The 72,089-nt window shown below is 39.8% G+C and overlaps 2 protein-coding genes and 1 long non-coding RNA gene across 3 annotated transcripts; all 3 read right to left on the bottom strand.

Annotated features, from left to right (window-relative positions):
• Nucleotides 1-14,903: 14,903 nt before the first annotated feature.
• LOC127638900 (uncharacterized) lies at nucleotides 14,904-15,509 on the bottom strand. The gene is made up of 3 exons (XR_007969905.1): nucleotides 15,465-15,509; nucleotides 15,305-15,367; nucleotides 14,904-14,955 (listed from the first exon to the last, which is right to left on the bottom strand). It is a non-coding gene; the product is annotated as an uncharacterized LOC127638900 (long non-coding RNA).
• Nucleotides 15,510-16,513: 1,004 nt separating this feature from the next.
• LOC127638849 (scavenger receptor cysteine-rich type 1 protein M130-like) lies at nucleotides 16,514-20,956 on the bottom strand. The gene is made up of 11 exons (XM_052120588.1): nucleotides 20,828-20,956; nucleotides 20,021-20,329; nucleotides 19,522-19,710; nucleotides 19,399-19,440; nucleotides 18,941-19,255; nucleotides 18,519-18,842; nucleotides 18,107-18,424; nucleotides 17,559-17,861; nucleotides 17,317-17,388; nucleotides 16,852-17,166; nucleotides 16,514-16,746 (listed from the first exon to the last, which is right to left on the bottom strand). Exons 1-11 carry the CDS (start codon nucleotides 20,883-20,885, stop codon nucleotides 16,514-16,516), a joined length of 2,478 nt encoding a protein of 825 aa, XP_051976548.1. The 5' UTR covers nucleotides 20,886-20,956.
• A 25,108-nt stretch (nucleotides 20,957-46,064) lies between these two features.
• LOC127638848 (scavenger receptor cysteine-rich type 1 protein M130-like) lies at nucleotides 46,065-56,462 on the bottom strand. The gene is given in 20 exon segments (XM_052120587.1): nucleotides 46,065-47,309; nucleotides 48,231-48,286; nucleotides 48,403-48,463; nucleotides 48,567-48,629; nucleotides 48,707-48,790; nucleotides 48,902-48,958; nucleotides 49,153-49,212; nucleotides 50,185-50,280; nucleotides 50,456-50,680; nucleotides 50,843-51,157; nucleotides 51,346-51,423; nucleotides 51,666-51,968; nucleotides 52,124-52,441; nucleotides 52,538-52,861; nucleotides 52,995-53,309; nucleotides 53,553-53,744; nucleotides 54,030-54,344; nucleotides 55,239-55,541; nucleotides 55,784-56,098; nucleotides 56,268-56,462. Coding segments are annotated over 20 exon segments (3,648 nt in total). The 5' UTR covers nucleotides 56,386-56,462; the 3' UTR covers nucleotides 46,065-47,259.
• Between the last annotated feature and the right edge of the window lie 15,627 nt (nucleotides 56,463-72,089).

Below are 72,089 nucleotides of genomic sequence, written 5' to 3'. Positions count from 1 at the left end.
AAATGAAAGGAAACCAGTTGGTTCTAATTTTGAGCTTATAACTTGTTACCATGAGCTATGAACTGTGAACACAACACAGTCCTGAGGTGTGTTCGGTTAAAACATTTAGGTGGTTATTCAGCCCTTGAAAGAGGAACTGCATAATGTATAGTGCTTAATGTAAAGTTATATCTAGACCATTGTAACAACCAGCATATAATACAGCAGTTTAGTTACATGCTTTGTGCAATTTTTTGCATATAACAGAATTGTAAAAATAAGAGTTTTCCCAAACACTCATCCTGAGTGCATCTATTTAGATAAACCAATCACAAACCAACACCAGTGGTTGAGCCAACATCGCTTGTCAAATCAACTTATTAATTGCTGACTAATAGTTGTCCATGCACATTATACTGGAAAAGACCACATCTTTTAACAATGAAAACATTACATACAGAATGTTTATTTCTGCAACAAGTCTACTTTTGTTACAACAAGGCACTATATTCCCCTTGGTTTGGTTTCTGTGTACTGTTATTATCATCACTGGGGTTTGCACTTGAATGACAGAACACAAATAATATAAGCTTTTAGCTCGGTGAACATCCTATTGCATCTTAAGCTAAATGTAATTTTCACATAGGCAGCAGACTTGTAGGGGAGATCTCTATTTTCACTGTTCCTCTGTTATAACTTATCTTTCTTCCAGCAGGTTTGGAAAGTCTGACACGTAACATGTTGGGTTTTGGCCAACAAACTGACTGGAAACCTACACGTATATCCTGAAATTGAATAGATCATAATTAAGTGCAGAGTCTTTCTTCTAAACTGTCATTTGTATTTGCAGCCCTTACAAGTGTATTATGCTATAAATATGGTTTATGAGGACATTTCTAGTGTCCCCATAATTCAAATTGCTTAAAAAAAACCATACTAAATTATGTTATTTTGAAAATGTAAAAAATGCAGAAAGTTTTTTTGTGAGGGTTAGGTTTAGGAGTAGGGTTAGAATCAATAGTTTGTACAGTATAAAAATCATTATGTCTATGGAGAGTCCTCATAATGATAGCTGCACCGACAGTGTGTGTGTGTGTGTCTCTGTGTTTTAAGGTAACAGACCATTTAATTTTAAACAATTTCAAATTTTGTATCGGGTAGACATCTGGACGGTTTGATTGATCCACTTTGAAACAGAGTGACTTTTAATTTGGGATATTAAAGTAAAAGCTTTATAATAGTTTTTTTCCCCTTTTGGACAATGAGACATTTTCTTCAAAGTTACTAAACTAAGTCATAGCTATTTCACAAGGAGTATGATCAGGTCTCTGATTAGGCCTTATGGCATCTATTAGCATGCCAGGTAGCGGTCAACTGCCCTATTATGGTTTGGGAAAAAACTTGTCAGTCCAGGTTAAAAAAAATGCCCTTCAAAACTCTTGACTAACAGTAATGTACATGTCTGAACAAAAACAGAGGAATATGAACAAATGCTGTCAAGGCTTGGTTTGTTTGGTAGATTGTGCATACTGGTGTTTTCATAGCAAGAGAGAACTTCTTCAGTAGTTTAGCAGTTCACAAACATATTTTGAACTCAACTTCCTGTTTATTTCAAATATTTTGGGTCTCTAATACTTACTTGAATTATTCATTAGATTACACCCTCGCAGTATTTAAGCATTGCTAATAATAATTTAAAAAAAAAAACTGTCCTGTGATGTATTTTGCCACACTACTTGTTTGATTTTGCATTTGCACTGTCACAGTGTGAGCCAGAGGTTATTCTACGAGTGTTGTCATGTTGAAGGGAAATAATGGACATCTCTCCATTATGGGGTCGTCACAGTCAGCATGGTTCACCGGCATTGTCGTGCATGGCTCAGTGTGGATGCAATACTTCCATATGCATCTGACTCATAAATATGACATGTCTCTATCTATAATCATCAGCTAAGAGCTGTCATGTCATTTTATGGTTTAATTATTAGAGGACATCACAATTCTCATTTTTTATATTCAACTCACTCTACTTGAGCAGTCACTGTCAAGGTGCACTATCTGGCAGCTACAGTGACTGGTTTCCTGCATCTAGGATTTTATAATGCATCCGACAGGATAAACTGCAAATCAAGTCTATAAATTCCATCAAATATACTCTCTATATAAGCATAAAACACCTAAATAAAAGGCATGAAATTGTATCATAGAATAAATATTTAATTTAAAATGAACAAACAGAAACAATGCCACAAGTTTAAAGGAACAAGTATCACCAGATATTATCACATAATAAAATCACATAAAAATAAAAAAGCAATTCTGAACCAGCAACGAAATCATAAAAAGAAACTGAGTAAGTGTCAAACTGTATCCTACTGCATGCCAGTGCAGTTTAGGCTGCAATATTAAAATGATTTTAAAATGGAATGAATATTAAATGAAGCAAACTAAATAGGATACATTCTTTAAAACAAACATTACAGATAAGCACAAAGATTAAATTAATAAACTAAATTAAAGTATCTTATTTCAATATATATATATATATATATATTACCACTAGCAACTTCTCAAAGAATCTATATCAGTGTTCTCAATTAATATTATACAGTTTTTTGTAATAAATCATTCCATTATTGCCCTTTTTCTGTTGATAAGCTGGTGAGAGCTCTTCCAAATATGAAACATTGTAGTGCCTACTTTCCAAGCTTCCAACAGAGGTGCCGGCGGTGCTAATGTATTGATATGAGGAACAAGAAATAGACATTTTGCCCCTTGGATCGGAGCACAGAAATCATCTTTCATTAGAGCTCTCTTGGCTGATATACTTTGACACACACACACACACACACACACACACACAGAAACACAACTCATGAATAAACAAGACCGGTTTATTTATGTGTGTGCATGGATAGAAAAAAACTGTTTCATGCACACACATAAATAAACCGGTCTTGTGTGTGCTTGGATAGAAAAAAACTGTTTTTGCACATGAAACTGGACATGATAACATTTTTATGGATCATCATCTGGTGTTTTGAATATTATTGACATAAAACTATTTTTATGTAGCACTGACATAACACTAGAAATGTCTTGGTTACTGTCATAACCTTTGTTCCCTGAATTGTGTCGATGTAGTGACACTAGGAGTCACTCTTGGGAGCCCCAAACACTATGTTTTCTCTCCACAGAGTATTCTTTCAGGGGGAAAAGACCCCGCGGATACCACATCCTGCCCAAAAAGGAGGTTAGCATGTGGCAAATACGTCATGCGGGCTCACCAGCAACACATGGAAGAGGCACGGTGGTAGGACCTGCCTCGAAGGGGAGGAGCTCTACAAACACAGTGACCGGGCAGAGAAGGAGACGCAGGTCTGCCAATAGGGAGACCATACCACAGAAAATGCATCACAGGGGGTTACCTAAGTAACAGGCACCTGTGGAGCACCTACCCCAGTACAGGGCATGTTAGCACATGTACTGTGTCCGGCTGCAAACCCCTCCGCCGTTGTCCATCCGGACCAACACGTGCTTGCCCTGTATCAACAGTAATAGCCTCCGCAGGGTGAGCAGTACTGCCAGCAACTCAAGGCAGTTGATGTGCCACCACAGCCGTGGTCCTGTACAAGAGCCAGCGGCTGCGTGCCCATTACACACGGAGCCCCAGCCTAATTTGGAGGTATCTGTCGTAACCACAACGTGATGGGACACTTGCTGTAGCAGGACTCCTGCCCGCTGAAATGCAAGGTCTGAACAAGTGGTGGCAGACCGGTGTGATGGCCACATGATGTGTGCTGTGGCACCATGACCATCTAGAGTCTGAAGCCAGTGCTGGAGCAGTCTCATATGCATCAACCCTAATGGCGTGACCGCTGCCGAGGATGCCATATTGCAGCCTCTGAAAGCGTTTCAGTGGAACTCCGCCTTAATTACTTCCGGCAGTTCAGCATCGACTGAGCGTGCTCGCTTGTGAGGCGCTGTCATCGAGACCGAGTCAAACTCCATGCTGAGAAAAGAGATGCTCTGAACCGGGGACAGCTTGCTCCTTTCCCAGTTGACCCGAAGCCCTAGATGGTGTGCTGTGTGCACACAGCAACTCTCGAGAATGCGCTAGAATCATCCAGTCATTGAGGTAGTTGTGTGTGCGGATGCCCACTTCATGTAATGGGGCAAGAGCTGCCTCTGTGAACTTCATGAAGATGCGAGGGGACAGGGACAGGCCGAAGGGGAGGACCTTGTACTGATATGCCCGGCCATCAAAATCAAACCATAGGAAGGGTCTGTATCAAGGTAGAACCGAGACATGAAAGAACGTATCCTTCAGGTCTACCGCCGTGAACCAATTTTGATGCTGTACGCGCACCAAAATGTGCTTCTGCTTCAGCATCTTGAGTGTGAGTCTGTGCAAAGCCCGGTCCAGAACTCGCTGGTCTAAGATTGGCCACAACCCACCACCTTTCTTTGGCACGATGAAGTAAGGGCTGTAGAACCCTTTCTTCATCTTGGCTGGAGGGACAGGCTCTATCGCGTCCTTCTGCAGAAGGATCGCAATCTCCGCACGCTGGACGGCAACGTTCTCACCCATCACTGAAGTGAAGCGGATGCCGCTGAACCGAAGCGGATGCCGCTGAACCGGAGAGAGTGCTTGGCGAACCCTACCCCCAGGTACGTCAGAAGCGATTGTCCCCTTGGTGCCCCTTGGACACGTGGCTTGGGCTTTCCAACCCGTCGCGTTGGCTGGCCAGGACCGTCCGACTCAGCTACGGGAAGGAGCTAGCCCAGTTGAGTCCTCAGCGTCCGACATCGCCAACATGTTCTCCGATGATGCGATCGAAACCTCATCCTGATCGCGACCTCTGAAAGAGACATTAAGCTGACACTGAGGCGAGCTGCCTGTCTCATCCCAGAACTCAACCAGTGCAAACGAGCGTGCTGGGGAGTGGGCGGTCCGCGGTGGATTACCTAGCAGAGCCGTAGCCATTGGAGTTCCCAAATCGCCTCCAGCGCAAGCTGACCTGGCCTCATACCCGTAGGTAGAAGGAAAGCCGCGACCGCAACGTTGTCATGGTTATGTTCTTTCAGTGAGAACACGAACCATCCACGAAAGCTGCTTCAACGTGACTGTGGCCCAGACACATGAGGCAGCGCTCATAGCCGTCAGAAGCAGAGAGATAGTGACCACAACCAGGAAATACACACAGACGGAATGTTTGCGTCTTTAAAAATACGCTATCCGTCAGTGCGAACTCTTTTAGAGGAAATGTACTCTTTTAGCAGTCGAATCACCCAGGGGCGCATTAATCGATTTTTCTTATATTTGTGTAGATTGAAGGAATGATTAAAGCTGGGGTGTGCTAATATACTTCCTCCTATCCCAGCTTTTAATGTGCAAAGACTATTGTTATAATTAAGCCATTTGTATTTTGAGTCCACAAAAAGCGCAACCAAAACATTGCTCTGTATGTTTGAGCATCCTGACCTGTCCAACACAGCAACATTGGCTTATCCAATGAATCTGGTTTGGGACTTCTTGCCTGACCAATGACAGATTGGGACAGTATTCAGGAAACCTGATTGAAAGCAATAATTATTTTTGCAATTCTGTTTTATGATGCTACTGGTGCAGAAATTACACACTTCAGCTTTAATGATATTCCAGAAAAACAGATACATTTGTTCAGACACAAGTCCTATATATTTAGTGTATGCCCTATAAAGACTGCTCACAGCTATGAAACTCTCTATGATAAGTGAAGACTTTCAGTGCATGTGTTATGACAGCATCCGTATCACTGAGGGCTCAGCTCTATTTCCCTGGAATTATACATTTAACTCTGGCTCAAAATCACAGCATGTTGATGGCACTAAACAATTCTTTATTTATTTTTTGTATTTTTTTAAATACAAGTATGTCACATTCATACAGTCACATTCACCCAGGTCTTGACATCAAGCATTCTTATTCTTATTACCAAGTCTGATCTGAGGATGCTATACCGTAAATTGCTTGCAAGAACCAAGAAACGTGATGGTGAATTTTAATGGTGACATTCATTACAGTGATCAATGAAGAGTAAGCCATCTTGGTAAATACAGCCCCATCTATTTCTCTCTCTCACTTTGAGATGCACACACTGTCTTGCTCTCATACACACATAAATGGGCTATTCGTTGTACACATAAAATTGCAAATGGCCCAGTTTCCTTTTTCATTATTAGCTCGATTAAAAATGAAAAAGAAACTCAACTTTTAAATGGAGTATTCCTCATTTTGGTCTACCTATTAATGCTGGACATGTATTCTAGTTTTTTTTTTATAAAGTAGTTTTATGAGAAGCTTTCAAGTCTTTCACCATTGTGTGTTTGCAAGGTGTGCCACTGTGTTCTAAATAATAAATGCAGTCAGAGAAAGAGCCAATAGCTGAATATTAAACATTAGAAAACTTTTTTTTCTGTTTGAATTACCTATCGGCACTTACACAGTAAGCTCTGTCAGTAAGAAATTGTATTTCTATGAATGAGTATCTGGACACCCACTCTACACATTGTGATTCATTGACTGAAGCTTGGTGTTCTCAGAGTGAGTGCATTTTTAGATGATTGTTGCCTTGGGAGATATAACCTGAGTTGACTCTCACAAACATGTTCACCAACACACACTATTACACAGCTGTATTAGAATGCATTCAAATAAACAATTTGCGATGTTAAAATAAAATTATTATTTCCATATGTAAGCTAAGAGTTGATAGTTGAAAATTGTAATTCCTTTCATTGTGTAGTCGGTTGCTTGAAATATAGTGCCAGCACAACTTGTACTCTGCAAACAACCCCTAATTCTTTCTCACTATGTTTAGCTTTGTCACTTGGTCTAAGTGGAGTGAAGAAAAAAGCAGACAAAGGCAGGTGATTCTGGGCCTGGAAGTAGTTTAGCAAATATTTGTAATATGCCCTAAAGTGAGACTGCTCACCATCTGGCATATGATCATCAGACTTTTTAAAAGGGGCAAAACATCTGTGGTCAGAGTTTAATGTCCATTATGGGAAAGCAATCTTCTGCCATTGGCTTGAGCAGCAACAGGCTAGGAATTTGAAAATAAGGATCATCAAGGGGGAGGTAGATTGATGCCCTCATGGTCAGGCTAAAGCTGTTTGATACCATCGGCTAGACACGGGTCCCATCTCAATTTGGTGAGCAGTGGAGATAAGCCTGCAAGCGGTGTGTGCTGAACCAATCCATCCATCCTGGCGCCAATAGAATGATAAGAAACACAGTGCAATGTGGTAATGCAAGATGCATATACTGTAAGAAAATCTTCAGTAAAACATGCAACTGTCTTCATTTGCAGCATTATGTATTATATGGCGCATGGGTTCATAGTGCCTGTACACAGACCATGACACATGCAGTGCAGAGAGTAGGCAGTTATTTCCATACAATCAGAGATCATGCACGGCCTATCAAACATATACGCAAAAAACTAATACACACTCACATTTACACAGAAACTTCAATAATTACACTCATTGCCAACCAATCCTCTCTGCATTTCAAATATATTCCAGTTAATGTTGCAAGTCTCACTGCTGTTGAAGGGATAATAAATAAACAGCTGTTTTATATTCAAGCCAGATCCATCCATCCATCATTCCATTCAACCAACACTTCAATAAAGACTGGGAAGTTTGAGGGAAGGTTTAAGCTGTAGGGTGTAAAGATAGTTTTAGGGGTTTCTTATTGTTCTTATGGTCTCTATGGAAACCCCCTGTCTGCCTCAGCAGCCTCTGTAAGAATTTAATAGGTATACCTGTGTTCCCACGGTGACCAGAAGGCAGATAAAGCTGGTGTCAGTCACAGCTTTCTTTGAGAACTCATCCTTTATTTCTGGAGTGCACTTGTGATTTAATTGTTCATGAGTATCACTTCATATTACAAGTTCAAGCAGCTAAACTGCAGTGAATACATCAATGGTAAATATGAACAGATATCTGTGTTGTGGTGCAAAGCTGTGAATTTCCTTTGCTGACAATAGCAGATCGATGTGACCCAAAAGTATTCCAGCCCGGCCATTTTATTTATTTATTTTTATTGTTTTGCCCTTCGTTTTTTATGGAATGCAATTGAACGCATGAGCAACGAATAGTGTGATGCATGTTAATTTTGTTGCTTGTTTGCTTATTTCATGACGAATGATCGGATAGAGAGATACAGCAATTCAGTCGTATAGATCTGCTCAGTCACATGTTTCCACCTAGTGATCAAAATGAGAATTGCATTTGAACATGGTTGCCTGCTGTAACCACATCGGACCCTAGAATGACCCAGTGCATTATATATATATATATATATATATATATATATATATATATATATATATATATATGGAACTGGATTGCCCATGATGCCATATCAGTGAAACCACTGCGCCACCACATTGCTATGCCCAAACATTCCAATGTCCATATTGACTTAATTGGAAATCATCTAAATTCAGAGAGTAAACATGAATCATTAAATCACCGATTTTATATCTGAAATCTGCATGTACATGTCTGGAATTTTTCCTGTTTCTTGAAAGCCCGAGGGAATTATGTTTATCCACCAAACAGTATCCACCTCTATCAAACTTCATCAGCGAACAGATCAGCTTAATACAAACAAGTTCAGACTGATTTATTGTGAACATCGAAGTGTTTGTTCAGAGTTTTAATTTTTCATAAAAAAAAGTGCCTTTTTCTTGAGGTCACTTGAATAAGAGCATGCGCTCTTTCTCAAAGACAAGCAAAGCAAAGTTGGTTAAAATTAAACTGTTATAGATTTAAATATCAAACGAACATGTATTTATGACATGTATCCATGTGTGACTACAGAGAGCACTTCAATATGAAAACAAGAAAATCCCGGGCATTAAAGGCAATTTAGAAATCCCGGTTTAACTTTTTTAAGGACGCTCCGAGGCAAATGGACATGTTGTTTCCCCCCAAAAAAACCAAGCAGATATTACAGCTTTTCCTACTTACATTACAACTTGTGGACAGTTTTGCCACTTCCTTTGGTGATCGTTGTGCTGCACTGATATACTGATCCACGTAGAGCCCGAAGCCATTTGTTTTGAGAATAATGGCTGGCTGATGAAGTTATTGGCTGGCTAGCCGGCTCAGCCAAAACCTAAATGGCTGCTGCAGCCGCCAAACTTTTCATAGCTGCAAATGGCTGAAGCTGCCACTTCATGTCTACAGATGTCTATGTTCAGTGGTGGACAGTAACGAAGTAAATGTAATTCGTTACTGTACTTAAGTAGCTTTTTTGTGTATCTGTACTTTACTGAAGTATTTAAATTTGGGGAGACTTTTACTTTAACTCCACTACATTTCAAAGTCAAATATCTTACTTTTTACTCTACTACATTTTCAAAATCAGTCGTTCCTTTTTATTTATGAGTGGATAAAAATGTAACTGGTCAAACGAGCCACCAATCACAGTACAGCACGCGCGCTTTGTTTTGAACTTGCCTTGGCGGCATCTACTAAGCGCGAACCAGGGGTGCGTTTCCCAAAAGCATCGTTAGCCAACTATGGTAGCAAGTTCCGTCGTTATCATCATAGTTCAACGAGTCGGTGTTTCCCGAAACCATCGTTCCAACGAACATTCCCAAACAGCATCTCAGAGTTGTGTGGTTGGATTGACAGCTCTCGACCTGTGGTTAGAAGCAGAGTTTCTTGTTATTATAACATGTGGGCTTAATAAATTATTATCTTGAGCCAAATAAGCAAGATGACATTCAGTACAATCAGTATCTTTTATTTAGAAGACATACAAATGTCCTTTATGTCTTTTAGTTTGTCAATAGATTTAAAGCACCGTTTTTGAAGGGTGCGCATGTGTGAACGTGCTCTAGTGCGTAAGAACGAGCCTATGATTGAATCTGGAAATAAAGCAAATAACTGAGAAAAATATGAGATAGTCCTCAGATGAAATGTCCGTAATTTATAGCAAAACATCTAGCATTAATTCGATCATTAATTCGAACAGATTCATTAAAAGTAGTTTTTAATCCACCACATGTGTGACATCATTAACCAACGTGGTTGAACAACCAATTTGCGACAATACGGTTTCGGGAAACAGTCGTGACTAGCAAGTTGATTTCTTCAACAGTGCATCGTACTACGGTAGTGGAGCAGCAAGTTACGTTGTTGTACGGGAAACGCACCCCAGAGCCGTTAAATATGAGAGTTGCGAACATAGACGGTTGCGACAGTGATCTCGCCGCCGCGTGGTCACGTGATTCGTGTAGCTCTCAATAGTTCCAAACAAATTGCGTTGCCAATTATTTTAAGCGGGGCAGAGAGCAGCAGCTATTATTGCAGCAATTATCGGTAAATATTGACGCATAATGTACATTGCTTATTATGTTGACACTAAAATGACTTGCATATAATAGCATTTTTTTCTGGGGAGTAGCAGAAACACTGCATTAATACGTTTTTGTGTTTAATTTTGGAGGGAAATTGGCTGCTCCCATAACATAGAATACATATATATATATATTCTATGTATGTGTGTGTGTGCGTGTGCGTGCGTGTGTGTGTGTGTGTGTATGTATATATATATATATATATATATATATATATATATATATATATTTAATGGTGTTGTGCAGGTTTATGTGAATGTATCATAACATTAGGATGTTAATAATTATGACCATAGACGCTCGAGAAAAATATATACAGTAAATACTGTAAATGTATTATACCTTATGGGAACAGTCCCTTCCCTCCAAAATTAAACACACAAAAAATGTATTCAATTCAAATATAATATATATATATATATATATATATATATATATATATATATATATATATATATATATATATATATATATATATATATATATATACACACACATCTGACTAATTAATGTCATATTATTAATAGATTGGTGTGCCAAGAGTGACATTAGTCTTCATGTAGACTGAGTTAAGCAAGAGCCTTGTGACAAATTATAATAGGACATTATGGCCATAAAAAATCATAGTACTTGAATACTTAAGTACATTTGAAGGCAAATACTTTTGTACTTTTACTCAAGTGAATTTTTAAAGGCAGCACTTCTACTTTTACTTAAGTAATATTTTACCTTGAGTATCTTTACTTTAACTCAAGTACATGGTATGTGTACTTCGTCCACCACTGTCTATGTTATACTGATTTATTAGATCTCAATATTTCCAAGCAATGCATGGCTTACACTATATTTCTACAAAATGCAATACAATGTAATAAAGAAAACACCAGATTTTACTTTCACAACGTATGTACATATTTATTTTGTAGTCTGTATGCTACTAAACATTTTCAAATAGCCTACAATGTGTTGTGTTTAGGCTAAATGTATGTAGGCTAAGCTGTATACAATAACTTGGCATTATCATGGATGAAGCTTATCATATTACACCTTGATTAAGAATGCAAACTTTTGTTGAATTTTATGAGAAATCTACAGACGCAAACAGACGAAGTGTAGTAAAATAAAGACCTAAATGTGTATTTCGGACTTTTTTTCACCACAAGTCTGAAAGAAGACATGTTATTGAAGACAAATATCCAAAAATCTCAAAATTGACCAGTAAAAAAAAAAAATATGTTTTTGCCTGCCGTGTCTCGCCTTAATATAAACACACACTGTTATCAGTATTATTTTGGACAAAGTTTTGCACATTTCACTTCAATGTACACTGAAGCATGCGTCGTGAATTAGCAATGTGGAAACGGTGGTTTGTTACTGCAGTAATATCACGTTCAGTGCTATAAATCTCTCCGTTCCAGAATATTTGGTTCATAACATCAATCTTTGATTCAGGTGTTTGTGCAACCGTGCCCTGAAGATTTAACAAAAGTCTGGGTAGGCCTAAGTTAAGAAAAAAGTAAGTAGGAATTAGGAAAGTATGTGAGAAGTGAGATCAAAATTACCTTGCTTGCTTGCTTCTTTCCGCCATTTCACCTCAGTGCGAGAAAAACATGCATCGCTTCTTCTGTACGGAAAACGAGCAATTTTAATTGGTCGTCAATTCACTAGTGAGTCTGTGTATCGTAGCAACGGGCACAAGACTGCGCTGTTATGAATCCAGTGGGAAAATAGATCTCGTGTATTGTTTATATATTTCGTGTGTGTATGTCTCTATGTGATATAATTATTATTTGATGCAAATAATTCTAGCCGGCTCAGCCAAACTTTATCAGATGGCGGCTCAATTTGGCTTACGAAATTATTGGCTGGCGGCGGCTGAAATTCTAAATGGCGCAAATGGCGGCGCCTGGCGGCGGCTTCGGGGTCTAGATCCACGTATATCTTCTACAGCGTAACGGATACAAGCTAATTAAACATTAAACGTGATTGTCAGTAGAGGCATTGGCATACTAAAAATGGCCGCTCGAACACTTCCGGTGGCTTCACCTCCTGCTTGCAGTTTAATGTTATGTCAGCAATCCAGTTCTACACACACACACACACACACACACGGAATTACCCCATCAACTGTACATACTGTGTACTAGATATACATTACGTTGAGTGAAGGCGCCCGTTTCACACATACTCCGTTTGCGGTGCGTATGCGTTGCGTATGCGGTGAGTATGCGGTACAGGAGCAGTATGTGCTATAGTGCTTTCACATGTGCTGCGTTTGCAGTGCGCTACTGATCCGCAGTTTCTGTGTGCCACAAAATCAAAAATGTATTAGTAATTTTGATTTTAAATCCAAACGTTAACTTTGACATTGTTTAAGACATTGAAACAGTATGAAAATTAATTTTAATCATTGTGATTCTTTGTTTTACATGTAGTTCGAGTTGTTGACAGAAGAAAAACTATCGCGCTATATCTTTTGCTAAGAAGGAGAAGAACGAGATGCATTTGGGTTCACTCAGTCAAACGAGGCAGGAGACAGTTTGGTGCTTGTCTCAGAACTTCGAATTTACAGTGACCGGCACCTAAAATACTTTCGGATGAGTGCCGAACAGATGGATAATGTTCTTTCTCTGGTTGGAGCAGACATCACAAGGCAAACCACAACGTATCGTGCGTCCATCGAATCATATATGATGCCATTTTGCAACTTTTGGGACTATAATCATACTTTTATGTTTTTCTTGACCCTGTAATTTAGTAACTGTAGAACACATTAACTGAAATTATGCGTATATGATGAAATTATTACAGTTTCTTGACAATATATGTCTATTTTAATGTGAACAATGCGCTGCCACTTTAATTCAGTGCGGTGCTGCACAGCAAAAATAGACTCGGTCCGTAAACGGTCGCTGCACTGCTGTATACGCACCGCAACTGGAACGGATCGACGGACTGCATCCGCATGCAGTGTAGCTCTAACCTGTTAACATGGGAACGGAAAAAAATACGCACTGCATACGCACCGCATACGCACTGCAAACGGAGTATGTGTGAAACGGGCGTGAACGTCTTGCTGTTATAGAGGTCCTTGGTTTCACAGACTGTTTTGTTTGTTTGTGCAAAAGTATGCGTTGTGATAAAGTTAGGTACATGCTCCAGTCTTGTTTTAAAACACACCAGTTTGTGTAAAGCATCAGAAACTCACACTCGCAAAGCAAAGATGAAAGCACTGATAACTATCTGCTCATTTCAGAGACTGAAACTTTTTTCACCACACTGTTTAAAAAAAACACACACACACATTTAATAGATAATACTTTTCCTTGAAACCCAACTGGTAAGAATATGTTTATCATCAGATCAGTATATGATAAAATAATCACAACGAGAGAATTACATGAAAAAACAAACAAACATGAGAAGAGAGAAAGAATATTTTTGAATGAAGAACACAAAATGTTGTTTTTATTATCTCATCTGTCTTCTAAAATTATTATAATTTCATTCAATTGCAGTTCGAAGTAATGGTGTCTGTCAGTAAAGAAAAGACGAGCATGTTCTTAATTTGACCACACGAGGGGGAAGTCGAGTCGCACTTTCTTTACGTTAATTTAATCGCGTGTACATGTATGCTTTGTTTATCTATGCACTTGGATATTTATTCACTCCACTGAGGCTTCACAAACTACGTAACCTTTATTTAAACTGTGTATGTTGGGAAAAGAAGTGGTTTGGCGTAATTAAACAGATGACACGTTGTTTTCTGAATGTAAATGCCAAGAGATAGGCCTACATCATAATTAAATCTACACAATCTTCTCGCAAAAACAATAAGATAGGCCTAATAGTAAGCTGTTTATCAATTTAATGACATATAAAGTTAGACTATTACAGTATGTAACTTGTATTTACACTACATTTAAACTAGGATTAATTCAAATTAGCTGTGAGGATCCTTCTGGGGATTTTGTTTGTCTGGGGCCACTTATTCCATGAAAACTGTAACAGAAACGAGCAGCACTGCACAGAGACAGCACCATGGACAGCGTCCGGTACAATTCAGCACCAAAGTCCCGTTGAATCACGGACGTGCTGCTGGAATCCTGCTAGGGTTTAATATTAATGAACCTCACATCCACTGCAAGGTTACCAAGCAAAAACATTCGCACAATAAATATTCAGGAGCCAAGTTTTCACCATTGGAAGGTTACCAAGGCTTCACAGCATGACCTAAATAATACTAAAGAGCTAAACTTTTGCCATTGTTATTAAGATTTCTGTCACGTTTTCATCACTTTTTCACTACCTCTGTGACAAAAATGACTCATGAAATGTTTTATCATAATGGTTTATTAAAGGTGGTATATATATATATATATATATATATATATAAGCACAAAAAAGCACTTGCACTTACATTTTGAAGCTTAAACTCAGCCCAGTACAAAAGAAAAGAAAACAAAAGAAACTGCAGTAATTGTGCTCAGTTCACCCCCCTCTCTTTCACTCTCTCGCTCTCTCCATCTTTATTCAGCTCCTCTTCTTCATTCTATGTTATTTAGAAACAAAAGCAAATTAATCTCTGCATGAATAACATTAGTATTCTACACTCAAAAAACTAATTTTAAGATGTCATAACAATTTCATAACATAATTCCATCAAATTGAATTGAGTGATGTTTAACAAAAAAAAAAATCTGAATTTTGTCAAACATTCAAACATTTAATTTGATGGATATTTGTTATGAAATTGAAAATTGTCAATCTTAGTGTAAGTCTTCATGGATATGCAGTGTTTGGAGTAAATGAAAAACTAAAATAAACAAAAGCATTTTTTGGTTATTTAGCTGCCAGGGGAAATAATGAGGAGATACTGTATGTCTGATTTAAAGACTCACCCGTAACAACTCCTTCACTTTATCCACATGACATGATATCATCATATGTCTCCAGCGGTTCATCTAAACAAGGTTTTACAGCAGATGCAGTGATGTAAATATGTAATATATATTTGATCAAACAATAAAACATTAAAAGTGTAAAAGAAAAAATAAACACCTGCTCTTATGTTGGAGGCATCATCATAGGACTCGTTTGTGTTATCTACAAAAAAAAAAAAAAAAAAAATACAGAGATACCATCACACTCTAAACAAACACTAAGGTGTATTTACTGTCTTAATGCACTAGATTTCATTATGGAATATTTCAATGCAATTCACAGTAATTGTAATTCTCACAGTCAAGTCCATCAGTAATGACATCAAATTCCTCTAGTGCAGCATCTTTGTCCATTTTGTCTGCATCAATAAATAAAGTATAGACAAACTGATAAACGTTGACATGGATGCAGACATAGACATGAGACAAAACAAAAAAAAACAGCTAGATATAGATACAGTACGCACGCACGCACACACACACATACACTTCAAATCTCCTCTAACAGTAACACCTGTTTAGTTACTCACTCTGTGGTTTTCACTGCTGACTTATGTGGTTAAAAGTAGGAGGCCTAACAGGATTAACATAGTTAAATTTCAACTGTCTAAAAGACTTCTTCCTGTGGAAGTGTTATTAAGTACTTCAGCATGATATAAGCCAATGCTGACAAAAACTCTGAAATATAAATTCAGCATTCTTTGACTATTCGCTCCTTTTAAAGTGTTTTCATTATTTTTACACTGAAAGGGGAAAAAGCATAACAATGCAAGCTTTTGGTGAAGGATTTTTTTTCCTCACCCAAAGTGATAGTATTTCTTCAGAAGACATGGATTAAACCACTTTATACATATGGATTAATTTTATGCTGCCTGCTTGGAACATTTTATGTCCTGTTTGGATCTTAAACGTTTTAGAACCCATTGACTTGCATTCCTGGATTTAAAAAACATGAATTAGTTGACAAACCCATGTGAGTAATGTGATTGTCTCTGTTTGTGAAGAGTCTGTGATCAATCTCCTCATAAACTGCTTCAGTCAGAGTCCTGCGTTTACTGTTCAAGAGTGCTGTGTGTGTAGAAACACAAACCTGCTCTCAGTTCACAACACATGACAATATTACATTATAAGTCACAATCTAGTTTTAAAAAGATTTTCAACTGTATCTCACATACCTCTTCTCATCACTCTGTTCTGCTGAATCAGTACAATGAGTGGCAGTAAGATCAGTAAGAGCACAGATACCAGAACAAACACAACCACTGGAGGGATGGAGAGAGTATCTGATGGAGGAATTTGTGGAGGAGGGATCGATGTTGATCGCACTGGTCCCCTTTCTGTCTGTGAAACTGGAGGAAAAGTTGATGTTCTTTGGGCAGTAGTAGTGGACACAGACAAATCTGTCAATGTAAAAACAAACACATTATTGTTTGAAATCATTGCCATCTATTCCAAGTATTTCAAATGAATGCAGTTCTGGTTTCAACACAGCATAATAATCTCACCTGCACAGGTGAGTCCAGCGTCTTTTTTAAGTGAGCAGTCAGTGTGGTTATTTAGGGAGAGAGGACAGTCCCACAGGTGAATCTCATTCCCTCTGCACTCGACTCTGTTTAGCCACACAACACCTTCACCAGCACCAAAGGCTGCATTCCCATCAGCACTCAGTGCTGCTCCACAACCCAGCTGCCTGCAGACCACCTGAGCATCCCTGATATCCCACTGATCATCACAAACTGAACCCCACACAGCGTTATGATACACCTCCAGCCTCCCAGAGCACCGGCCCTTCCCTCCACTCAGTCTCAGAGGAACATGCTCTGAATCACATAAAGTAACCAACACTTACTTGCTTTATCACTTCTTGGGAAGGTTTAACCATCAAATGAAATGAAATGACAAGCACATGGAAATAAATATTTTATTGCTCTCATTAATACACAATGCAACCTACTTTGAAATAAACTTACTTGAACACTGTCTCTGGAGAGGAGACGTAGAACATGTCAGATGACTCTGTGGAGAATCATTACTTTCTTCCTCTGAGATTTTGAAATGGAAAAACCTCTATGTTAGATATAACCTTCATGAAAACTTAACAAATAATGTGCTATACTTATTATTCCTTGATTTAATGTACAAAAATCTGGTTTTGTAGAAACAGCAACATTGAAAATAACTTAATTATGAAATCATTAAAATAGAGTCTTACCAAAGCAAGTGATATTGGCCACCTCATCATAATAACAGTTGTTCTTGCCCCATGGTAAAGAAAGGCACTGCCACAGTGTCATGTCATGCTTTCGACATTTAAGATGATCCAACCAATTAGGAGCAGATGTCAGCTCCACTGAATATGTGGGTTCACTGCCAGATCTTCCACAGTTCAGCTCTTGACAGATCAGACTCGCTGTGTCTTTGTCCATCTGATTTAAGCATACATTACCCCACGATCCATTGTAGAAAACTTCCACATTCCCTTTACAACCATCAGTCAACCTAAGCTCTTTGAACTCTAGATGAAAGAGGCTTAAATTAATTCAGCTATGTTTACTTTTAAGACCATTTATAAATCAGGTAAATACTACTGTTACTCAAAGCCCCGACATTAATGTTATTGAAAATATGTTGTTCAGACACTGAAAGTGACTGCTGGACAATTATATGCACTGGTTATAAAAATTTGTGAGAAATGTATTCTTTATATGTATACTATAAATTCAAAATAAACATTCTTTTTACTTTTTTGGACCACATTACCTGAACACACGACTCCTACATCCTCCTTGTGTTGACAGTCATGTTTTCCCCAGACCTGAGAAGAGCAGTTCCACAGGGATGACTCATTCCCCTCACAGTTCACCTCATCCAGCCATATGGGTCCAGAACCAGGACCAAACCAGGCTGGTACCAGCAGGTTACTGAGGGCCACTCCACACTGCAGCTGTCTGCACACCACATGGGCATCTTTAATATCCCAGGAGTCATCACACACTGTCCCCCATGAGCCATTGTGAAAAACCTCCAGCCTCCCTGCACAATCTCCTCCAGAACCCACCAGCCTGACGGACCCAGGACCTGAGTTCAGATATACATATAGAAAGAAATGCATGTTAATTCACATTCATTTATTATCAGTGAATAAAAATAGCCCAGATATCGTTGTTCTGACCAAGGCAGGTGATTGACAGCTGTTGTGTAGAGCTGCAGTTGAGAGTTTGTGGAGAGCTACAGTTCCCCAGATGAGCTTCACTCCCAGAACACTGGAAGCCCATCACACACTCATGACTCTGTTCAGGACTGAATGAAGAGGAGCTGTAGAAGTTCAGCACAGAGCCACAGCCCAGCTGTCTGCAGACCACAGAGGATTCAGTGAGACTCCAGGAATCCAGCAGAACTCTTCTCCAGACCTGATGGATGTAAACTTCCACTTCCCCCTCACACTCTCTGTCTCCAGGCAATCGCACTCGCCCATCATGAAGAGCCAGAGAGGAATCTGAAGAGAAGATTTGATATTGTTATAATTAAGTAATGTGGTCCGAACACAGAAAAAGTTTTCACCCCTATAAATTTTGTAATTTTCAAAAGGTTTACCAGAGCAGATGACTCCAACATCTTTACTATGAGAATGTTCAGCTCGACTCCATGAAGAGATGGGACATTGTGAGAGTTGTGTTTCATTCCCCTGACAATCAAACACATCAGCCCAGATTTCACCACTTCCCTCTCCAAACCAGTCCGATCCCACAACAGACACAGCAATCCCACAATTCAGATGTCTACAGAGGACACTGGCAGCCTTCATATCCCAGCATGTATCACACACTGTTCCCCATTCCCTGAGATACTGAAGCTCCACTCGACCAGAACAAGAGTCTGAACCATTTACCAGTTTAAGCTTTAAGTAACCTGGACAAAGAACAGGACGAAGAATAATGGAATTGTGTAAGGTTAACAGCAAAAATCATCATAATCATAAAGCACTTGAAAAAGAAAGTTACATTCAGGATGTGTGCAATATATGTAAAAAGAGGTTATATATGTTACTTAACCAGAGCATATCAGTCCCACATCGTTGTCATGGGAACAGATGTCTGTATGTGACAAAGATGTTGGACAGAATACAAAGTATGATTCACTTCCTCTACACTTAATCTCTTTTGTCCACATCTGACCCTCTCCTTTGCCAAAAGCAGCTGCTCCCAGCACCTGTACAGGAGCCCCACAACCCAGCTCTCTACACACAACCTCTGCATCCTGCTGGTCAAAGCCAGCATCACACACTGAAACCCATGTCTTCACTTGCTGTATTTCTAATCTCCCAGAACACAGGTGGGATCCATTGACAAGTCTGGGGAGGCGATCTAAATTGTAACAAAAACTGTGTTGGTAAGGATATATGAACAATCAATTTAATTATTAGAACATTTCCACTTCTATCATTATATGTGGTTACAAAATTCATGGTCATCATATGATTTTAAACAAAACAATTAAGTATGTTAAGCAGACAAAATTCACCAAACTATTGGTCACCATCATGGTAACCATAAGACTGGAACAATTTAGCCGGACCAATAAGATTGCTTTTCATAACCTGTTGTGGAACTTCATCTGGAAGTATGAGAGTTTGATGTAAAAATGTTGCAATATATTGGATTCGGACTTGCTTACCTGTGCAGATGACTCCAGAATCTTCATTATGACCACAATTATTATTATTCCATTTACTTGATTTACACTTCACCAGTGTAGACTCTGATCCATTGCACGCCACTTCATCCAACCAGACTGGTCCTGATCCATGTCCAAAATGTGCTATGCCAACTGCACGTAATGCCTTCCCACAGCCCAGCTCTCTACACACCACTTCAGCATCATCTTTACTCCAGCCATCATCACACACTGTTCCCCATTGGCCATTATGAAGAACCTCCACTCTTCCTTTACAGGGACTGTTACCTCCAACCAACCTCACGCTGCCTATACACACACAGTGAGTGACAATTATTCTCACAAAACCTACTGAAATAAAACCAGGAATGTCTACACAGTACATGAAATAAATGCATTTAATTACTACAATGTCATACTAATAGAAATGGGTAGTTAACAGCTGGATTTTAAGTTAATATTTAAATATTTTATACATTTTAGGTGTCTTGGTTGCAGTTCACCCAAATGGTCATACGGTGTGACAAATAAATTTATCAAAGTACAAACATTCTACGTAGGCTCTAGTTTAATAGGTGGTCCCAAAATTGCATGTCAAATAATTATATAAGAGTCAGAAATATGTTTTTAATTTATTTAGGTAGTAAAGCAGTTTAATAAAATATAGCATATCAAACAGAACACGGCAGTCAACTACTCAAATGGAATCAAATTTAAAGTATTGACAGCACACAGGAACTATACTAATGTCACATATTTTGAAATGAAATAAATTTTGACACTTAACTGTACACTATGTGCACTTACCAGAAGTGGTGACTGTGACCAATGTGGACATTAAAAGAACAGTTACAGAGCTATACATGTCCCACTGCTCTTCACACACTGTTTGATAAACTCAGCGCTTACTTCTCTGAGTCCCTCTTAAAGTGTGAAGGAAAGAAGATTTCTCATTCCCTTAAAGAGTCAAAGAGAGATGGGGTGGGGTTTTGGCTTCTGACAACTGCCAATCACACTTCTTGATACCTTTTAAGAGTTACCAGAGATTTTCAGTGACAAATCAGACAAAGTATTTTTCATTTTTACCATATATATTCAAGAGAACTTCAGTGCTGATGAACAAGACTCCTCCTCCAACGTAAAGAGACACTTGACTGAAGAGAGCCACACAAAATGCTGACAAAGTCACCCAGCTGTTGTGTGAATGATTGTAGAGATTGGCAACACTTCAGTGTACATACAGTGCGAAAAAGTCTGTCACCTGCACAGAAGAGATTCAAGAACTGATACCTAACTGCTGACAACTAACTCTGATAACAACTTTGGCTTTGAGTTCACATAAATACAATATTGAGACAAGATTGTCAATGTAACGATAATAATTTACACAAAAGAAACAAAAAAATATTTACAAAAACAGTACCTGCTACTTGTTGTCAGTAATATGCTAAGAAAAAGAAATAAAAAAATATATATATTTTAATGTTACTATATCTCACTACACAAACAATTAGAATCAAGATAAATGAACAGGAAGTTTACCTTCATGTACATTCTTGTTATTAAAAAATAACCTTTGATTGAACATTTAAAGAAATTCTAAACCTCAGCAGAGTGAAAAATATCATTAATTTTAAATATAGACCAAATAATGGTGGACCACCTAATGCAAACGAGCCAATTTTTTTATAAATCATGTTGGTAACAATTTATAATAATGGTCCATCATTAATAGGTAATTATGCAGGAATTAATGCAGGACAAATGCGTAGTACTACATTAACACTTTAGTTACTGCTATTAACCAATATGGAAACATGATTAATTAATCAGTAAGTAATAATGAACTGATGACTGAGGTAGTTCAATGTTAGGTAGTCAACAATAACTGAATTTTATTTGTCTCATTGAGAACTATTAACTAACAATGGCTAATTTATAATAGCTATTAATTAATTACTAATCAAAACATTAACATATGCCTAAAAATTTGAATGATTATGTTTTATTGTGAACAAGATCTTGAAATGCATCTTCAGAAAAGAAATCACCTCTTGGGTGTTCTTTGTGGAAATCAATTTATGAACGTAACTGCTCTTTAAATCAAGGCTACAGTGTCTGCTAGAGTGTCATAGTTAATCTATGTCATATGTTATATATATGTGCCCAACCTGTGTATTCCTTGGGATATCTCTTCTGTTCATTACATATTATTAACTTTGGCAGGTTTGATATTGCTGGAGGTCTTTTTTAAATAATTTTGGTAACCCATAAGTAATGTGTCAAGTATTACCACATAAATATGAAGGTAACGCATTATCAGTTAATGAGATCTTACGGTTTCCTTCCTTGGGAGTTAAAGGTTATCTGGACCATTATTCTAAAGTGAAAACACATTGTAAACCATTAATAGTAACTGAGGTGTTACTTGTCAGTTAGTAATGAATACTCAAGTGTTTTTTTCCTATATTTTATTCATTTTTATCAAACAGTTAACAAACATTCACAGATATAAAAAATAAACTCTGTCAATAAATTTTGAATCATTGAAATAATTGAACATAATTGCATACTTAACTAAACACAATATCTTTTCGCAAACCTTTAACAGGATAATGCTTTTAATGGCTGGTGCTCACAGTTACATGTTTTAAAAGTCGTATCTCTGAGGAGTGGTGGTGGCATAGTGGGCTAATGATTCCACATGTGTACTTCACCCTAGACCAGGGGTGAGGAACATCAGGCCTCAGGGCCGTACAAGGTCCGTGAGGCCATTTCAAAAATAATTTGAAAACAAAGAATGGCATTGATTCAGTTAACCTGAAAAAAAAAAAAAAATCCTTTCATATAACGTTTTAAAATTAAACAACACCAGTGGCGAATGCTCAGGGCCAGCAAAGCCTTCTCTGCTGGTCTAACATGACAAATAATTACATATTTTTCATCCTTTCATTCTCAGTCACCTTTTTGCCTATGTATTTTTAATCGCTTTCCACTCTTAATTAATCTACAAACATGTAAAGAAAAAAACTAAAAGTTTATCCAGCCAGAATTGATTCCTTGATGCATACACACAAAGTATGCCAACTGTTTCACAAATCACATGCCTGAAGCAGCACATGAGTCTGAGCTCAACAGTGCAATTGAATGAGTAACTAAAGTCAGATTGTCCGATTCATCAGCCAATCAGATTGATTTATTTGTTCTTGGTGGGTGTGATCTTTAGTATATTTCCTGGTCGAAGCCTTCTAGCTGGCTTTGAGTGACACAATCATGCTTTAAGTGATGTATGTAATTTGAAAGCAAAGAGTGTGATATCGTCATCACTGCCGCAATCGCCATTGAGAAAGAGATCCTTATGGATTTAAAAACACAAGCTGATTAAATAAACAGGAAAGCAGGACTGATTTTCACCTCAAGTAAATTGGTAAGTGTTTTTTGCATTGTTATAGCAACATCAGGAGTTTTCTAAGTGTAAATTAGGCTGCTTGAGCATTCATTGTCAGATCAAAAGGAGTGCTGCGTTCCATTCAACTCGGAAAGTCAGATTTGACAATTTCCTACTAGTAAAAGTGCAATGGAAAGTATCTTGAAGTCAGAATTACAACTTGTAGGCTTGTGCAGAAATTCTCAACTCCGATTTCACCGAGATGCAGGGGCATGATGTTACACAAACATCTCGACACTCAGGGAGATATACAAAGTAAATTATAAACATTCATTTTATTAAGTAACATCGATAAATGAATTTGTTTCAACATCACATGATATTAAAGCTTGTTTAACAAACGCCTGCAGAAACAGGTGTATAAAACATTATTATCTCTTTTGATAGTCGCACAAATGCTAGTGCTGCAGCCTTGTTTATCAGTTGGGTTGCTAGGAGAAATCTCTAATGAGATACAATCCCCTGCTAAGCTAACGGCAGCGTTGCAGTTTTGTTTCCATAAACATCATCTTCCGAATATCGGGGAATGGAATGCCATTATAGTCAGAGATATCAAGTAGGAATATCCCACATCCAACTTAATGTGGCACACGCAGCATAACCGTGTACCCTGATGAGCAAAATTTAGAATGCAAATTTTATTAGATTGATTTTGCCAGGTATTATAGACCTCCTTGGTAGAATCATATAAAAAATAATGATTTTTGAATGTCTGTTTGGGAGACGTTCATTTCACAAAACAGTCATGCTGCAGTTAAAATTAGGCTTGCTTGAGCATTACGTGCCATTTCAAGTTCTGGCTTTTGTGCATTGAAGTGGTTTTAAAATGTCAATTGGTATTATTAGTTAACTTGCATGTATGATGCCCAAAGGCATAGGGTTTCTTACACATTGTGAATCTGTTTTCTTAATGGCATGAATCACACTGAAGGCCTAGACTTTTAATGCACGGCCCGCCACTGAACAACACAAAATATTGTATAATAGACAGATCTTTTAGTGTTTTTGGTGTGAGCATGTAACGGAATGCGTACATTAATTTCAACCAACAATCAGAAATTGCAAGCAATTGCATGGCCCGTGAATAATTTTGTAAATACTCAGCATACAGGTGGAGTGCTGGGAGGATCCATTAAGATACTCAGAATTTTCTTTTTAAATGCACTTCACATAAAATTAAACACTTCTTGTAAGATATAAGAATATATTTTACTAATCTTTCATTGTGAAAATATTTTGTAAAAAAACATAACAAAAAAACATTGTGTATATTCAAGTGTTTTTTCATTAATTAATAATGCGTTACCATGACCCTTGTTCACAATAAAAACATAATCATTCACATTTTAGCCTGATGTTAATGTTTTTATTAGTAATTACATAATTATTTTAAATTAGCCAAAGTTAGTAAATTGTTCTCAATGAGGCAAGTCAAATTCAGTAATTATTGATTAACTAACAGTTAACTACCACAGTCATCAGTTCACTATTACATAATGATTAGTTAATTGTGTTTATATTAGTTAATAGTTCTAATTAAAGTGTTAATACTAATTTGTCCTGCATTAATTCCTGTATAATTACCTATTAATGATGTACATTTACATTTATGCATTTGGCAGACACTTTTATCCAAAGCGACTTACAGAGCCCTTGTTACAGGGACAATCCCCCCAGAGCAACCTGGAGTTAAATGCCTTGCTCAAGGACTCAATCGTGGTGGCTGTGTGGATCGAACCAGTGACCTTCTGATTAACAGTTTAGTGCTTTAGACCACTACACCACCACCATTCGATGTACCATTATTATACATTGTTTTGTAAAATTTTACTAAATGTTTGTACTTAAACAACCTTGAGTAGCAGAATCTCCTTTCAAAAGAATGCACTGTAATTATTTTAACTAACAGCAGAAAGAAATGTTGTTTACTTCATGTCCTACAGAGGGGGCTTCTAGTGGTCAGACAGTGCTTAACAATACAACAATATACAAATGTAAATTATTGTGGCTCCGACTTCAATACAATAATGAACAAGAATTTAATATCATCCATCCATCAACTTAGAGAGCAATTTTCAATATTCATAACTTTATAATTTTATTATGTATTACCCAAAAGCATCCATTCTCTGCACTCAGTGCCATGTTGCATTGTGAATGTACTGCAGAACAAGTTCAAAGTGTAAAGTATAAAGGATACACAAAAGTGTAAGTATTACTAAATCTATTGTAGGCAAAATAGTATATTCATAAATTAAAACAGAATAAAAAGTTAAATCAAAAGGCCATACAAAGAAGAAAAAAAGAAACTGTCAAAAAGCAAAAAACAATGAAAGATTTCAACACTGAATTTAAAATAATACAGTGGATTGCAGTTATAACTTAATAGTATATAAGATCACTTTAACTCCATCCATCTTCAGAAGCTGAAAAAGGATGAGGTTGTGGTTTATTCAGTTCCTCCCTGTTTGCCTGGCTCCTCCCCCACATCATCATCTGTTATTAAAGAACAAATGTATGTAAATGTATACAATGTGCATAATATACAGTCGAAATATTATAGACACAACAACATTTACAATACTTTATTATTAGCAATAGTGACTACATAAATGAATTACAAGAAATGTTTATTGAAAATAAACCAAAAACATTGCGTGTGAGGTAAAAAAAAAAAAAAAGTTTACAATGACCTACCAAACAGAAAGTGTGTCTTCCTTTGAATGTCTTCATAGACATTCTTCACATTATCATACTCCTGAACTCCCTCTGATGCACACGTGCAGTACCGCCGCTCCCTGTAAGCAGACTACACAGTCTGCGTAGGGCACCAACTCCCTAGGGGTCACCATTTTACCCTAGGAGGGCACCAGAAAGTTCACAGGCTGCCCTTAATTACTCGCATGTTATACGTTATTCAAGGACCCGAAAGCAGTTGCAGAACACAGATGATCACTTCAAGCTCATATCACGAGATATTTCTATGTCGGGCATCAATTTGGCCAGCGGCGGCCCTGCACATGTGTCTATTTTTTATTTCATGAACAAAATCTCACACACACACACTTTTTAATACAGTAATGATGACACCATCACTATTTAAAATTCAAATGTTTATATTTGTTGGCAAAGTAATACATTCACAAAACAACAACAATATAATATTAATAATAATAATATTACAAACGAATACAGTTTTTAATTTTGTTATGCTATGGTGGTGTAACGTATGACCTTGTCCTGTTTTACTGTTTCCCTTTTGTCTCCCATTTTGATACTTTCGTCACTCCATAGTTTTCACTTTTGAACCTTCTGTACCTCCATAGTCTTGTTAGCCATTGTGTTCATTGTTCATTGTTCTCACCTGTCCTCGTTAGTTTCCCACTGGTTTCTGTTCATCACCTCATCATGTCATTTTGAGTTCTGGTTGTTCATTGGTCCTGTCTTGTATTTATACCCTGCCCGTTTGTTCAGTCCCTGTCGATCGTTGAATGTTGGTAATGTTTGTTAAGCCTGCTCTGTGTTTCCTTCCGAGTTCCCTGCTTATGTTTGTTTCCCCATCGTGGGTTTTCCTTTGTTTGTCCATTTATTTCAATAAAGTTAAAACTGCGTTTGGATCCACACCTCCTCGTCTGTCTTCACTCCAGCCTCATTCATAACAGAACGATCGACCACACAATGGATCCAGCAGTTTTTCGGGCTAACTACGAACTGCTCTGCCTGAAGCAAGGGGACCGACCGATAGAAGACCACATCCACGACTTTCTTGTTCTGGCAAACGTTTCAGACTTCCCTAATTCCTCGCTTGTGGTCTTCTTCCGAGGCAACCTGAGTGACGGGCTGAAGGAGCGGTTGCCACCGGCAACCCGCGACTGGACGCTCCGCGCGTTCGTTGAGGAGACCCTACAGGCCTGCAGTTCTCCTTTAACAGTGGACATCATCGAGGAGAACCCCGTAGCGCCTCCCACAGTATTGACCCTCCATTCGCCCGTGGTTCGTCCTTTCACGCCTGTCAACGAGCCAGCGCGACCCTCTTCGTCTGCCCGGAGGAGGAGGAGAAGACAGGCTTCCGCCTCCCGGCCCACGCATATCACTGTGAGCGAGCCAGAGCCCACGCATGTCACGGTGAGCGAGCCGGTCGCCTCCAATGTCAGCGAGCCAGGGCCCGTAGCCTCCGATGTCTGCGGGCCAGCGCCCGTAGCCTCCGATGTCAGCGAGCCAGCGCCCGTAGCCTCGACCGTCCCAGAGCCAGCGCCTGTAGCCTCGACCGTCCCAGAGCCAGCGCCTGTAGCCTCGACCGTCCCAGAGCCAGCGCCTGTAGCCTCGACCGTCCCAGAGCCAGCGCCTGTAGCCTCGACCGTCCCAGAGCCAGCGCCTGTAGCCTCGACCGTCCACGAGCCAGCGCCTGTAGCCTCGACCGTCCACGAGCCAGTGCCAGTAGCCAAGACCGTCCAAGAGCCAGTGCCAGTAGCCATGACCGTCCAAGAGCCAGCACCAGAAGCCTCGATCATCCAAGAGCCAGCACCTCTCGAGTCTTCCAGGGCTCCTCCTCCAGAGCTTTCCAGAGCTCCGCCTTCCGAGTTTCCCGAGCTTTCCAGAGCTCCGCCTTCCGAGTTTCCCGAGCTTTCCAGAGCCCCACCTTCCGAGTTTCCCAAGCTTTCCAGAGCTCCGCCTTCCGAGTTTCCCGAGCTTTCCAGAGCTCCGCCTTCCGAGTTTCCCGAGCTTTCCAGAGCTCCGCCATCCGAGTTTCCCGAGCTTTCCAGAGCTCCGCCATCCGAGTCTCCCGAGCTTTCCAGAGCTCCGCCTCCCGAGCCTTCCAGAGCTCTGCCTCCCGAGTCTCTCGAGCCTTCCAGGGCTTCACCTCCCAAGCCTCTCGAGCCTTCCAGGGCTCCGTCTCTCAAGCCTCCCGAGCTTTCCAGAGCTCCGCCCTCCGAGCTTCCCAGAGCTCCGCCTCTCAAGCCTCTCGAGCCTCCCGGGGCTCCGCCTCTCAAGCCTCTCGAGCCTTCCAGGGCTCCGCCTCTCAAGCCTCTCGAGCCTTCCAGGGCTCCGCCTCTAGCTCCAAGCCTCTCAGCCTCTCGAGCCTTCCAGGGCTCCGCCCCTCAAGCCTTCCAGGGCTCCGCTCAGCCTCCAGAGCCCCCCTCGAGCCTTCCAGGGCTCCGCCCCTCCAAGCCTCTCGAGCCTTCCAGGGCTCCGCCCCTCAAGCCTCTCGAGCCTTCCAGGGCTCCGCCCCTCAAGCCTCTCGAGCCTTCCAGGGCACTGCCCCTCAAGCCTCTCGGGCCTTCCAGGGCTCCGCCTCCAGAGCCTCCTATGGCTCCGCCTCTTGAGCCACCCGAGCCTCCGACGGCTCCGCCCTCAGAGCTTCCCGAGCCTCCTACAGCTCTGCCTCCAGAGACTCCGGAGCCTCCCTCGGCTCCGCCTCCTAGGCCTTCCTCGGCTCCGCCTCCCTCTGGCTCTACTCCCCAAGCCTCCTATGGCTCTGTCTCCAGAGCCTCCTATGGCTCTGCTCCCAGAGACTCCAGAACCTTCTAGAGCTCCGCCTCCCGAGCCTCCTACGGCTCCGCCTCTAAAGGCCCCTACGGCGCCACCTTCCTCGGCTCCACCTCCTGAGCCTCCCTCAGCCCCGCCTCCTGAGCCTCCCTCAGCCCCGCCTCCTGAGCCCCCAGAGCCTCCCTCAGCTCCGCCTCCTGAGCTCACAGAGCCTCCTACAGCTCCGCTTCCAGAGCCTCCTATGGCTCCGCTTCCAGAGCATCCTATGGCTCCGCCTCTCGAGCCACTCAAGCCTTCGACGGCTCCGCCTTCAGAGCCTCCCGAGCCTCCTACGGCTCCGCCTCTCGAGCCACTCAAGCCGTCGACGGCTCCACCCTCAGAGCCTCCTACATCTCTGCCCCCAGAGAATCCAGAGCCTTCCTGGTCTCCATTCCTAAAGCCTTCCACGGCGCCGCCTACCTCGGCTCCGCCTCCTGAGCCTCCTTCAGCTCCACCTCCTGAGCCTCCCTCAGCTCCACCTTCTGGGCCTTCTGAGCCATCACCTCCCTCGGCTCCACCTCAGAGGTCCTCCTGGGTTCCACCTCACGCGGCTCCGCCGGCCTCCCTTGTGGCCACTCCATCTCCTAGGCCACCAAAACCGGCCTCTGTCCTGTGGTCACCTCCCAGGTCCCCTGAACCGGCCCTTGGCCCACGACCACCTCCCAGGCCACCAAAGCTGGCCTCTATCCTGTGGCCTCCTCCCAGGCCTCCTGACCCGGTCCCTGTCCTGTGGCCTCCTCCCAGGGCTTCTGACCCAGTCCTGTGGACTCTCCCCAGACCTCCTGACCCAGTCCCAGTCCCGTGGCCTCCTCCCAGGCCTCCTGACCCGGTCCCTGTCCTGTGGCCTCCTCCCAGGGCTTCTGACCCAGTCCCAGTCCCGTGGACTCTCCCCAGACCTCCTGACCCAGTCCCAGTCCCGTGGCCTCTTCCCAGGCCCCCTGACCCAGTCCCTGTCCAGTGGTCTCCTCCTAGGCCTCCTGCATCTACCCGGTGGCCAGCTCCCAGACCATCGAAACCTGTCTCTTTGTGCCCCCGTGGACTGTTTAATTTCCCCTTGTTGCCCCCCTTGGACTTCCTGCCTGCCCTCTGTGCCCCCGGTCTGTCTGTCTGCCCCCGGTGCCATCATGTTGTTTTCTATGGTTTTTGTATTGGGTTTTGTTTTCTCGTTTTTGGATCGGCTGGGATCCGATCCTTAGAGGGGGGGCTATGTAACGTATGACCTTGTCCTGTTTTACTGTTTCCCTTTTGTCTCCCATTTTGATACTTTCGTCACTCCATAGTTTTCACTTTTGAACCTTCTGTACCGCCATAGTCTTGTTAGCCATTGTGTTCATTGTTCATTGTTCTCACCTGTCCTCGTTAGTTTCCCATTGGTTTCTGTTCATCACCTCATCACGTCATTTTGAGTTCTGGTTGTTCATTGGTCCTGTCTTGTATTTATACCCTGCCCGTTTGTTCAGTCCCTGTCGATCGTTGAATGTTGGTAATGTTTGTTAAGCCTGCTCTGTGTTTCCTTCCCGAGTTCCCTGCTTATGTTTGTTTCCCCATCGTGGGTTTTCCTTTGTTTGTCCATTTATTTCAATAAAGTTAAAACTGCGTTTGGATCCGCACCTCCTCGTCTGTCTTCACTCCAGCCTCATTCATAACAGGTGGTGAGTAGGCAATGTCTGATTTTATCAGAGGTGGTACTTGATCTGAAAAGTATAAAGAACTAGACAATCCTTTACCAGTTTGCTGGAACAATGGACAGAGTTCTTTGGCCGGATATTTATTGAATTAACTGAATTAATTATTTTCAATGTACATTTTTGTTAGTGTGCTATTTTTCACAGGTGTAATGTATATATGTTCCCTCCAGAATGGACAGATCTGCACAGATACATTTCAATGAAGTTTTCTCGAATAGAGATACTGGCAGTTTGAAAGTTTTTGACTGTCCATCCTGTTCTCCATGTATGCTCACCATCTCATTAGAGGGTAAAAGTAAATTATACCACTTCAAGAGAAGGTACGAATCTGTTTGTCAAAAAAGCATTAAAAAAAGTCTCTAGTACTGATGACGATGGCTTGTTTAAGGGAGCGTTTGTGGACTACATTAATGATAAGACCATGTAGGTTGCATTGTTCTTTTGTCTTAAAACACTCTGAAATTATTTATTTTACAATAATTAGTCCTTCATATTTTCACAAGTGAAATGGAATGTAATGCTATGAATAGCATGGCCATAGCAAAGTATTCTGAACTGTTTCTGTTAATGAAAGTTTGGTTTACATTTTGTATTTGTTCAAGCTGTTCTTCAACTTGACCTCATTTCCAATATTAAAGCCAATGCATTGAAACTTCATGTCTTGCCATTTGTTATGGCTTGTCACTGCAGTAAATAAAAAAAAAAATAATTTGTGATCATTTGTCTTTTAGCATATTATTTCACACATAATAATGTAGTCACCTATAACATGGCCTGTATTTTTAAATGTCTGCTGTATCACATTGCTTTCCTTTCACTTTGTTCTCCCTTTTGTAGTCAGTAGGAAAAGGAGTGTGTGGATCGAACAAGTGTGCCGCACAAGCCCTCAAAAGTGAAGCCAAAACGTCTCGATCGCCCCCCCGGTGACTGGTCCTAGTATAGGTCATAAACCCCGCCAACTACAGTGAGTCCAACTAAACAATTAAATTACACTACACATGTCTTTTTCCAAAGATACTTTCTGTCATTTACTGTAGTTTCTATCACGTTGATGTAATTTCAAGTGTTTTTTTTCAAAATAAGTTTGTTTTTAGTTAGTTATTTGATGCTATAAAAACGGCGCTGTGACATCATGATTGACAGCTGTGATTGACAGGTTCTCTGAGCTAAGTAGTCACTGAAGCACCAACTGACTTCTTCGGAGGACTGAGGAGATTGGAGCTTTAAATTTTATTTCTAAATTTCTGTAATTAATTATTTCACACCTTCATAAGTCAAAAGTCAAAAGTGCAGGGGCGTGTGCTTGCGATTGATTCAGCGAGAGTGAGGGCGGGGCCTTGATTTCGCAGATTTACTTCCTGCTCACTACTGCGCAGGTCTGGTCCCGAAATCACAACTGCACAGACTCGAGTCCCAAGGTGTCAGCGTCATATCGGGACACTGGCGGCTTCAGTTCTCACCAATGGAAAAGAGCGAGGGTGTGTCGTCCATCTTTTTTTACAGTCTATGGGATCGAATCATTGGACTGCAGCATGAGAGTCAGTAATGAATAAAAAAAAAAGCAAGCTGGATGTGGAGGGCCTTGAGGTGGCTGTCTGTTGATGTGTTGTGTTGCTGAGAAGCCTCAACACGATGAGGGGGGAAATCTTTGCATATCCCATGTTTCTACAAAATGAGTTGAAGCCAAGGAATGTACAGTTCATGTGCACTGACGTAATATGCAGGAACTGGCCATACCTACAGAGGGTTGTTAAGGATTGTCCAGAGCTCTCTCCTCTCCAGGACATGAAGCCATTCCTGTCAGTTATGCATGTGAAGGCCCACTCTTGGAAATGTCAGGTAAGCCTTTTTTCAAAATGTGAAGGTACCAATTTGTTGCATGTGTATTTGTATTTATAATTCTGAAATTAGTGGTTATATCCTCAAACATATGGTTGAGGTTGTTTTTACCTTGTTAAATATTTCATGTACAATATTAAGTGGGGTGGTTGTAATCCAGATTGAGCAAGCACCACCTTGGGTGAAGAGGTGGTCATGAACTGCAATGAGCAGTATACATATATATGACCAATCAACCAAGGTCATATAGTGCAGACATATATAATGCAAAGTAAGCAAATAGAAGTTAGATATACTAAGTAATTTTTGAATAGCATTCATATGAATCATATCTTTTGCTTGAAACTGTATCCATGCCAAGAGGTTTCAGTTTAAGTTGACTTGGCCAATACTTTGACATAATCAGAGTCGGAGCCACAATAATTTAAATTATATAATTTTGTGTGTGTGTGTGTGTGTGTGTGTGTGTGTGTGTGTGTTTATGTGGTTTACAAGGACTGTTTTTTTTTAGGTTACAAACTGGTAATTACGAGGGTATTATGCTATAAATATGGTTTATGAGGACTGTAGAGTATGAGGAGAATCATGGACTCATGGATTCTGAATACAATGAACACACTGTTAAACCTTATCTAAATCACTAGAATAGCGCCGGCGAGTCTGGGGAGTATAATGCACTATTGACAGAGAATCCTCGTGCCTTCTAAAACCCCCTACCCATGTGACTCGCCCCACACCCTCGTGCCTTACCATGTGGAAAAGTAAGGGGAGACTTTGAACGTAAAAATGTGTGTGTCTTTCATTTAAAACCCAGAAGGGCTTATTTTGAAGGAAATATGTTTACCCCAGTATGCTTGTGTATTTCTGTTATATCAAACTAGTTAAGATTGTTTAGTTGTGTAGTTAAACTCTGAGGCCTTATATAAAGGGTCTTAAAATGTATATCCACTTTTAAGTGTACCAAATACACATTTCTTGGTATCAAATTAAACCTTACGACTTGTCCTAGCTGAATATAAATATAAGGTTACATTAAAAGGTATTTTGCTATGTGTTACTGTCTTTTGAGTGATTCAACCCCAAAATCCTGACCCGGTCATAAATCATGCAAATGAAGAGCCTTGGTAGGACAAAGAAACCATCTCGCGCCCAAAACAAAGGAGCCTCATTGGGTCATTTCTCCCAAAGGAGGTGTGACCTCCCTGCCTTAAAAGTCAAGCTCCGGCATTGAATCACTCTCTTCTGCTGAACATTTCAACTCTTACATCTCTTCTGCTGCTCCCATTTCAACTCTCCTCTTCCGTCCTGCTCTCTCACCCGGTTCTCTCTCCCCTCCCTCGGACTCCCCTGAACACTCTCCAACTCTCCGGAAAACTCGTCAACTATTCAACAGTTACTCTTAAGACGCTTCGAATTTTCCGCGAACAACCCACGCTCTGGAAACCCTGACAGAAAGCCCATCTCAAGGACGCAACGAGGACACGACATACACGCTGGATCGGTGGTGGTGTAGTGGTCTAAGCACATAACTGGTAATCATAACTGGTAATCTGGTAATCAGAAGTACACTGGTTCGAAACCCCACAGCCACCACCATTGTGTCCTTGAGCAAGGCACTTAACTCCAGGTTGCAGGATTGTCCCTGTAATAAGTGCACTGTAAGTCGCTTTGGATAAAAGCGTCTGCCAAATGCATAAATGTAAATGTAAAATACACGCAGTCTTGCTCAGCTACACAAAGGTCCATTGTGCAAGTATTATTTCATTGAAATTCAAATGCGTTACAGTGTGTAACTTCCGTGCTGGCTCTGAAAGGTTAACTGTGGAAATAAGTTTGCTATACCTCTAATTCTTTATTTTCCCTTACTGTGTTTACTGTGTTTATTTTATGTTTATTCTATGTTAAATGTTTGTTTGTTAAGTGTAGTGATATATCCTAGTTCCTTGTATTAAACCCAATTATACGCTTGATTGTCTGTGTTTGTTGGTCACAAAACAAAGCCTCTTTAATGTGCGATCTAAAGCTACGAGCTGATATTATCAAAGTAAGTTAACATGCTTTGATTAAGTAAGCTTATACTAAGAATAAACCTTCTGGAGAATTTATCAAGAGTATCGAGTAAAGTGGTTCGGCGGACGAACTGGTTGGTCGCGATACGGGTCAAGTCCATTAAGGTGTTCTGAAAATTAATATAGCCTGTCTTCATATGATGTATATTCCTAATTAAATATAATTCGTTGTGTTTAATTATATATATATATATATCTCTGAAGCAGACTCTTGGACTATATAAGCCCTATTTGGGGCAATTTAGTACGTATTGTTATCTAGTTCAAACCGTATGATTAATCATTGATTTACGATCATTAAAATTAATTGTACATTCCCCAAACCTGAACCAAGATACCCTACAGGACATTTCTAGTGTCCCCATAATTCTCACTTAAAAAACATACCAAATGATGTTTTATTGAAAATATAAAATGCAGAAAGATTTTTATGAGGGTTAGATTTAGGGGTAGCGTTAGGGGATAGAATCTATAGTTTGTACAGTATCATTAAAAATCATTATGTCTGTGGAGAGTCCTCATAATGATAGCTGCACCAACATAAATATGGCACCACCAGAATATGAAGGTGTAATGATGTGATGAATATTAGCATTTGTCTGCCATATTTCAAGAGATCTATATTTACCCTTATGCATTTGGCAGACGCTTTTATCCAAAGTGACTTACAGAGCCCTTATTACAGAGACAAACCCTTCCGGAGCAACCTGGAGTTAAGTGCCTTGCTCAAGGACACAATGGTGGTGGCTGTGGGGATCAAACTGACAATCTTCTGTTTACCAGTTTAGTGCTTTAGCCGACTACGCCACCGCCACTCCCATTTCACACTTGGTTCGATTGCTTGGACTGCACCCCACAGAGTATCCATCTCTTTGGTTTTACCACCAAAACATTACATGAACAAAATGACAATTATGTTTGTCTGCAACAGAGATGTGAAGAATGTGAGCTGCTCCCTGAAGGGATTTATTTGGACACAAGCAGGTATGAGAAATGCATCATACCGTAATATTTGCAATCGGGAGTCTGCAAAGAAGTAAATTATACGTCATCACAAGTGGTTCAAATCATATCAGCGGCAAACCGTACTGGAGTTTGCATGAACATTACCCCAGACCACCTTTTCAAGTGGACTCGGGTGTGGTTCCCGGATGCGCACCTGAGTTTGGAAAACAACATACATATTATCCAAACGAATCTAACTTTGACGTCCATGGCTTTGAAGATTTTACTAATTTTAACAACTTTTCCAGGCCTGGAAATCACAATTTATAAAATTCCCTGATATTTCCAAGTTTTCCATGACATTGGGAACACTGAGTATACAACCAGAGTACACTACATGATGTAGTGTTTCAGACAATGCAATGTGCTCAGCTTGACCTTCCATTTCCAGTTTAACAAATAAACCAGAAACAGCATCTACCACGATTTTCCCGCACGCACGCCTATAAACACGCACCTGCAGCTGTTTGGTTTTCTGTTAGGAATTCTTTGGTTTGAAGCGAGATGTTTAAAAAGACTAATAATAGATGAACATCAGCTGTCATCTACAAATTAAACATGTCAAAAGAATAACACATGAGGGAAACTGACTTTAATATTTCTGAATTGGATTTCATTTACTGAAGCAGTGAATGGAGTCTGTAGTGGGTCAGAACTGTAACACTGATGTGCCCCATAATATAAATTTAAAAGTGACCCATTGATCTTCAGATCTTCAAGAGGTGTTGCTTGTGGATTTCTCTTCATTTCTCACTTTCTCAAGTTTTTGGAATTTCTGCACACATAATTTTGATGTAATTAGACTCAGTAAGACTCACCCTTTTGAGATGTGAGATCATCTCTGTGATAAATCTCCTTATAAGGGTCCTCGGTTTTACGTCTGTGATCAATCATCTCATATTCTGCCTCAATCTGAGTCCTGCGTCTCATGTTAGACACAGCTGAGTGTAGACAAAAAAAACTTTCTGTCAGTTCACAACAGATAAAGAAATGAGAGATAATAAGACAACATTAAGTTACAATGCAGAGGCATTAAAACAAGCATCACTGTTGCACCAACAAATAGGGTGTAGAATATTTCTGTGACATTTAATTCTTCAGTACAAGCTGAAGCACTGTGTCAGAACTGAACTTGTATGTGATTTGTGTATCTCACGTACCTCTTCTCATCACTTTGTACTGATGAATCAGTATGATGAGGGGCAGTAAGAGCAGTAATAGCACAGATCCCAGAACAAACACAACCACTGGAGAGATGGAGAGAGAAGCTGCTGTAGGAGATTGTGGAGGAGTGATCAGTGTTGATTGTGCTGGTCTCCTTTCTGTCTGTGAAACTGGAGGAAAAGATTGCAAGGAACATAAATATTACATTTAAAATTATGAGACTTAAAATTTGCTGACACTATATTCAAAATATAATGTAGGCGAAAAAAGGATTGAAAGCTGTTGTACAGAACCTGAGAATGCCATGTCTATTTAATGAGTTTATTATTATTATTATTATTATTAAAGTGTCACTTTTTTCATTGTTCCTTATAATGACCATATATTTCTAGTTATCTCTATGAATATATATTATAAGTTACTCCTCTAGAATTAATTATATATTTACAGTATGTAACCAACACATTCTCTCAAAACCCCATTCATAATTCATAATCATCTATCAATTTATACTGAAGGACAAAGCATTGTCACATGACAGTAAAATGCCTTCTGGCATGTTGCACATTGACATTTCAGGAAATTCATCTGGTGAACAAATTTTTCAAATATTAATAAAAATGGTTCACTACTTAGGCTATACTGTTTAAGAAATAATAAGAGTAAAATATTAAAAATAGTAAAATATTATGCCAAACTAAGTATATATATATATATATATATATATATATATATATATATATATATATATATATATTCTGCCTTCACTTTGTTGCATTTATAGGATGGTTACACAGGTGTCACCACATTGACTTTTTTTTTTACTTTAAGTCCCAAGAAATATTTAAATAAATTTGAATTCAGAAACTTTAAAAATGTCGATCATAGTAGAGGTGTAACTGGAATAACTTGGAACTTTCCAATACTGTATTTGTTGTCAGATTAATTTACATTTTCACTGTAAACATGAAGTAAACAAGCACACTTCTTGGTCATTAATAACTGGACAGTTCTGAAAAGTATTTCAATATCTGGGATTTTGACTAATTGCACAATACACAAAACCATTTTTATAAATTTAGACACAAATAGTTAATCTGTCTTTAATAGTACAGAAAAATAAAAAATACAAGTCACTGTATGTTAAGCTTTGTGATAGGTATTTTAACATTACAGTTTTAAGTTGGCAAAACAGTTACAATTCATTGCATCTATGTAGGCTATTTTATATGACCAAATGTGATGTTTACAAATGAAAGTCAGATTAATGATACACAGAGGTATTGTTCATCTTACCTGAACAGATGACTCCAGCATCATGAATATGAAAACACTCCAGTGCATCCCATCCATTTGATTTACAGCTCGTCAGAGTAGATTCTGATCCAGTACAACTCACGTTACCCATGGAAATTGGTCCTGATCCTGGTCCAAAGGTAGCGTCTCTTGGTGCTTGTAAAGCCTCGCCACAGTCCAGCTGTTTACACACCACTGCAGCATCAGTTGTGTCCCAGTTATAACTGCACACTGTTCCCCACTGTCCATTATGTAAAACCTCCACTCTTCCACTACAAGAACTGTTGCCATCCACCAACCGAACACTCCCAGTGTCTGGACAATGTGCATAAGAAGCATCAGTAGAACATTCTATCGAATGTGTAATATTGCAAGATTAAATGAAAATATTATATTTACACAAGGCACAGAGGTTAGTCCAAAATTTTTTACAATTACTGTTTACACACCTTAGTCCTTAAGGGGATAGTTCACCCCAAAATGAAAATTCAGTCATTGTTTACTCACCACTGTGTTGTTATAACCCCATTTGTCTTTCTTTTTTTTTTTTCTTAACACAAAGGGAGAAATTGAAAAAGAAAAAATAATAAACAGTGATGTCATACAATGGCAGTTTACGGTGACCACATCTTCAAGCATCAAAAAGACAGAAAATTACAATTCAGAAGTCTAATAAATTATTCCATGAGCCTCGTGATTATTATGAAAGCAAAAGATACATTTTGGTAAAAAAACAAACTGAAATCTAATGTATTATTTAGTAAAAATGTTAACCGACCATGCTCCTCTGCATGGTCATTAGACTGCACGAGAGCAAGTAAAAAAATCCTCCGCTCGCAGCACGGGGCATTCAAGCAAAAATAGTTCCACCACAGCGATACAGTAGAAACAACAGAACACAACACAGCTGCACACAAACCAGAGAACCGGGCTTACTAAATATGTCTGATGAGTTTATAGTCAGAGAATAGATGCATTTCTATGCTCAGCTTTATTTATTTGAAATGGAGTACTCAAAACAAACCGAGATAGATAGACAGCTGGCTGAAGGAAGCCACAGTAACACCCAATCTGACGGCAAACGACACATGATAAAAGGTATATTTTCTATGTTAATCATAGTTTTGGTCCTAACCAGCCGTGATGAGCTCAATAAACTTTCTGTTTAAAAACTACTTGAATATGGCAGAGAAAGTTACACCTAGCTGAGGAATCGATCTCTTCAGTCAGAAGTTTGTCACAAATTCTCACCGGTTCAGAATGGAGACAAAACATCATACCTCATCATATGCTTTCATAACAATCATGAGTCTCACGGGATCATTTATAAGACCACTGAATTATACTTTTGCATCCTTTTGAAGCTTGAAGATGTGTTCACTATTAATTGCCATTCTATGATATCACAGGACACAACATTTTTCCTCAATTTCTCCCTTTGTGTTAAGAAAAAGAAAGAAAGTCATATCGGGTTGTAACAACACAGAGGTGAGAAAACAATGACTGAATTTTCTTTTTGGGGTTAACTATCCCTTTAAGGACAATAAACTGAAACTGAAAAAGGAAAACTTGTTTCTTTTTCTTTCTTTTTTGTGAATTTCCTTCAAATTCATTATTTTTAAGCTTTTGTAATAGGCTAATCAATATGTTTTAATGTTACAATGTGACAATTAAACAACATTATTAACATTGATGCATATTGTATTAAATGATATTAAGCAATAATGTATTTTAAAATATAATATGTGAGATTTACAGATAAAAGGCATATTAGTTATACAGTAACAAGGTGATAATGAAAAGCGTGCCTGTGCAGATGACTCCAGCATCCATTATATGGTTGCAAGAATGAACACCCCATCCTCTTGAAACACAGGTCTTCAGAGTAGATTCTGCTCCACTACAGCTCACATTACCCATCCAGATTTTTCCTGATCCTGGTCCAAAGTGAGCATATCCTACTGCATATAAAGCCTCTCCACAGTCCAGTTCTCTGCACACCACTGCAGCATCAGTTGTGTCCCAGTTATAACTGCACACTGTTCCCCATTGACCTCTATGAAAAACCTCCACTCTCCCACTGCAGCGAGTTAAACCATTCACCAACCTAACATTTCCAGTGTCTGTACATGAAACAGAGAAAAGTGGGTGTGCATACAGTAAGTTGCATTATAAAATAGCCTTCAATCATCTGCACCATATTGGAAAGTTGAGAAAAATATTTTATTGGCATGAGATACAAATATATGTATAATATATAGAGTATACAGTATATGCAAAGCTCAAGCTGTACTACTAAAGATGCATCTTTTTTCTGAATCCCAACATAAGCTACAGCTGGAGGTCTACCTTGGGCAGCACAAACTTATATTAAAAATGTCTGTTGAGAATTGCTGAAGCTCTTAATATTATAATCTTTATTTGTGTACTCACCAGATGTGGTCATAGTGACAAAGCAATAGAGAATAATAAGTGTCAGACAAATCTTCATATCCCTCTTTCATACACACAATGTGTTTGATCAACTTCATTAAAATGATTTGCTCTCTGCAGTCTTCCCATCTGCCCTAAATCAAGATATAGATAGGCGGGCTTCTGATAACCACCAATCACGCTCCCCATTACCTTTTAAGAGTAACAGAGGAAATCACCAAATATCTTCAGTGACAAATCAAATGAGAGATTTTATATTTTCTCCATATATATCAAGAAAACGTCAGCATTAATGACTAGGACTCCTCCTGATAAAGACATTTCAATGAAGAGAGCCACTCAAGTTATCTGCCCAAGTTGCCCAGCTCTCTCGAGACTGACTGTGGAGAGAGGAAACACTTACAGAACATACAGCCTCATAATCTAACACCTACAGAGAAAAGATAAAAGCACTGATAACTAAATGCTGATGAATAACACTGATTACACAACTCTGACAACTCTTGAGTTCACACATTAAAAATATTTTTTTACCAATATTAAATTCCGGCAACATTTTAAATTAATTTTTGATTGTAAAAATGTGCCAAAATTACCAAATTGTTCTTTTCAAATTCATGCTAACCAAGATAACTTATTTATTGCAATATGCCAATAAAGATAAATGAAGTTAAAGCAATTTAAACCAATATTACAGCTGTGCTGATATTCAATGCAGCAGCTCTCGTCTCCCTCTGCCATATACAGTCTGGGAATAATGATGAACACACAGTTTAAACATCTCTGCTGCTCCCTCATAAACTGAAGAAAATTGATAACTCACAGCAGTTCTAAAGAGATAACCAATCAAACTATTTCTGTTGACTTATTAGAGTGACGGTGTAGAGAAAAACAAAACAAAGGCCAGAGAGCAGATACATTTATACAACTTAAATGAGATGGATTTGAGATAAAGGAAACAGTCTAGTATGTTTACTTGATACTTCAAGACATCTGCTGCTGGCACAGGAAACTAACTGCTCACTTCAAACTCTTCTGCAGCTCTGCCTTTAAATTTGAAGTGAAATTAACATTCAATTTATCAGATTTTTCCCAAAATTTGCATGAAATAATAAGTGGATTTTACACTACTGTACTTTAACTTTTACTTAATCCATCCATTCAATATTGCAATGCATTCATTTCACAGAAGAAATTTTCTTCTTCTGGAAGCTCACTTCATTTTTATAATCTGATTTCACTTTAAATGTCACTTTTAGTGTTGTTTTTAATGATGCCTGCTACTGCAGGGAAATAACTGATTTCAATACATAATGTAGAAATGCGAGATATGGATTAAAATGACTCATTATGATTCTGATTAAATGGTCAAATTAGCTACATAGAACATGCAACGAGTCATCATGCACTGAACCCCCAAAATAGCTAAATAATATCCAGTGCAGAACAGCAAATGATCTACAAATTTTTTAAAGGATTGGGAGGAATAGACATCACTGGATGTTATCCACTGTTATTTTCACCCAACAAAGATTGTAGTAAGTTCCAAGTGGAAAACACTGAATTTAAAATAAATTAACTTAAGGAAGACTCGCAGACTTGAGTGAAATTTAAGATGACATTTATTTGATGAATATAAAACAGAAAAGTAATGTCTCTCTTGGTGGCCCAAAGAAGTTGTGCTCGGAACCGTTATATCCCTCCGGAGATAGGAGGCAGGGGCGAGGAGCCTACCCCCATGCAGGACGGGACTCAACAAGTGGTGGTAGGGTGGTGGGGGTTGTTGTGTTAGCACACTAAAACAGCAATGTCATAGATTGTGAGCAGATTTGTAAAGCAATGGCTTACATGTGATTGGCTAGGAATTACCCAGCTAATGGTGCGATAATGTGCAGCTACTAATCTTCCCTCTAGAACTACGCTGCCCTTACATTGATATTTACATGTTTTCCATGACCGTGGGATCTCTGTATCTAAACCTGTGTCTTTGAGATACATTAATTTCTTCATAACATTCTGTATTTATTTATTTATTTATTTTGCCTTTCCTGCATCAGATTTAAGATTTTGTAATGTAATACTGACTACATCATTTTGTTCTAATTATTTTCTCTCTTTTGTACATAATGTGCATTGTCAATTAACATCCTCTGTTGTCTCTTTTGATCACATGAATACGAAAAAATAAAGACTATTGATAATTGTATCTTCCTTTGTGTTTTTAACCCAACCTCCCAACACCAACATGCTTTGGTGTTTGAAGCTGTCTCCATTTACAGTAGTATGATATTTAGTATCTTGGAATGGAATATGTATTTGTTTTCATGTTTCCTTTTGACTCTACCTTGCTTAAAGGGACTTGAATGCGAACATCTGCATGACTAAATGCCTGCTTTGTCAGTTTATCAACTATTTCATTACCCTTGACTCCTCCAACATGGCTGGTACCCAGAGAGAAATAAACAAAACTAACATCATGTTACAGACACTCTAGTAAACTAAGGCTCTAAAAACTCATGCAGTCATTATTTTCTTGATGAATATTTTCTACTAAAGGTGCTTATTAATGCTGAAAATAACGTATCACTGTAATTGTGGGTTGAGCTTTTTAGCCACTGGAGAGCTGTTAGAAATGCTTTTAACTTTACTGTAAAGACAGATACACTGTCAGTTATGCCTTATAATGCAAATTTAGGATTTTGTGAATATATACTGATGCTGTGTGACCAGAGATGGGATCCTTGTTTCTGAAGTACTGTGAAATATATCTGTTCTAAATATTACTGAAAATAAATTCCCTTAAACACATTTATCTCAATTTAATTTTAACCTGCAAATAAAAATAAATTAAACATGTAGGGAAGTAGGATGGAACAGAGATAGGCTAATAACTTCAATATTTGTTATAATCAATTTTGAGAGACAACAGAGCATCTGACATTGATTTCCCCATGTTTCCAAATCACTGCTCCAAACTTTCTTGTTGATCTCAGAATGTATGTTTAGGTTAATCCAAAAGGCCATTTCCAAGTAAAGCCTATGTATATTTAATTGTATTTTGGAACTGGAGAAGATATAAAACCAGCAATGCACAGGCATGGACTGGCCATAAGGAGTACCGGGACTTTACCCAGTGGTCTGGTCAAGAAGTGGGCTGATTGGCAAAACTACACTACCCAGTAAACGTGGGTAGCGTCTCTCTCTAAACCATGCAGCGCTGATGAACCTGCTCTGTGCTAGGCCACATTGTCCATTGGTGTCCACAGTGTGGGGTGAAACCCATTTGAATTTAATACAGAATTCTCTGTTATACACCTGGATGAAATGGGAACCTTAATTGCTCTAGTTGAAGCTAGATTCAACAGTCCTGACATTTTAAACTGCAGTGACGAGGTAAACAGGAAAACATTGTGCCGTGCACAATGATAATTAAACAGCTTTTCAATCCACACAATTCCATAGTTTGCTTGTTTTTAGAAACCATTATTACATCTAAATATTCTAAAGAGGAAGATGGTTCAACCTGTGATTACAGTATTTTAATTATACCACCGTTATACTCTGGATATTATGCAAGATCTGTTGTAAATATTCAAAAGGGCAAATACAAAGGAGAATTTAACAAAAGAGATATAAAACCTGGACCCCCATGAATTAAGGACAAAGCTATGAGTTTTTCTCCTCTATAAATATGTCAGTTCTAATTAACTTTAATTAAATTATGAAAGATCAATATCAGTAAAGAAGTACTACTGTCAGAATGTTTGAACACAGCCCTACATGAATTAAGTGCTATATAAATTATGTTAACTATACAAATGTTATTGTTGTTAATATCAGTTAGTTCACATCTGCATGATCTTCACTCAAAATCAATGTATTACTGCTAAAAGTCAGCAACCATAATCACCCTGCAGCTCTTGCCTGGTTGCACACCAAATCTAAGCAGGGTTGAGCCTTGGCCAGTACCTGGATGGGAGAACTCTTGGGGAAAACTAAGTTTCCTGATGGAAATGGTATTAGTGAGGCCAGCAGGGGGTGCTCACCCTGTGGTCTGTGTGGGTTCTAATGCCCCAATTTAGTGACAGGGACACTACACTGTAAAAAAGCACCTTTTATAAAGGATAAGATGTTAAACTGAGGTCCTGACTCTCTGTGGTCATTAAAAATCCCAGAGCACGTCTCGTAAAGAGTAGGGATGTAACCCTGTTGTCCTGGCCAAATTCCCCCCATTGGCCCTTATCTATCACGGCATCTTAATAAACTGCATCACTCTACTCTCCCCTCCACCAATAGCTAGTGTGTAGTGGGCGTTCTGGTGCACTATAGCATCCTCCAGGTGGATGCAGCTCACTGGTGGTTGTTGAGGATATTCCCCTATAATTTGTAAAGCACTTTGAGTGCCTAGAAATCTGCTATACAAATATAAATTATTATTATTATTAAATATGCATTTCTAGTGACAAAAATATGCAATATTCATTTTGCTAACTGCATTTGCGATTAAATAAATATACAACTATTGTTACTAGTTTCTGTTTTGAGGGCAGGATGGGCTGGATATTTCTTGGTCCGAGGTTTAATCCCAGTCCAGCCCTGGCAAAGCATACAGTATTTAAGCATGTGCCTGCACTACTTCAAACTTTTTCACATAGATCTTTACCATGCTCCCAATCCAAAGCTGACATAATTTTTCCATAGTGTTTTTTATTTTTTTAAGATAATCCACTGGCACCCCAGTCAACTTCTGCCAAACTTCTTAAAATATGTATCTTTTTATTATTATTATTATTTAACTAACTGTATTATCTAATCCTGAACATGCGTACAAAAAGTTAACCTAGAGTTCATCTATACACTCCAGGTGCCTCATTACCAGAGGCTGTTCCAATACTGGTCGTACAGTTTCATATTTACTTTTGGGAATATACTTCTTTTTGTAAAACTGATAAGTTAGAACTCCACTATTAGCCCATATCTCTTCTTCATCTACTGTTGTCTGCATGTCTGGTATGGTAGTGTGACAATTTATCATAATTTTAAACTGGCATCAATTATTCTTGGTAATTTGGGGAGTATCATTCTTTATATAGAAATGTATATATTTTAATGCTATCCTATCATAACTATTTGCTCAAACTTATCCATTATCGAGTTATGTATTCTTCCACCAATGCCCATAGATTTTAGTTTTGGCAGTAGGAAGAAACATATCAACTATTCAGAAAAGATAATCTCTACCAAATAAAAGTTAACTATAAATAATTTCATTCTTTTCATAAACAATTTTATTAAATAATGGAGGGTTATAAGAACACCACACTATATGCATATATTTAGAAAGGAGATATGTTCAATATGAGGATGCCTTAAAGGAATATTCCAGGTTAAACACAAGTTAAGCTCAATCGACAGCATCTGTGGCATAATATTGATTACCACATAAATACATTTTCAATTGCCCCTCCTTTTCTTAAAAAAAAAAAAAGCAAAAATCTTGGTTCCAGTGAGGCACTTACAAAGGAAGTAAATGGGTGCCAATAATTAAATGTTAAAATACTCACTTTTTCAAAAGTACAGCCAAAGACATAAACAACATATGTGTAAACAGGATTTTATTGTGATTGTTTATTGTGTACTAACCTTTTCTGTGTAAAGTTATAGCCAATTTTACAACTCTGTTTCCATGATGACGTAATGCCAACAAACCCTAAAATGATTGTAAATATGGCAATATAAACAACTTAACAGCTCAAATCACACACAAGTTTTAACAGAAGAATTAATGTAAGTGCTTTTATAAAATTATAAACTTCAAATTTCTGCCTTTAAACCCTCCAAAATTGTGTGTTTTATTTTTATTTTTTCATAAATTTGTCATGAAACCGTATATACAACCAGTGGACCAGTACATACTCGCACAATATGCATTAATTATTTCTTGAATGACCCCTCATACTGCAGAGATAGATGTACTGATAACTAACTGCTCAAGACAAGGATCCAAAATCATTATTTAAATGTTATGTTAGAATGTTATAAACTCAAATTAAACTCAACTATATCAGTAAATAGATGCTTACCAAGAGCACCGTATTTAATCTAAACTTGATTAAACAAGTGAGAGGAAAAATAGACTAAATACAATATAGAGAATAATTACTTTTTGAAACTTTTTCTCTATATTGTAAACTCATTTCTGTGATTATACTATGCCAAGTATACTTTTAACTCTGCAAAACTGGTTTATTCCAGAAGATGGGGTAGAAAGACCATCATTCTCAAGTATGGTGCCAATGTACAAAAATATATATCATATATTAATATGATCATAAAATTGTATCGTTTTCAGATTTTTTGCATATTCCAAATAATCTGGGATTGCCTATTATGTTTGCAACACCAGATGTGTGCAAAACTACTTTATTCCACCGGGTGAAAGGAACAGACTAAGAAAACAGGATTTTCAAGCAGCGTTCAATCTGACATTTCTAAAGTTTATTTGTAAAAAAAGCCTAAGAAATCTGAGAATGCAGTTTGAAGCAAAGCATCAAGCATAAACCCACATGTACTGTATATACGTATATTGTTTTTAAAAGTGAGAACATGTCAAAGTTTTAAAGATTTTAACTGCTCATTTGTAATTTGTAAATTTCAATGAAATGTCAAAGGTGATGCAAACTGACTTATGTAAATAGGTTAAAAAATAAAGGAAAAAAAAATAGAATATAAAATGCCAAAAAATAATGAAAAGTTGATGGGGTCTCTTGGTCACTCAGTTCCTCCTAGTTTGATTGGCTTCACCTCCACATCCTCATAGTCTGTTATTAAAGAACAAGATCATCTTGTTATGAGTTATGATTACATCACTTTTGTTAATCAGATTAAATAAGCAGCAGTTGCTTAAAATAAAAGAATGTTCATTTGCGACAATCAATTCTGTTCTCCATTACCAAGAGAGAAAATTCCTCCACTGTAATTACAAGTACACCTTTTTCACATGGTTTATTTCTATTGTGGCAAGGTAGTATCAGGACTATTTCATCAGACTAGAAATGTGTCAAATAAAGGATTTAAAATAAAGTGTCTAATTGCACCTCAATGTAAACAGCATCTGCCACACATTGCAGCTATTTGAACCCCAATAGTCTGGTGGAACAACAGAAATATATGACAAACTAAACAATAGACGTTGCTGCAGTGGAGTGAAGTGTAAAGATTGTGTGAATAAGTACTGTTGTTCTAGCAACTGCAGTTCGAACCTGCCTTTTGTCCCACTGTTTTTCTCATCTGATTTCCTGTTTCCACTCTTAATATTATCTTTAATATGACTTAAATTAATACATACAATTAAATATAAATGCTGATTTAATCGCAGTGATTTTGTCACAGTGAATGTCGGAGAGTGCAGAGAGAGGTTTGATCAGGAGGCGGGGTGTATCGATCACACTCATTCCCACGTGAAACCATGGTTACTGTAATAAAACCTGAGGTTTTATTACAAGTAAGGTAAGGTTAAGTTTAAAAGGTAAGTTTAAGTTTAGGTTAAGGGTTAGAGGTTAATGTAGTGTGCATGTGGGACTCTAAATAAACACAATAAACAGACTGAATGATAGAATTTAAATATGGGTGCAAATAATATCTGCCACTATTTGCACTGGGGTGTAAATAGCATACACCATTGTTTTCACCAAGGTGCAAATAGCATCTGCCTTAAATAAAATACTTTTTATAGGACTCACCCATCAGGTTTCTAAAGCTCTGTCCACTTGTGATGACATCATCATAATTCAGCTGACTGCCCAAAACAGACACAAATACATTATGTTAAGTGCTATAATAAAAACTTCAAAACTAACATAATAATTAATAGGCTGCACCCATTATTGTAGAAGAACAATAAAATGTACACACATGTTAGGATAAGTGTTCTGTCCTGTGGTGACGACATCATCATACCTCTCATGGATGTCATCTGCAAAAATAAAACATATTTGAATAAATAAATAAATAATAAAGCTTCATATCTGCAATGGGCTCCAGTTTAGAAGGGTGATATACTGTATTAATAAACATACCTGCTTTAGTATCAGCATTCTGTTCTATGGGGATGACATCATCATAGCGATCAAGTGAGTGATCTACATGTACAAATATTGAGATAAAGTCAAAACAAACTTCTAGAACAGATGATAATAATGATATGCGAGAAGAACACCTTTTTCATAATCTGGTCTCAGTCCAGCAGTGATGACATCATCATAGTTATCTGCTGTGTTCTTCTTCACCATCTTGATCTCTTCTAGAATTGTTTAAGCAAAGAGAATATTTTCAGAAATCACTAAATGGTCATGGGCACTATCAGTTGCTAAATCAACTGTCAGTGTAATTATGTGATCAGAAAGACACTGACCTGTCAGCCCATTTGTGGGTTTGACATCATCATACTTGTCCATACTGGCAGATTGTGCTGAAGATGATAACGTTAAATTAATTATTAGAGAAGATTGTGTTTGTGCCAAAAGGAAAAAAAGAAAAAAATATATACAGTATATGCAAGGAATTTCTGAATTACACTTCACACATATCTTTGCTCTGAGAATATGCCTAATTTGTATTAGTTTCTTAGAGAAACAGTAAATATCAATTAAACGACCCTCTAACCTGAGAGGAACTCATCGGCATCTTCATACCCAGAATGATGTTCTTCAGAGAGGAAACTTCCTGTGAGCAGAATAAATAGAAACATGTTCATGATTCCAACTGAGGTTCAAATTCCTTGGACAGTGCAAATCATGTGCCACTGAGAACTGCTTAATGAACAGAAGAACATGCATACAAACACACATACTACAGACAAATACACAATGTTATATATATATATATATATATATACTCCAATATTGTTATCTTCCAAAAAAATAAACTAAAGACACATGCCAGGTTTCAAAACACACCTACACACACACACACACACACACATTGTGTTTCAATGTTTTATGGGGACTTTCCATAGACATAATTTTTTTATACTGTACAAACTATATTCTATACCCTAACCCTAAACCTAACCCTCTCAGAAAACTTTCTGCATTTTTACATTTTCAAAAAATATAATTTAGTGTGATTTACGAGCTGTTTTCCTCATGGGGACCGATAAAATGTAGAAACCCAGGTCAAACATTTTGGGTTTTACTATCCTTATGGGGACATTTGATCCCCACAAAGTGATAAATACACGCTCACACACACACACACACACGTTGTGTTTCCATGTTTTATGGGGACTTTCCATAGACATAATGGTTTTTATACTGTACAAACTATATTCTATCCCCTAAACCTAACCCTCACAGAAAACTTTCTGCATTTTTACATTTTCAAAAAACATAATTTAGTGTGATTTACAAGCTGTTTTCCTCATGGGGACCGACAAAATGTCCCCACAAGGTCAAAAGGTTCGGGTTTTACTATCCTTATGGGGACATTTGGTCCCCACAAAGTGATAAATACACGCTCACACACTCACACACACACACACACACATTTATCTAACCATTAGCCTACACAGTCACATGTATTTAGGCCAACTGAATAAAGACAATAAAGTGTCTTTTTAATAAAGAGAAACTTTTCACACATGTAAATGATCAAACTTGGAGGTTTAAATAATATTTCTCAGATTACTTAACTCACCCCTCTGAGTGAAGTGACTGTGTCTGTTTGTGTGCCTGTGATCGATCTCCTCATAAACTGTTTCAGACAGAGTCCTGTGTCTCCTCTTAGAGAGAGCTGTGAGAGAAGACAGACAAACCTGCGGTCATTTCACAAAACATGACTGATGACACACTGAATATGACAACACTGAAGTTACAATATTACAAAATAATAAAGAAAAAACATGCAGTTGTTGTTTTAGTTGATGGTGTCAGAATTGAACTGTATGTTATGTTTGTATCTGTCGTACCTCTCCTCATCACTCTGTTCTGCTGAATCAGTACAATGAGTGGCAGTAAGATCAGTAAGAGCACAGATACCAGAACAAACACAACCACTGGAGGGATGGAGTGAAAATCTGATGGAGGAGTTTGTGGAGGAGGGATTGATGTTGATCGCACTGGTCCCCTTTCTGTCTGTGAAACTGGAGGAAAAGCTGATGTTGCTGTGGCAGGAGTCGTGGACACAGACAAATCTGTCAATGCAAAAACAAACACATTATTGTTTGAAATCATTGCCATCTTGAATATATTACTTCAACAAATGTAATTAGCTCTAAAAGTTTCTAACAGTGTTACTTGTGTTAAGTATTTCAGATGAATGCAGTTCTGGTTTCAACACAGCGTAATAATCTCACCTGCACAGGTGAGTCCAGCGTCTTCTTTGTGTGAGCAGTCAGTGTGGTTATTTAGGGAGCGAGGACAGTCCCACAGGTGAATCTCATTCCCTCTGCACTCGACTCTGTTTAGCCACACAACACCTTCACCAGCACCAAAGGCTGCATTCCCATCAGCACTCAGTGCTGCTCCACAACCCAGCTGCCTGCAGACCACCTGAGCATCCCTGATATCCCACTGATCATCACAAACTGAACCCCACACAGCGTTATGATACACCTCCAGCCTCCCAGAGCACCGGCCCTTCCCTCCACTCAGTCTCAGAGGAACATGCTCTGAATCACACATCACAGATGAGGAAACACATCAGAAATTAACAACACTATCGGCAAAATGAAAAGTCTTTAAAAATTTTATATTTTTTTTTATGCATACAGAGATATTTATATAGAAAAAATACAGACTTACAGAAATAATAATTTAAAACTGTTTGTTGTCAAAAAAATAAATAAAAAAAATGTACTTGAACACTGTCTATGAAGAGACGATCGTGAGGTGGAACATGGAAGACGACTGCGAGGAGACTCCAAACTCTCCTTCTCTGAGATTATAACATGATAAAATTAACAGAACTGAACAGAACATTAGGATATTACATTCATCAAATCTCTCAGTGCATTATTTAATTTAGCTTAATTTACTTTACCCTTTTCCCAAACCTTTACTTAACGTATCATTGTTTACTTAGTTTATTATCGTTTAATTAATACACTGCACATAAAATTTATTTTTAAAGAAACATGACAACTGAAACCATCTTAGAATATTTAATCATCATCTTACCTGAGCAGGTGATTTGGGCCACTTCATCTTCATAACACTCATTCTGTCCCCAGGGTGATGATGGACACTGCCACAGATTTGTGTCATGTGGTCAACATGTCACTTTATCTAGCCAGTTATGAGCTGATTTAACTCTTGATGATGAATCAGACTCAACACCAGATCTTCCACAGTTCAGCTCTTGACAGATCAGACTCGCTGTGTCTCTGTCCATCTGGTTCCAGCATACATTACCCCACGATCCATTGTAGAAAACCTCCACATTCCCTTCACAGCCCTCAGTTAATCTGATCTCTCTAAACTCTAGATTAGAAAAGCATTTGAATCAACCTCCAATCTCACACTCTGTTAATGTACAATGCAAGCACACTGGATGTTGTGAACCATCAGACACAAACAGCACCAGCATTGAAATGTTCAAAATAAGTTATTGTTCAAATGACTGTTTAAATGTTAACCTGAGCACATGACTCCTACATCCTCCTTGTGTTGACAGTCATGTTTTCCCCAGACCTGAGACAAGCAGTTCCACAGGGATGACTCATTCCCCTCACATTTCACCTCATCCAGCCATATTGGTCCAGAACCAGGACCAAACCAGGTTGGTACCTGCTGGTTACTGAGGGCCACTCCACACTGCAGCTGTCTGCACACCACATGGGCATCTTTAATATCCCAGGAGTCATCACACACTGTCCCCCATGAGCCATTATGAAAAACCTCCAGCCTCCCTGCACAATCTCCTCCAGAACCCACCAGCCTGATGGACTCACGACCTGAGATCAGATATACAGAGAGAGAAAACAGTAATTGCACATGCACATTAATGACTAGTCTTGATAATACAATTGCCTAGCTATTGTTGTTCTGACCAAGGCAGGTGATTGACAGCTGTTGTGTAGAGCTGCAGTTGAGAGTTTGTGGAGAGCTACAGTTCCCCAGATGATCTTCACTCCCAGAGCACTGGAATCCCATCACACACTCATGACTGTGTTCAGGACTGGATGAAGATGAGCTGTAGAAGTTCAGCACAGAGCCACAGCCCAGCTGTCTGCAGACCACAGAGGATTCAGTGAGACTCCAGGAATCCAGCAGAACTCTCCTCCAGACCTGATGGATGTAAACTTCCACTTCCCCCTCACACTCTCTCTCTCCAGACAACCGCACTCGCCCATCATGAAGAGCCAGAGCTGAATCTGAAGAGAAGATTTGAAATTTCAATGAGGATAATATTATACTATCATAATTTTTTTTTTTTTAAAGTGTTATGAATCTTCTAAGAATAGCATGTCTAATAATAACATAAACAGCAGTGCGAAGTGTTCTTACTAGAGCAGATGACTCCAACATCTTTACTATGAGAACGTTCAGCTCGAATCCATGAAGAGATGGGACATTGTGAGAGTTGTGTTTCATTCCCCTGACAATCAAACACATCAGCCCAGATATCACCACTTCCCTCTCCAAACCAGTCCGATCCCACAACAGACACAGCAATCCCACAATTCAGCTGTCTACAGAGGACACTTGAATCTCTCATATCCCAGCATGTATCACACACTGTGCCCCATTCCCTGAGATACTGAAGCTCCACTCGACCTGAACAAGAGTCTGAACCATTCACCAGTCTTAGTGCTGTGTAACCTGGATGTAAAACTCAGAGCTTATTTTAACAGAACAGAGCAATAAAACTCACTTAAATGAACATGTATGTTCTGGATGTATACAGTATATCCAAAGAGATGACAAATACTTATACTTAACCAGAACATTTAATCCCAACATAATTGTCATGGGAACAGCCGTTATTGCTTGAAGATTGCTGTGGACAGAAGAATATTTGGGACTCGTTGCCTCTACACTGAATCTCTTTTGTCCACATCTGACCCTCTCCTTTGCCAAAAGCAGCTGCTCCCAGCACCTTTACAGGAGCCCCACATCCCAGCTCTCTACACACAATCTCTGCATCCTGCTGGTCAAAGCCAGCATCACACACTGAAACCCACGTGTTTCCATCAAGTATCTCTAATCTCCCAAAACACAGATGAGGTCCATCAACAAGTCTGGTCTCTTTGTGCTCTGTGTATTTCATAAAACAAAACAGATAAAACTAATTTATTCAGAGTGGCAAGTTTCAAAGCATAATTTAATACAATACAAATGGCATATTTTTAATTTGATGTAAATAGATAAAAATCACATTTGCCAAATTAGATTTGCCCTCTGCTATGTGACAACTGGATATTTTCAATAAGACATGCAGTTGTTCACAAAGAACAAATTTGTTTGACAATGGATCGATGACCAAACAGTTAGAAAGGAATTTCCTTTAAATGAGCAGTTAAGGACATCAATGTCTTTTACCTGAGCAGATGACTCCAGCATCATCATTGTGTCCACAGAAGGGTTTACCAAACAATTCTGATCCACAGTTTTTCAGTGAAGACTCAGATCCAGTACATAATACAGCACTCATCCAGACTGGTCCAGATCCAGGTCCAAAATAAGCATTACCAAGAGCATCTGCAGGTTCCCCGCAGTCCAGCTCTCTACACACCACTGCAGCATCAGCCATATCCCAGGCTTGACCACATACTGTTCCCCACTGATCTCTATGAAGAACCTCCACTCTTCCAGCACAGCGACTGTTACCATTTACCAGTCTCACATTCCGTATGTCTTAGAAAAATTACAAGAGAATGTCTAAGAGAATTACAAGTAATGAAAGAAACATATACGGACATATTTTAAAAATGTGATAGCCCACTTTGCTGTTGTGTTGGTGAGATTATGATAAAATGTGAAGGGTTATTTCACCCAAATAAAATAAAATACTCCCATGATTTACTAACCTTTAATCCATCCCAGATGTGTATGACTTTTCTTCTTCAACAGAACTGAAGTGAAGATTTTTTACAAACACTTTTCAGCTCAGTTTGAGCATACAATGCATGTAAATGGGTGCCGTCAGGCTGCTAGCTGTTTGATGCTCCAAAAGGCATATTTAGGCAGCATAAAAGTAATCCACACAACTTCAGTCAATCAATTGTCTTCTGAAGCAGACTGATAGGTTGGTGTAAGAAACAAATTGATAATTAAAATGTTTTAACTTTAAATTGTTGCTTCCACTCAGCGCTGTATTTCTGTTTGAATGAACTTACTTTTGCATGAAGTTCGTTACTCTGTTGTATACAAAGTGCACACTTCCAAATTCTCACGTGAACGCGTGTCATTTTGCTTACGTCAATGATGTGTCGACTGCTTGCAGGAAGTTAATAAAGTTCTAATTATCTATTTATTTTTACACAAACATATTGATTTGCTTCAGAAGACATTCATTGATCGACTGGAGTCATGTGGATTACTTTTATGCTGCCTTAATATCCCTTTTGAACCATCAAACAGCCAGCTGCCTGATGGCACCCATTTTCATTGTATGCACAAAAATCTGTTTATAAAACATCAGGAATGGCTTAAAGGTATGTAAATCATGAAAGGATTTACATTTTTGAGCGAACTAACCCTTTAAGAATAATAAAGAAAATCCCATTCTCATATTCATTTTACACTCACGAGCACACAGCAGACCCTCATCATTTTCGTGGGAGCAGGTGTGTTTATGTGGAGATGATGTTGGACAGAGGTGAATCTGAGATTCGTTGCCTCTACACTGAATCTCTTCTCTCCACATCTGACCCTCTCCTTTGCCAAAAGCAGCTGCTCCCATCACCTGTACAGGAGCCCCACAGTCCAGCTCTCTACACACAACCTCTGCATCCTGCTGGTTAAAGGCTGAATCACACACTGAAGCCCACGTGTTTCCATCAAGTATCTCTAATCTCCCAGAGCAGCGAGAACCTCCAACAAGTCTGACCCCTAAAAAGGAAATTGTTTTATGGAGAAATAACAACATTTAATAACATAATAATAACAACATACTGTAAATGCTGCCATAGTTGGTCAATCATTAAGCAAATATAACATTGTTTAAAGAGCATTCATATAAACTTTTAATATGAAAACACTTCACATCAATAGCACAATTATGCATGCAGGGTTTATTTAATATAGATCATCATCAGTGATATAATAATAAGTTGAGGTTTGGAATAGCTCACCTGAACAAATGACTCCTGCCTTCTTATCAGAACACTTGCCTTGATCTTTGTCTGTTACTGAACCACATTTCTTTAAGGTGGACTCAAAGCCAGTACACATCACATTACTCATCGAGATATGTTCTGATCCTGGTTCAGACTCATCATTACTCAGTACATCTACAGGCTCTCCACATTCCAGCTCTCTACACACCACTGCAGCATCGGCAATATCCCAGTAATCATCACACACTGTTCCCCACTGTCCATTATGAAGAACCTCCACTTTACCAGCACAGGGATTATGACCACCAACCAACCTCACCCTCTTACGGTCTATAGATCGAATAGAGAGAGTGAGGAATAAAGAGACAATGAGTGGAAAGAGATAGAAAGAGTAAAATGAAAGAATAAATGAGAAAACACTGTATATAATAAAATAAAAGTCAATCTAAGGATTATAAATGTTATTTAAAATAGTAAAATAAAGAACATCTGTTCCAACCTGTGCACACCAATCCAACACTGTTGTCATGAGAACAGTTGTTTTCATGTGATGGTGATGTTGGACAAAGGTGAACCTGAGATTCGTTGCCTCTACACTGAATATCTTCTCTCCACATCTGACCCTGTCCTTTGCCAAAAGCAGCTGCTCCCAGCACCTGTACAGGAGCCCCACAGTCCAGCTCTCTACACACAACCTCTGCATCCTGCTGGTCAAAGGCAGCATCACACACTGAAACCCACGTGTTTCCATCAAGTATCTCTAATCTCCCAGAGCAGCGAGAACCTCCAACAAGCCTGACCCCTGAAGAAGCAAGAGATTACATACATAAAATGCATGCTATTTATCTTAGAGCTGGAAATTATATTAATTTATTTAACTTTAGAATAAATATTTCAAATATTATAAAATCAGGTGGATCATCTGTGCTGTAAAACATTTGGAACAGCTCACCTGAGCAGATGACCCCAGCTTCATTATTATGATTATAACAATGATCAGGGGATTTAAGTGAACCACAGTCCTTCAATGTAGATTCTGACCCCCTGCAGGACACACCATTCATCCAGACTGGTCCTGATCCTGGTCCAAAATGAGCACCACTCAGAGCATCTACCGGTTCCCCACAGTCCAGTTCTCTACACACCACTGCAGCATCAGCCAAATCCCAGTACAAATCACAGACTGTTCCCCACTGTCCTCTATGGAGAACCTCCACTCTTCCAGCACAGGGAGTGTTACCACCAACCAACCTCACTCTCTTACTGTCTAAATATTGAGCAAAATGGATGAGGAATGAATACACATTGACAGAAAGAAAGAAAAACATAAAGATTTAAATGATACGAAACAAAACAAAAAAGTAATAGATACATTTTTAATCTGGGAATAGAGATCTGAATCTTGAAAGAAAATTACTTCAAACCTGCACACGTCAGTCCAACACTGTTGTCATGAGAACAGTTGTTTGCATGTGATGATGATGATGGACAGAGATGAATCAGAGATTCGTTGCCTCTACACTGAATCTCTTCTGTCCACATCTGCCCCTCTCCTTTGCCAAAAGCAGCTGCTCCCAGCACCTGTACTGGAGCCCCACAATCCAGCTCTCTACACACAACCTCTGCATCCTGCTGGTCAAAGGCAGCATCACACACTGAAACCCACGTGTTCTCATGAAATATCTCTAATCTCCCAGCGCAGCGAGAACCTCCAACCAACCTCACTTCTGTTCAAGAGGACACCGATAATTTACAGAAAATGGTTAACAGAAATAAAAAACACTTCATGTATAGAAAGAGTTTTGCTAATATTAACAGGTAGGTCAACAATTGACCATATTAACAGGACTGCCATCATATATCCACAGGAGTTAATATCATTTAACTTTTTGTGTCTTTTTGTTATTCATGGCTCAGTAATGTCAAACGGAAAAGTATCCAACATTTAGACATAAAAACATTCAATATATATTTCTATTTGTATCTTAATATACAAAGAAACAATAAGAAAACAGTTAAGTTGAGAAATGTAGTTGGGAATTGCAGAATAAGAAGCAATTATGTTTACAGAGGAACATATTATGCATGTAAATGTATTCATTTTGCAAACACTTGAAAACATAAAATTGTTCAGAATAGTACAGAATAAAACTGACCTGAAAGTGAGACGAAACGTTTAATTTTAAGAGTTATTTAACAGTTTTGAATAAATTGCTAAAGGAAGAGATGAATATTTAGATGTTTCCTGAAGGAATAAATGGTCTCAGCTGTTCAGATAGGGATGGGAACCATCAAGGAATGGTTAACATTTTTGTGCTTCTTTGTGTACAGTATAAAGTACTGGTGAAAATTACAAGGATGTAATAAGTTTGGAGCAGCTCACCTGAGCAGATGACTCCGGCATCGTTTCCATGATAGGAGTAAGTGCTACCCCATCCTAATGCCCCACAGTTCTTCAGTGTGGACTCTGATCCAGTACACATTGCAATAATCATCCAGACTGGTCCTGATCCTGGTCCAAAATGAGCATTACGCAGCACATCTACAGGCTCACCACAGTCCAGCTCTCTGCAAACCACTGCTGCATCAACCAAATCCCAGGAATCATCACTTACTGTTCCCCACTGTCCTCTATGAAGAACCTCCACTCTACCACTGCAGGTACTGTCACCATCGACCAACCTCACATTCACAGTATCTTCTTTTAAAACAGACAAGAGGCAGAGAGAGGGTAAGAAAGACAGGAGAAAAAGCAGGAGAACAGATGTCAAAATAAATCCACAAAACAGCATAAACCTCTTAAGTACACATAAATGAATGTGTGGCATATGGACAGTAGCATTATTTAAATAATAATAATTTACATTATAAATGTTTAAATTCAGATTTTTTTTTATTTTCTTCCTTGACCCTACATTTGTACCTACCAGATGTGATGAGTTTTGCCAAAAAGAACAGAAACATAAGCATCAGAGAGCTCCACATCTTCATCTGCTCGAAACAAACACTGTGTGATGATCAGCTCAGAACTCAGCACAAGTTTCTCCTCTGCTCGCCCTGAAGAAAGACACTGAAGAAAGTGGCTCCTGTCAGTCCCCTTAAGAGCAGAAAGCAACCCAAATCTTCCAATCACACTCAATATTACCTTATTAGAAAGAACAGAGGAAACCACCAAACAACTTCAGTGGCAAATCAGAAGAGGCATTTCTGATTTCACCATATATATAAAAATAACGTCAGCTCTGATGAAAAGGACTCCTCCTCCACCTAAAAGAGACACTTCACTGAAGGCGCACGCATGCCAGAGGGAAGCTGAAGTCTCATATCTTATGGGAGACTTAAAAGACTTCAGAGAGAGGAAACACTGAAGCCTATAAATAGCATTGGAACACCTGCTCAGATAAAGACACTGATAACAGCTTACTTCAAACATAATACATTTTCTGATATTTCATGACATCACAGAGAAAATAATGCAACGAAAAGTATAATTATATATTTATATATATATATATATATATATATATATATATATATATATATATATACTATAGCCTACATCACAAAATTGACTTAATCTTGCTTTATCCATGAACACACTTACCAAGAGTACATGACTAAACAACATGATTACACAAGTATGAGATCACAGGATTTTTTTTTTGTTTGTTTGTTTGATTTAATAAAAAGAGGAATAAAGAAAATTATTATTCGAACTTTGTTACATATGAAATCTTGGGAAAGTATATAAGGCGCATGTATTCACAAGGGCAATACAAGTTTCAACCTGAAGAGGGCAGTCTAAATTCTAATACTGACACTCGTCAATAATGTTTTAAGAACATTCCAGGAAACCTTCAGCTACTGAAACATTATTACTTATAATCCAGCTTGTTGTGTGGGTGAAAGCTTAAATAGAACCCGTATATGTATAAGGATAGAAAGGATGGAAATCTAAAGGATGTCTTTATTGAGTCAAACAGTCTCCCCCTATATGTTTGTGCTTTCTCAACATCATCACAGTCTGTTGAAAAGCAAAAATAAATAAATAAAAAAGTATAATAATCAGCATCATAATATTATTGAATAATGTTGCCATACAGTCATATAGTTGAATAAAGGCATTTTTATCTTCACCATATGAGTGCCTTTGTCTAGGAGTTGTGCATCGTATTCAGATGAGCACCAGTAGCTATATTTTTGACACCTTTGAATCACACTTAATTCTTTCTTTGTTTACTCATATTATTCAATGATGTAATTGTATCAATATTTAAAACTAATTCCATTTAACCCTTGTGCGACCTTAGGGACATTTTTGTCTTCTTCATTTTAGTTTTTTCGATCATTTTGGCTGTTAATGCCAATGGCATAAATTTAGCCAAAGGTTTGTATTTTGGGATTTCAACCTCAGTTCCTATAATACATCTATAATACACAGTGTACACAAAATAGTTACAAGTACTATTTTAAGTTCTGCTTAGTTCCCCTTCTGTCACTCACTCGACATCGTGTTGATGTAGTCATACTACGGGTCTCTCTCGAAAGCCCCGCACACCTCCCATTCTTTGAGAAGGCCAATGAGAATTGGTGAGTGGAATTTGAATGCCACTCCCTCGGACATACGGGTAAAAATGGAGCTGGCCTCCTCTCTCGTCTTCACGAAGGTTGTAGAGGCAGCTCTTTCCCCATTAAGGGAAGTGGACATCTGCATACTCAACTATCTCGACTGATTCTAGCACACACTCGAGAGTTGCTGTGCACGCACAGGGATTTGGTGCTCAGTCATATCAGCTGTCTAGGGCTTCGGGTCAACTGGGAAAAGAGCAAGCTCACCCCGGTTCAGAGCATCTCTTTTCTCTGCATGGAGTTAGACTCGGTCTCAATGAGCGCACGCAGTCGGTGCTGAACTGCCTAGGGCATATGGCTTCCTCAGCGGCAGTCACGTCACTCTGGATGATAGATATGAGACCGCTTCAGCACTGGCTTCAGACTCGAGTCCCGAGATGAGCATGGCACCATGGCACACATCGCATAGCTATCACGCCGCTTTGCCACCACTTATTCAGCACTTGAAGAGACCTTGCATTTCTACGGGCAGGAGTTCCCCTACAGCAAGTGTCCAGAAATATCGTGTTAACCACAGACACATCCAAACTGGGCTGGGGCGCCGTGTGCAATGGGCACACAGCCGCTGGTTCCTGGTCAGGACCGTGACTGGGTTGGAACATCAACTGCCTAGAGTTGCTTTATGTACTACTCGAACTGCAGAGGCTATTGCTGTTGATCCAGGGCAAGCATGTGTTGGTCCGGTCCAACAACACAGCGACAGTAGCATATATATATCGTCAGCACAAAACCTGAATGTTCGGGGCTCTCAAGAGGGACCCCTAATGTCACTACATCGACACAATGTCTCGTTCCCTCCATCAGGGAACAGAGGTTACGACAGTAACATGGCATTTTTGGTAGGACAAAAATTCCCATTAAAATGGCAATATTTGATCACAGTACAATTAAAGCATAACATTATGATATTATGCTTTCATTCCAGAACTTTGGCTTCAAAATTAATAATTTTTTATGTTTTCAACCAGATGGCACAATTTTACTTATGTTTAGTCTATGGAGAAAATACATGCATTTTTTCCTTTTTTCTGTTTGTTGTATTATAGAGCACTGCAGGCCAATTTAATAAATGATGGTGCTAAAATTGTATGTGTGTGTTTTGTATGTGTGTATTGAAAAATGTGTGTGTGTGTGTGTGTGTGTGTGTGTGTGTGTGTGTGTGTGTGTGTGTGTGTGTGTGTGTGTGTGTGTGTGTGTGTGTGTGTGTAAAAACAATAGTGGCAATATGTTAAACAAACTGGCATTTAAAGGGTTAGAATCCTGAAAATTAATGAGTATTTGGTAGTTATGATCAGGACTGATGTTGATTATATATAATATATATAATATATATTTCAATATACACTCACCTAAAGGATTATTAGGAACACCATACTAATACTGTGTTTGACCCCCTTTCGCCTTCAGAACTGCCTTAATTCTACGCGGCATTGATTCAACAAGGTGCTGAAAGCATTCTTTAGAAATGTTGGCCCATATTGATAGGATAGCATCTTGCAGTTGATGGAGATTTGTGGGATGCACATCCAAGATGCTCCATTGGGTTGAGATCTGGTGACTGTGGGGGCCATTTTAGTACAGTGAACTCATTGTCATGTTCAAGAAACCAATTTGAAATGATTCGAGCTTTGTGACATGGTGCATTATCCTGCTGGAAGTAGCCATCAGAGGATGGGTACATGGTGGCCATAAAGGGATGGACATGGTCAGAAACAATGCTCAGGTAGGCCGTGGCATTTAAACGATGCCCAATTGGCACTAAGGGGCCTAAAGTGTGCCAAGAAAACATCCCCCACACCATTACACCACCACCACCAGCCTGCACAGTGGTAACAAGGCATGATGGATCCATGTTCTCATTCTGTTTACGCCAAATTCTGACTCTACCATCTGAATGTCTCAACAGAAATCGAGACTCATCAGACCAGGCAACATTTTTCCAGTCTTCAACTGTCCAATTTTGGTGAGCTCCTGCAAATTGTAGCCTCTTTTTCCTGTTTGTAGTGGAGATGAGTGGTACCCGGTGGGGTCTTCTGCTGTTGTAGCCCATCCACCTCAAGTTTGTGCGTGTTGTGGCTTCACAAATGCTTTGCTGCATTCCTCGGTTGTAACGAGTGGTTATTTCAGGCAAAGTTGCTCTTCTATCAGCTTGAATCAGTCGGCCCATTCTCCTCTGACCTCTAGCATCAACAAGGCATTTTCGCCCACAGGACTGCCGCATACTGGATGTTTTTCCCTTTTCACACCATTCTTTGTAAACCCTAGAAATGGTTGTGCGTGAAAATCCCAGTAACTGAGCAGATTGTGAAATACTCAGACCGGCCCGTCTGGCACCAACAACCATGCCACGCTCAAAATTGCTTAAATCACCTTTCTTTCCCATTCTGACATTCAGTTTGGAGTTCAGGAGATTGTCTTGACCAGGACCACACCCCTAAATTCATTGAAGCAACTGCCATGTGATTGGTTGATTACATAATTGCATTAATGAGAAATTGAACAGGTGTTCCTAATAATCCTTTAGGTGAGTGTAATATTCTTATGGCAGTTTTTTGATGCAGACATATTTTTGCCTTTAAGGACTTTTTTAAATTGACACACAAGACAAAACAATTTATAAAATAAAAAATAAATGTAAATTAAAATGCATATGTCAAGATGAAAGATATCAGAGCACATCTTTTTTTTACGTCATCCATTTAATGCCGTAAAAAAAAGTTTATGATAATCTACCTAACGTGTCTCTCATACCTAATGTGTTTTTCAAAAGTCACCCTGAGCTCCCCCCGATACACATGTGAAATACATAGAAAAATAATTATTATTATTACACCGCATGAATCCATGAGATAATTGATGGAATAAATATTGTATATGTTTAATAATCATGGAACAAGAAATTAAAACTAATGCAGTTGATTGCAGTATTCAATGCAATTCTGTGTGACTAACCCATTACATACTAACTGCATACTAACATAACTGCAGGATTTTTATTAAATGTTGAAGTTGAAATAACACAGACTGATGACTTCAACAGATGCATACAACACAGCCTTGGAGTACATGGTAGGTCTGTCTAGCTTTACCTTTAGAGTTAAAAAAAAATTAAATGTATGTATATGTATATATATATGCCTATGGAGAAAATTTATAACATTTTTAACACCCAACTGTTAAACTATTTTTTGTATGCATGGAATACTCAGATGACCTACTTCCTTTTCCAAAATGTGCAGTATTACAGCAAGAGTACACTACATGATGTAGTGTTTCAGACAATGCAATGTGCTCAGCTTGACCTTCCATTGGCAGTTTAACAAATAAACCAGAAACAGCATCTTCAATTATTTTCAACATTTCCTTTTTGACTCATTATTTTAAATGGATTGCTAATAAACAATTTTACACAAAACTGAATAAAAAAAATCTAAAATAACAATATTTATTATTCCCAAGATGATAACCGGGTGCACGCCATTCTTTGGTTTGAAGCGAGAGGTTTAAAAAGACTAATAATAGATGAACATCAGCTGTCAACTACAAATGAAACATGTCAAAAGAATAACACATGAGGGAAACTGACTTTAATATTTCTGAATTGGATTTCATTTACTGAAGCAGTGAATGGAGTCTGTAGTGGGTCAGAACTGTAACACTGATGTGCCCCATAATTTAAATTTAAAAGTGACCCATTGATCTTCAGATCTTCAAGAGGTGTTGCTTGTGGATTTCTCTTCATTTCTCACATTCTCAAGTTTTTTGAATTTCTGCACACATCATTTTGATGTAATTAGATTCAGTAAGACTCACCCTTTTGAGATGTGAGATCATCTCTGTGATAAATCTCCTTATAAGGGTCCTCGGTTTTACGTCTGTGATCAATCTTCTCGTATTCTGCCTCATTCTGAGTCCTGCGTCTCATGTTAGACACAGCTGAGTGTAGACAAAAAACTTTCTGTCAGTTCACAACAGATAAAGAAATGAGAGATTATAAGACAACATTAAGTTACAATGCAGAGGCATTAAAACAAGCATCACTGTTGCACCAACAAATAGGGTGTAGAATATTTCTGTGACATTTCATTCTTCAGTACAAGCTGAAGCACTGTGTCAGAACTGAACTTGTATGTGATTTGTGTATCTCATGTACCTCTTCTCATCACTTTGTACTGATGAATCAGTATGATGAGGGGCAGTAAGAGCAGTAAGAGTACAGATATCAGAACAAACACAACCACTGGAGGGATGGAGAGAATATCTGCTGTAGGAGATTGTGGAGGAGTGATCGATGTTGATTGTGCTGGTCTCCTTTCTGTCTGTGAAACTGGAGGAAAAGATTGCAAGGAACAGACTGCAACTCTAGACAGTATAAATATTACATTTACAACAGTACAACTCACGTTACCCATGGAAATTGGTCCTGATCCTGGTCCAAAGGTAGCGTCTCTTGGTGCTTGCCTCATTCCAGCTGTTTACACACCACTGCAGCATCAGTTGTGTCCCAGTTATAACTGCACACTGTTCCCCACTGTCCATTATGTAAAACCTCCACTCTTCCACTACAAGAACTGTTGCCATCCACCAACCGAACACTCCCAGTGTCTGGACAATGTGCATAAGAAGCATCAGTAGAACATTCTATCGAATGTGTAATATTGCAAGATTAAATGAAAATATTATATTTACACAAGGCACAGAGGTTAGTCCAAAATGTTTTACAATTACTGTTTACACACCTTAGTCCTTAAGGGATAGTTCACCCCAAAATGAAAATTAAGTCATTGTTTACTCACCACTGTGTTGTTATAACCCCATTTGACTTTCTTTTTTTTTCTTAACACAAAGGGAGAAATTGAAAAGAAAAAATAATAAACAGTGATGTCATACAATGGCAGTTTACGGTGACCACATCTTCAAGCATCAAAAGACAGAAATTTTATAGTTCAGAAGTCTAATAAATTATTCCATGAGCCTCGTGATTATTATGAAAGCAAAAGATACATTTTGGTAAAAAACAAACTGAAATCTAATGTATTATTTAGTAAAAATGTTAACCGACCATGCTCCTCTGCATGGTCATTAGACTGCACGAGAGCAAGTAAAAAATCCTCCGCTCGCAGCACGGGCATTCAAGCAAAAATAGTTCCACCACAGCGATACAGTAGAAACAACAGAACACAACACAGCTGCACACAAACCAGAGAACCGGGCTTACTAAATATGTCTGATGAGTTTATAGTCAGAGAATAGATGCATTTCTATGCTCAGCTTTATTTATTTGAAATGGAGTACTCAAAACAAACCGAGATAGATAGACAGCTGGCTGAAGGAAGCCACAGTCACACCCAATCTGACGGCAAACGACACATGATAAAAGGTATATTTTCTATGTTAATCAGAGTTTTGGTCCTAACCAGCCGTGATGAGCTCAATAAACCTTCTGTTTAAAAAGTACTTGAATATGGCAGAGAAAGTTACACCTACCAAATTTATTCGCTGAGGAATCGATCTCTTCAGTCAGAAGTTTGTCACAAATTCTCACCGGTTTAGAATGGAGACAAAACATTCCCGATTCCTCTATCTATCTCTTTGATTTGAGTAATCCATTTCAAATAAATAAGGCTGGGCATAAAAATGCATCTATTCTCTACAAAGTCTACTACAAACTCATCAGACATATTTAGGAAGTTCTGTTCTCTGGTTTGTGTGCTGTTGTGTTGTGTTCTGTCTTTGCTATCACTGTGGTGGACGGTGGACCTGTCTTTAGGTAAACAAAACTAGTTTTTTGCTTGAATGCCCCATGTCGGTGAGCAGGCTGCCTTTCATGAATGGTCCATTCTGAACCATTCATGAACATGCAACAGTCGGTCAACAGTTTCACTAAATAATACATTCGATTTTGGTTTATTTCTCATCATACCTCATCGTATGCTTTCATAACAATCATGAGTCTCACGGGATCATCTATAAGACCACTGAATTATACTTTTGCCTCCTTTTGAAGCTTGAAGATGTGTTCACTATTAATTGCCATTGTATGACATCACAGAGCACAACATTGTTCCTAAATTTCTCCCTTTGTGTTAAGAAAAAGAAAGAAAGTCATATTGGGTTGTCACTTGTAACAACACAGAGGTGAGAAAACAATGACTGAATTTTCTTTTTTGGGTTAACTATCCCTTTAAGGACAATAAACTGAAACTGAAAAAGGAAAACATTTTGCCTTGTTTTTTTTCTTTCTTTTTTGTGAATTTCCTTCAAATGTATTATTTTTAAGCTTTGATAATAGGCTAATCAATATGTTTTAATGTTACAATGTGACAATTAAACAACATTATTAACATTGATGCATATTGTATTAAATTATATTAAGCAATCATGTATTTTAAAATATAATATGTGAGATTTACAGATAAAAGGCATATTAGTTATACAGTAACAAGGTGATATGGAGAAGCGTGCCTGTGCAGATGACTCCAGCATCCATTATATGGTTGCAAGAATGAACACCCCATCCTCTTGAAACACAGGTCTTCAGAGTAGATTCTGCTCCACTACAGCTCACATTACCCATCCAGATTTTTCCTGATCCTGGTCCAAAGTGAGCATATCCTACTGCATATAAAGCCTCTCCACAGTCCAGTTCTCTGCACACCACTGCAGCATCGGTTGTGTCCCAGTTAAAACTGCACACTGTTCCCCATTGACCTCTATGAAAAACCTCCACTCTCCCACTGCAGCGATTGAAACCATTCACCAACCTAACATTTCCAGTGTCTGTACATGAAACAGAGAAAAGTGGGTGTGCATACAGTAAGTTGCATTATAAAATAGCCTTCAATCATCTGCACCATGTTGGAAAGTTGAGAAAAATATTTTATTGGCATGAGATACAAATATATGTATAATATATAGAGTATACAGTATATGCAAAGCTCAAGCTGTACTACTAAAGATTCATCTTTTTTCTGAATCCCAACATAAGCTACAGCTGGAGGTCTACCTTGGGCAGCACAAACTTATATTAAAAATGTCTGTTGAGAATTGCTGAAGCTCTTAATATTATAATCTTTATTTGTGTACTCACCAGATGTGGTCATAGTGACAAAGCAATAGAGAATAATAAATGTCAGACAAATCTTCATATCCCTCTTTCATACACACAATGTGTTTGATCAACTTCAAAGACACGTCAATGAAGAGAGCCACTCAAGTTATCTGCCCAAGTTGCCCAGCTCTCTCGAGACTGACTGTGAAGAGAGGAAACACTTACAGAACATACAGCCTCATAATCTAACACCTACAGAGAAAAGATAAAAGCACTGATAACTAAATGCTGATGAATAACACTGATTACACAACTCTGACAACTCTTGAGTTCACACATTAAAAATATTTTTTTACCTTTATTAAATTCTGGCAACGTTTTAAATGAATTTTTGATTGTAAAAATGTGCCCAAAATTACCAAATTGTTCTTTTCAAATTCATGATGTAAAACCTGGACCCCCATGAATTAAGGACAAAGCTATGAGTTCTCTTACAAGAGGTTCTCTCGTATTGCGTAAGCTAGCTTACGCTACGGGAAAGATTCATCTTTCTGAGATATTGAAGCCAAAAAATTATCCTTAATTTTTGTATCCATTATCAGCGCAGTCGCGGCAGCTGCAGACCTTGAGCCGGGCTAGCTAGCGAGCTCATAGGTTGCTCTGTGGCAACTGCTGCAGCCTATAGACGAGCTTGGGCGAACTCGCATCCAATGAGAGGCGTCCGGCGCTCACTGCATCAAAGCCCGCCAAAATGGGCGTGACTAGAGTGCATATAAGCGTAGTTCGTAGGCTGGAACCCTGATTTTCATCTCTTCAGCGAAGCTCTCCGCATCGCTGACCTGGAAGCCAGCGTCGCCGTTCGAGGGGCATCTAGCAAGCGTGGACAGCTAGAAGAAGCCGGCCGTCTCAGCCACCTTCAGCCATCCTGCGAGCTACGCCATCCGACAGCGTATCCTTTTATTCAGCAAGCTAGTTCTCACGAACTATTCACAAAAAGTACTGGCGTCTTTTCAAGATGCCTCGCTCCACTTGCGCCTCATGTCGCGCCCTTCTCAGCACAGGAGACCGCCACATCATCTGCGCTCTCTGCCTGGGACTGGGGCGCGCAGAGCTTCGCCCTCACTGAGGGCGGATCGCGATTCTGCGAGGAGCTACCGATGTCGACCCTGCGGGCTCGACTTCGAGCGATCAAAGCAGAAACCGCCAGCGCCGCCTACCCTCAGCCGCGCAGGAAGAAGCGCCCGCTCACAAAGGCTGCGGAAACTGTGGTTGAAGCGACTGCCTGCGCCGGAGCCTCTCCCTCGAGCATCGCTTTCACCCTCCCGCCCCCGGGACGCGCAGTTGCCGCCCGGCGGCGCACTGCTGCCATCTCGGATGGCAGGCGGAGGATAAGGGCGCTGTTCCATCATGGCTCGGACAGCAGGAGTGGACAGGCTCCCAAGCCTCCTCCTCGGCCCAGGAATCCAGCAGGACCCGCGCCGGGTCGAAGGGAGTTAACACGCCTCCTCACACAGGCCGTCGACCGCCTCGGGCTCGAGTGGTCACCGCCCCTGAGCAGGCACCCAACAGACTCGACGGCTGCTTTCTTCAAAGCCATCGCCGCTCTACACCCGCGGCCGGGCGCTCCCTTCCTGCCGGAATTACATACGGAGCTTGCAAAGTCGGTGGAGCGCTCCTTTTTCAGCCAGGACCCGTTCCACGTCTCCACCTCTCTCGCGTCGGTGGACGGCGCCACTGAGAGAGGCTACTCCTCCATCCCCCGGTCGAGGACTCGGTAGCAGCACACCTTTGCCCGCCCTCCGCGAGATGGCGTTCCAAGCCTGTGCTCCCGTCTAAGGCCTGCAGAGCGACTTCCGCCTATGTTGGCCGCGCCTATTCCGCCGCCGGCCAAGCCGCATCTGCTCTGCACTCAATGGCCGTTTTACAGATCCTACAAGCAGACCTTCTTCGGAGTGGGATGAGAAAGGCAGGCACCCAGAGGCTGTTACTGATCTACTGGCCGACAGACCTCGCCCTCAGCTACCAAAGCTGCAGCCCAAGCTCTAGGGAAGTGCATGGCCTCGCTGACTGTGACCGAGAGACACTTATGGCTAACACTAGCCGACATGGGAGAAGCAGAGCGCTCCACGTTCCTCAACGCACCGCTCTCTCCGACCGGTCTCTTCGGCTCCGCGGTGAGTGGCATTGTTGACCGCTTCTCAGAAGTCCAGAAAGCCACCCAAGCCATGAACCTCTTCCTGCCGCGTCGCGCTAGCTCCTCTGCAGGCCGCTCACGTGATCAGCCTCCTGCACGAGCCTCTTCACAGCGCCCAGTTCAACAAACCCAGACTTCTCAGCGCCGACAGGGCGGCCGCCTCGATCAAGGCTCAGACAGCCGCCGCGAGACCGCCGCCCGCTGGCCTCGATGTAAGGTAACGCTGAAACCAAAGCAACCGAAGTCTTCCTAACTTTGTTGAACAAACGACGGCTCAGTCCCGCCGCGGCGGACCACCGTCAAAGCTTTGCCCCTGTCAGTCCCCTTCTCTCAGGCTACTACAGTGGTGAATTTAGCAGCCAACAAGCCGGTGACACTGCCCGCTTGCTCAGACTCAAACGCCGCTTTCACGGCGAACCAAATAAATCTTGTAAAGAGCAAACATGTCTTATGTGTAGAAAAGTGCCCACAACCCAGTGTTCGCCCCTACACACAAGCATAACACATCCCGTGCCCCTATCAGAGCACGCTCTCATAAAGCGGTTACGAACCGCTCGAAGCGTCAGAGTCAATGAAGGCGCTCACAAATGCGTACGCGCGCCCATTCTCTGCCCGCTCTGTCACACGACCAGCCCTATGTGTAGAAAAATGTGCCCACAATCCAGTGTTCACTTCTGCACACAAGCACTGCATGTCTCGTGTCCCCACCAGAGCACGCTCACATAAAGCGGTTACGAACCGCTCGAGCGCTAGAGTCAATAAATGCGCCCACAAATGCGTGCGCGCGCCCATTCTCTGCCCGCTCTGTTACACGGCCAGCAACCATTCCTCTGTGTGTAAGTCCCGTGCCCATGACTATGCTTGCGCATCACGTAACAGATGTGACTCTTTCCCCATTCATTCCAATCGGGAAGTCACTCACAAAACAGCCTGTTCATGCTGTCTGCGAGCAATCATGCATGAACACACTAAACGCGCTCACACATTTTGTTCAGCGCTCTGTGTGCGGCAATCAGAGCGAATTGGCCATTCACCCTCTAGCGTTACGCTTCAAAGCGTGGGAAGCTATTCCAGGGATATCCAAGTGGGTGTTAAGCACAATACAACAGGGCTATTTGCTACAGTTCGATCGCCGCCCCTCGCTTCAGAGCGCGGCTCGAAACCACTGTGAACACGGAAGCAGCGTGCATGCTTCGTTCAGAAATAGCAAGCCTTCTGTGCAAAAGGGCCATAGAAAAGTGCCACCCTCTCTGAGCGAGTCGGGGCTTTACAGCCGTTATTTTCTTGTTCCCAAGAAAGACGGCGGCCTCAGACCCATATTAGATCTCAGGGTTTTGAACAAGGTGCTTGCAAAAAGACCGTTCAAAATGCTTACAATCAGGAAACTCCTCGCGCATGTGCGCCAGGGGACTGGTTTATTTCTCTCGATCTGAAAGATGCATACTTTCAGATTCAGATAAATCCCCGTCACAGGCCATTCTTGAGATTCGCCTTCGACGGCCAGGTTTATCAATACACCGTCCTTCCGTTCGGCCTGTCCTTAGCACCTCGTACTTTCACGAAGTGCATGGATGCGGCGCTCGCACCCCTGCGGAGTCAGGGTTTGCGAATTCTGAACTATTTGGACGACTGGCTGATTATGGCTCAGTCACATATGGAGCTTCTGTCTCACAGAGCAGTTCTCCTCAGCCATCTGAACAGTTTGGGTCTTGCAGTCAATTGGACCAAGAGCTCACTACAGCCCAGTCAGACCATTTCCTTCCTGGGAATAGAACTAGACTCCGTGGCAATGACGGCTCGCTTATCTACACAGCCAAGACGCCGTATTCAGCTGACTAGCCGCGATCTTTTCAGATGAACAGCCTCACGCTCTGAAGAAATTCCAGAGAGTGCTAGGTTACATGGCCTCAGCCGCAGCAGTACTTCAGCTGGGTTTACTGCACATGCGCCGCTTCAGCATTGGCTAAACACCGCGCCTCGCCGGGCTTGGGCCACAGGCCGCCAGCCCATCAAGGTGACTCAGACCTGCATATCAGCTCTGCAGCCCTGGACAGTGGCCGAATGGTATCAGCGGGAGTGACAATGGGAGCTGTATCTCGCCGAAAAGTCATCTCGACAGACGCGCCCAACACGGGTTGGGGCGCGGTCTGCGAGGGCTCTCCGGTTTTCGCCTATGGTCAGTTCAGGAAAAGCTCCTTCACATAAATTGTCTGGAAATGATAGCGGTCGAGCACGCCGCCGGCGCTTCTCCCGGTCATTCAGGGTCACCACGCCCTGGTCCGCTCGGACAACAGATCTGTGGTATCCTACCTAAACCGTCAGGGCGGTGTCAGATCCAGGAACCTCTTCCATCTGACAAAACGCATACTGAGTTGGTCCCAGTGCCACCTGCGCCGCTGAGGGCGACGCACGTGCCAGGCCACCTGAACGACGGCCCGACAGACTGT

The sequence above is a fragment of the Xyrauchen texanus genome, chromosome 47 (genome assembly GCF_025860055.1).
Source record: "Xyrauchen texanus isolate HMW12.3.18 chromosome 47, RBS_HiC_50CHRs, whole genome shotgun sequence".
NCBI lineage: Eukaryota > Metazoa > Chordata > Actinopteri > Cypriniformes > Catostomidae > Xyrauchen > Xyrauchen texanus.
Note: the sequence above shows the minus strand (reverse complement) of the source record. Positions and strands in the feature narration are given on the sequence as shown.

Excerpts from the sequence above, each read along its gene's own strand:
- LOC127638849 (XM_052120588.1), bottom strand. The coding sequence starts at position 20,885 with ATGTATAGCTCTGTAACTGTTCTTTTAATGTCCACATTGGTCACAGTC. Across the intron at positions 19,441-19,521 it reads TGCTTTTGGCAAAGGAGAGG|ACATCTGTTCCCATGACAAC; the intron begins GTCAGATGTGGA and ends TGTCACATACAG. Across the intron at positions 18,425-18,518 it reads GCTGTCAATCACCTGCCTTG|GTCCTGGGTCCGTCAGGCTG; the intron begins GTCAGAACAACG and ends ATCTGAACTCAG.